The 64,476-nt window shown below is 42.2% G+C and overlaps 2 protein-coding genes across 2 annotated transcripts; both read right to left on the bottom strand.

Annotated features, from left to right (window-relative positions):
* Positions 1-4,647: 4,647 nt before the first annotated feature.
* EEF2KMT (eukaryotic elongation factor 2 lysine methyltransferase) lies at positions 4,648-15,317 on the bottom strand. The gene is made up of 8 exons (XM_039349636.1): positions 15,120-15,317; positions 13,787-13,849; positions 13,196-13,276; positions 12,830-12,931; positions 10,886-11,019; positions 8,062-8,381; positions 6,656-6,805; positions 4,648-5,249 (listed from the first exon to the last, which is right to left on the bottom strand). The coding sequence occupies exons 1-8, from the start codon at positions 15,315-15,317 to the stop codon at positions 5,149-5,151; spliced, it is 1,149 nt and encodes a 382-aa protein (XP_039205570.1). The 3' UTR covers positions 4,648-5,148.
* A 5,871-nt stretch (positions 15,318-21,188) lies between these two features.
* Positions 21,189-37,327, bottom strand: LOC120310815 (ectonucleotide pyrophosphatase/phosphodiesterase family member 7-like). The gene is made up of 4 exons (XM_039349635.1): positions 37,075-37,327; positions 30,439-30,584; positions 24,559-25,185; positions 21,189-21,485 (listed from the first exon to the last, which is right to left on the bottom strand). Exons 1-4 carry the CDS (start codon positions 37,325-37,327, stop codon positions 21,189-21,191), a joined length of 1,323 nt encoding a protein of 440 aa, XP_039205569.1.
* Positions 37,328-64,476: the final 27,149 nt, after the last annotated feature.

The raw sequence follows: 64,476 nt of genomic DNA, 5'->3' as shown, positions 1-64,476 counted from the left end.
GATGTTGAGCCACCACTCATTTCCTTCCCGTTGGATGTGCAAAGGTAGATTAAATCGAAAACAGGAATGGGGAAATCACTTTTCTTGAGAATCTTAAGTGCCAGAGCAACGTACTTCTGAATTGGGTCTGTGATAACACAGCCAACTCGCTGTGGCCATCTCTCCATGGCCAACTTGCACAGCCAACTTGCCATGGTCAACTTGCTGTGGCCAACTCACCATGGGGCAACTTGCCACAGCCAACTTGTCATGGTCAACTTTCTGTGGCCAACTCTCCATGGCCAACTTGCACAGCCAACTTGCTGTGGTCAACTTGCTGTGGCCAACTCGCCATGGCCAACTTGCCACAGCCAACTTGCTGTGGCCAACTCACCATGGGGCAACTTGCCACAGCCAACTTGCCATGGTCAACTTGCCTGTGGCTAGCTCTCCATGGCCAACTTGCCACAGCCAACTTGCCATGGTCAACATGCTGTGGCCAACTCTTCATGGCCAACTTACCATGGGACAACTTGCTACGGGACAAGAGTTACACTAATATCAAAGAAATGGAACAGAATCATTAAAGGATGCAAAAGGGACAGAATGAAATACGAATGACAAGAATGACTTTTTTAAAAATTTGTTTTAAATAAATTGTTCAATTGTCCTGAGTTGGCCTTGTTGAGTTGGCCATGGGGAATCGGTTGTAGCAAGTTGTCTTATTCCGTTCCAAATCACCCTACTCACTTCACGTGACCTTCAAAAGTATTTGCAAAACATTTAGTTTCCACAATGAATTTTTCAAACAAAAAGTACTTGAAAATAAGATGTCCAAAAGTCGATATTTAAATGCTTATCTGTACTGGGGGGGGGGGAAGGTAGCTTATAAATATTTAAATATTTTAAGATGTATGTATGGTGCGTGCAATTTCCTTTCCTTTCAAACTGCCAAATGCTACGTGCATGAACGTGTTTGTCTCAGCAATACTATACTCTATATAAAAAACATTCTTTTCATTGGGGTTTATCGCCTGCTTTTTCATCTCTATTAATGGAAAGACCGATATCTGAAAAGCTGATCTCTGTTTTTTGAAGTCTTTAGGTGAAAAAAGAGCTATTGAATATAACACTCCTGTAGTGGATAAGACTGAAAGATATCTTATTCACCCAAGATGCATAATTCATGGAAGGCTGTTGGCATTTAGTTACAAATTCTTGTTCTTGAATCCTTACTGAGAATATTGCTTTTTCCCCCTTGCTTGTAGAAGAAGTTCTTTTGTTGCAGCAAACCGTAAGAAGCAGAACTGTCGGTTATTTAAATTCGTTGCAAAGTTAAATAAGAACAGAGAAAGCAGAATTTTTTTTGTTATCCACTAGGACTGATTGGATTCCACTATAGACTGATTGAGCTGCAAATCTTACAGGAATGTGGATTTTTGACTGCCCTTGTCTCTTTTTCTTAATGGAAAAACGCAGAACATAACAGGCTTAGAAGGGACCTTGGAGGTCTTCTAGTCCAACCTCCTGCTCAAAGCAGGAGATCTTATATCATCCCAGACAAATGGTTGTCCAGTCTAATTTTGAAAACCTCCAGTAATGGGGCCTCCACAACTCTGGGAGGCAAGCTATTCCTTTGATGGTTCCCACTGTCAGGAAATTCCTCCTTGATTCTAGGTTGCTTCTCTCTTTTAATGATCTTCCATCCATTACTTCTTGTCCTGCCCTCAGGTGCTTTGGGGAATAAGAACCCCCTCTTCTCTGATGGCCCCTCAGATATTGGAAAACTTCATGTCCCCCTTAATCCTTCTCTTCAATAGGTTAGAGACCTAGCCTAGTTCCCTTCACTGGTCAAAATACAATTTAGCTTTCTCGTCATGCTAAGATTGTCTGTCCTCCTGTAGCCTACATCTAATGGACTGCTAAAATGGATCGAACTCTTGTCAGTTGCCTGCTGTATGACCGATACTCAAGTAGTCCTCAACCAGTGGAACGGCCTGCCTCCAGAAGTTGTGGGTGTTTCATCGCTGGAGGCTTTTAAGAAGAGATGGGACAGCCACTTGTCTGGAAATGGGACAGGGTCTCCTGCTTGTGCAGGGGGTTGGACTAGTAGACCTCCAAGGTCCCTTCCAACTCTGTCATTCTGTTATGATTGAAATGGAGAAGGCCCATTAAGGTTGTTGACAGTCATAAACTGGGCTACCCACGCAATCGACTCAACTTTATGACCTCTCTTGAGGTGATTGTTAAGGGAACACTGGATTATTAGATGAACCAAAATAAATGCTGATTTGGGGCACAAACGTCATAAAATGCAGTCGTGTGGCCATGGAACACTACAAACAGCCGTAATTGTGGGGCGGTTGCCGAGCACTCAACATGATCATGGAGGGCAGCCATTAGAACTTCTTCAACTAGAAGTGGGTCATAAGGACTCCAGTGCGGTCCATCGTTACTTGAAACATTCACTAAGCAACCAATGATAAGTCAAGGACTCCTGTATATGGTTGGATTCATGCAGTATGTTTCCTAGATCTATGATATTGGGTCCATCTGCTCAGGACAGGAATCCAGAATATCAATTAGTTTGAATAAAGAGGACTTTTTGGGTCATTGGTTCCACCATCAAGGTTTCTTTAACGCTGGGTGGTTTATTTTGAATTAACACTGGAATCTGCCTTTTAGCCATTGTGTAACGAAGGATATTTCATAGATTCAAATCAATATCTTACAGAGCAAGGCTTCTATTAATCTTCATATACAGTGCATATGTAGTCAATTTACATTTATATTTTCTATATAAATAATGGGATGTAGATGGCTGATTACATAGGTTGATTACTATTTTCATCATTAGAGTATTATATGAAATCAGACCATATGGGGGGAGGTGGAGAAATAATTTTCTCTCTTATTTTTCTTTAACTGGTTTCAATTTATATGTTAATTTTTCTGTTAAGGCAATGGACCATATTTATCATGCCAGTTTTTCTAAGATGACCCTTCTTGATATATCCAGCATTTTCTGTTCCTAATCTAGCAGCATTAATAACAAGGGTAATCGTGCCTTACTTTTCAAATTTGTATTCTTAACAGATAATAATAACAAAAGCTGTAAGATGTTTTCTTTTTTACTTTGATTAATAATTAACGGGATTGTCTGCACTACCATATCCCCAAATTTACAAAAGTTTGGGGATCATCACTGGATAGGTAGAATGGATTTTTTTTTTCCCTTGCTACCTCTCCAACATTTATTTCAATTTCTTTTTTATTATGTAGGAAATGTTAACTGGGATAAGTGCCGACAGTATGCAGACTTGAAATGTAATTTCTGCAAAGCTATTGAGAAAAATGTAGGATTTTTTTTCCCCCTTCCGTATTTATAATTCATTTGGGGGTATTTTTCGCTCAGCAGCTAAGGCTTTCTCCCGGTTTCAAACTGTAGTAGAAGTTTGTGAAATTGTGCACTATTAGGATGTTGTTATTAATTACTAATAATATACATTGCTGGAGGTACATGTATGTATGTGCAAAGCAAGCATCTGTAAAAAAAAAGTCCATTAGCTCTTAATATTTTGCAAGTTTCTGTCCATTCATACGATTGGAGATTCTTTCAATTCAATGTTGCCATATTGTAGGACCATACCTTCTCTGTTGCAATGGATTTTCTCAAATTTAAGGTGTAGTGCAAGTTGTGTTAGTGTACTGATACAGAATATTTGTAGTTCAGGGCTGAAATGAGGGGTCCTTGGTGCCGTCTGAGCTTGGTTGTTTTCTTGCAGACGTTTCACGACCCAACTAAGTAACATCATCAGTGCTAGAAGGGAGTTGGGTTTGGAGAGTGGAGGAAAGAGAAGGACGTGGATAACTGTAGGAGGTCCTTGGTGCTCTCTGAGCCTGGTTGTTTTCTTGCAGACATACATGATAGAAGCCTTTGTGTTTTCGGTCAATTTATTGTTTCATTCTGTTGCCATTAAAAGTTTAGAGGGTGAACTAGAAGCAGAAATATCAGGAATTATTTTGTGACTGGGGAGATAGATTTGTAAGTTCCTGCAGGCTACTCCTTCTCCGACTCGCCTATCTTGAGAAGTTGTTACGGGGATAAAACTAGATAAGACTGTGGGTATTAGTCTAAGCTGGGTGGAAAAGATGGGGACGCTTAGATATTCATGTGACAAGATCAGATCAATCCCTTTTCTGTTTTAATATTGGCTACCTGTTTCACTCCCACAGAAAAGAACTAAGGAATGCTCCTTCTGAAACCTTTAACTTTTGCAAAGTTAAAACTTCACCCTACAAGAAGCACCTTCTAGAATGGCGAACCAAGAAAATGTGCGTAAAGGAAGGAAGGTGTCCTTGACAGAAATGTGCAGAAAAGGTTACACAGACACAAGGGTTACACCGATCAACTTGTTAAGCGCTCAGAAACAAGACACCATTTGGAAGTGGCTGAGGTAGACACGCCATGGCTTCCCGATTCACAGGAGTATAAGGAGGAGGAGAGAAGAAGGAAGGAAGGTACAGAACATCACAATGCAAGATTCTAATAATCTCAATAAAAAAGATTTGAGATTTCTGTAGAATCGACTACCTACTCTGATCTACTTTCCCAGGTGGACAGGGTTGGCAACAGACCCCAGACAGAAGTAAAAACACATCCAAAAACAGAGGTAACCTCGTGTTTATTATACCAAAAATAACAGCTTCCGAGTTCCATCGTTCGCGTGAGTATATAAACAGGACAGATTAGAAGCATTCTCTGAGATCGCAAGAAGGTAACTTTAAATGTGTAAACAATACAATACACAAAGGTTTTCGGTAATGTATCTCGTACATCAGTGTTCCTCAACTGTGGCAACTTTAAAGATGTGTGGACTTCAACTTCCCAATGAATTCTGGGAGTTGATGACCACACATCTTCAAGTTGCTGAGAAATTGAGGAATTCTTGGAATTGGTCTTAAAGTTGAGAAGACTGAAAGAAACTCCCTTGTAGACCCATTGGTTATAACAAAAAAAGTGAATCGTTTTTAATGCAGCTATAAGAGACATTTTGATGCTTCCAACAGTGGACACTTGAGAGCGAAACCAGCTCACGATGGCCAAAGTTATTTCCAATCATAATACTTGGGAAAAGCTTTCCAACTAAGAGTTTTTGGGGAAAACTCTTAAACATGCAGCCTTAAAATTACTATAGTTGCATGCTGGTCATATGGAAAAAGATTCTTCCAAGAGGTAGGTACTATTTGCCATCCAATCTCCACTTTATCTGAAAAAAATAAAAAAACAAAAAGGGAGGAAGAAACAGGGTTAAATGTAGGGATATTTCCACGTTGCCTAGTTTTTTCTAATTCAAATGATTTGGTTTCATTTGCAGAATGGACCAGAATTGTTTATTGCTCTGAAAGCAACTTTGATAAATCAGCCACAAAGAAGAAAGTTTTTTTTTTTTTTTCAATCTCCAAACCCGATACTTACTCAAGATGTACGTGGCTTCTCTGGAGCCTGGCCAAAAAGACTGTATAAATTAATCGCACAGATTTGAATACGCAAGCAAAATAAGAAAAAGTTCCATCAACTCTGGGCAACTTTCTCCGTGGCTGAATCTTGCTTATGGGAAATGCAACTCCTCTGAAAGTTAATTGGTCCCTTGATACCAAGTTTCTAATGCACATTAAGTAGGAATCGGCCGTTCCTTTTTTGGCTTTATGAAGTCCTAGCAATGCTATCCCTCTCTCTGGTAAGACCCCCTCCCCCAAAAAAGCTGCTGTGTATGCAAACATCTTCATACCCAAAACACGAATCTCAACAGTGGTTCATTTTTAAATGTCCAGGTTTTGAAAAAAAAAAAAAAAAACGAGTTCTTTGTAGATGCAATATATTAAAGCTTCCTGTGCATTTTATTTCCCTATCTATTTTCCTGCAGTGTGTTAAAAACATTGCAAAAACAATTCAGATGTACGATTTATCAAGGCCAATTTTCTGTGACTGAAGCAAGGCGATTGTTAAATGAGTTTTGCCCCATGTTATGACCTTTCTCACCATAGTTGTTAAGTGAATCACTGCAGCTGTGAAGTTACTAACCCAGTTGTTAAGTGAGTCTTGCTTCCCCTCCTTGACTTTGTTTGTCAGAAGTTCGCAAAAGGGGATCACATGATCCCGGGACATAGCAACTGTCATAAATGCATGCCAGTTGTCAATTTTGATGACGTTACTATGCAGATGCTGCACTGGTCTTAAGTGTGAGAAACAATCGTTAAGTCACTTTTTTCAGTGCCATTGTAATTTTGAACCGTCACTAAACGAGCGGTTGTTAAGCCAATGATGGCTTGTCCATTATTCTGAAAAACGGGACAGCCAAGAGTGGTGGAAGCCTTTAACACACAGCTGGTGGCCTTGGGCCAGTTACTCTCTCTCAAACCAAATCACTTCACTAGGTTTGGCTTGTGGGAAAAACAGAAAGAGGAAGGAGTATTAGCTACATTCACCGCCCTGAGTTGTTTATAGAACTAATAAAGGCGGGGTATAAATTAAAGAAATAAAACGTGGGTGAAAGCAGGCCTAAGAAACCAGCCACGCTTGAGAAATTCTAGGCTTATTTCTCTCATGTTCAACTTTGGTTCTGGGCCATGGAGAAGCAAGCCCACATCTCAACCACCATCCAGGGACGCTTACCAAGTTGCATCTGGAAGTCGCGATATGTATCTGGGTTTCGGATATTGAAGGCGATGTAAACGTCAGGTGTTTCTCTATTCCTGCGGTCCCGGGGAACTTTTTGAAGGACACCAATCAAGTGCTGGCTTACCTCCGGATCGTATACCACATCTGATAGGAATTTAAAGGGGGGGGGGGAAGAAAAATGGAACAAATGAGGTAGCAATTTTTTTTTTTTAAAAAAATGCAAATTACAAGCGGTATCGATTGGAGAGAGTGGATCACTGGATAGGATAGGGATAATAATAATAATAATAATAATAATAATAATGATGATGATGATGATGATGATGATGATGATGATGATGTTGGAAGGGACCTTGGAAGTCATCTAGTCCAACCCCCTGGTCAGGCAGAAAACCCTACACCATTTCGGACAAATGGCTGTCCAGTCTCTTCTTCTTCTTTTTTTTTTTTATTAAAAATTTTTAAGTTTTACAAAAAAAAATTTCCCTCCCCCACACCCTCCCACCCCTCCCCTACCCTTCCCCGATCTTCCCAGAGCTGAATACAGGCTTGATTAAAAAATTTTTTAAAAAAATCTTAAAACACATATAAACCATAAACAAATCTAAATACATTAATTAAACAAATTATAAAATAATTAACAACAATATATATAAAAAAAAAAATACAAGAAAAAAGAGAAGAAAAAACAGAAAAAGAAAAAATAAAAAAGATAAAAAAAATATCTATGAAATATCTTAAACTTTAATTATAAATTATTCAAAAACTAAATAATATTTTTTTATATCCAACTTATATTGTATAAAATCTATCCATCTTTTCCATACCAGGAGGTAATAATAATAATAATAATAATGATGATGATGATGATGATGATGTTGGAAGGGACCTTGGAGGTCATCTAGTCCAACCCCCTGGTCAGGCAGGAAACCCTACACCATTTCGGACAAATGGCTGTCCAGTCTCTTCTTAAACACTTCCAGTGTTGGAGCATTCACCGCTTCTGGAGGCAGGTTGTTCTACTGGTTAATTGTTCTAACTGTTCCAATTGTTCTAACTGTTAGGAAGTTTCTCCTTAGTTCTAGGTTTCCATCCGTTGCTTCTTGTCCTACCTTAAGGTGCTTTGGAGAAGACAAGAAGCAACGGATGGAAACTGATCAAGGAGAGAAGCAAGCTAGAACTAAGGAGTCCTTCTTTTCACCAGATGAGACATACCCAATTTCTGCAACTGTTCTTCGTATGTTTTAGTCTCCAGCCCTTTAATCCTCTTTGTTGCTCTTCACTGCAGTCTTTCCAGAGTCTTGATAGGGATACCCACGTACCAAAACCTCCGTGCGTAGAACATGTTTGCATTTACTCCTAACTCAGCCAGCTAAATTTGATCTGAGGACATCCGTTACCTGCAGCAAGAATGACGTCAGCTTGCAATTTCGCAAGCTCGTCTTTGGAAACGAGATTCCAGTCTAGTTCTTTTACTGATGTTCGGACCTGATGTTCATCTTCAAGGTCATCATCGAGATGGTCCTGATGATTGCAGCTTTCTTTTGCACGGTGGCTGCAAGAATCAGGCTGCAAAGTCAAACCATTCAGCTGGACATTCTCAGACAGCTGTTGAAGGACACCCCCATGGTGATCGCTGAAGATGTATTCTCTCGGATGGCAAGCCTTGCAAATGGCAATGCCCGTCAATCCAATCCCACTTCCCAATTCCAGAATTCTTCTAAAGAAGGAGAAAGAGGAGGAACACGGAACGAAACGGATGAAGGGATAGTTTCGGGTCTATTGTTCATTTCACAGTTCTTCTCAATGTTACGGAACTAGGAAGATGGCCTTGGTCCAAATCCATCCTTAGATAATTGACTAGGCATCTTTGGCCCAGTCAGTATTGCTCAGCCTACCCTATCGAATAAATAAATACGTAAAATAAGGAGAAGTTCTCCATACAACCTGCTTCACCTTTCAGAGAAAGCAGAAACAAAATTACTCCTTGACTTACAACCGTTTAAGAACCCTTCAACGTTATAAGAGCATTGGAAAAAAAATGAGTTATGATTGGTCCTCACCAGTAGGAGTATTGCAGCAGCCCTGCGGTCAGGTGATCAAAATTCAGTTGCTTGGCAACTGCTGTGTCTTTATGACAGTTGCACTGTCCCAGGATCACCATATGGAATGTTCTCAAGTCAATGAAAGAAGATGAATCAGAATCGGAATAGAGCTGGAAGGGACCTTGGAGGTCTTCTAGTCCAGCCTCCTGCTCAAGCAGCTGACCCTATACCATTTCAAACAAGTGGCTGTCCAGTCTCTTCTTGAAAACCTCCAGTGATGGAGCACCCACAACTTCTGGAGGCAAGCCGTTCCACTGGTTAATTGTCCTCCCTGTTAGGAAGTTTCTCCTTAATTCCAGGTTGTTTCTCTCCTTGATTAGTTTCCATCTGTTGTTTCTTGTCCTGCCCTCTGGTGCTTTGGAAAATAAGTTGACCCCCTCCTCTTTGTGGCAGCCCCTCAAATACTGGAATACTGCTCTCAAGTCACTCCTACTCCTTCTTTTCTCTAGCTAGCCAAGTCTAGGTTTGCTTAACAATCACAGTTCGCTTCGCAACCGCGACAAAAAGTTTGTAAAATAGGGTGCAACTCACTTTATCAATTCACGGTTCAACTGCGGTCGTCAACGGAGAATTACCTGTACAGGTGGCCCTCGATTTATGACCACAATTGAGTCCAAACTTTCTGTCGTTAAGTGAGACAATTGTTAAGTGAGTTTTGCCCCGTGTTATGACTTTTCTTGCCACGGTTGTTAAGCGAATCACTGCGGTCATCAAGTTAGTAACACAGTTGTTAAGTGAATCTGGCTTCCCCATTGACTTTGCTTGTCAGACGGTCGCAAAAGGGGATCACGTGATCCCAGGACACTGTGACGATCATAAATACGAACCAGTTGCCAAATGTCTGAATTTGCATCACGTAAACACGGAGATGTTGCAGCGGTCCTTGAGTGTAAAAAACGATCATAAATGACTTTTTTCCAGTGCCGTTGTAACACTGAACGGCCACTGAGTAAACTGTTGTAAGCTGAGGACCACCTGTATCAGATTAACCAAAGCACACGTCACGCTGGGGGCTTGATGCTTATTTGCTTTCCATTTTATCCCAAAAGTATATCCTTTGCCAAGTTTCCCCAACAGGTCCCCCTTTTTAGCGAGTCCAGGCCAATCTTCCCAAAGGGCTCACACTAAGCATTAACTGGAGTTATATGCTGAAGAAGCAGAAGCTGAAATGATACTTAAAAGAGAGGCAGAACCTGGACTGGTCAAAGCTAAGGTGGTTAGATGTTGAAGAAGCAGAAGCTGAGGTGACAGTTAAGGGAATAGCAGAAACTATAGAGGCAGAATCTGATCAGATAGCTCAGTGGTTCTCAACCTGTGGGTCGGGACCCCATTTGGGGTCGAACGACCATTTCACGGGGGTTGCCAAACAAGGCAGTCCGCCATTTCCCCCCCCTTTTCCTTAGCTGTGCTCCTCCCTTTTATTCTATTGGCTTTTGAAAGCCAATAGAATAGACTCTCTTGAATAGAGTCTAATTCTATTGGCTTTCAAAAGCCAATAGGAATTATCCAGGCTGTCTCTGCCCTGCTGAGCCCGCCAAAAGTCCCATTCTGCAAACGGTGCTGCACCAGTCGAGTAGTCCTCGACTTACGACTGGTTGAGTAGTCCTCGACTTACAACCGGTTGGGGGTCGCGGCATTAAAAAGGTTGAGAACCACTGAGATAGCTGAAAGGAAATTAGAAGCTGAGGGGAAGAGGGCAGAAAGCAAGGTTGCCTTGAGATGGAAGCCAGAAACTGGAGAGGTAGAGGCTGATGTGGTATCTAAAGGGGAATCAGAAGCTGAAGAAGCAGAAGCTGAGTTGACATTTAAAGGACAGTCAATAGAGAAAGCACTTAAACAGAAGGCAGTAATTATAGGGGAAGAGGCTGATGTGATACCTAAAGAGAAATTAGAAGTCAAAGAGGCAGAAGCTGAGGAGACACTTAAAAGGAAGGCAGAACCTGGACAGGCCAAGGCTAAGGTGGTGCCTACCTGGGAGTTAGGTGCTGAAGAAGCAGAAGCCGAGATGACACTTAAACGGAAAGGAGCAACTATAGACGCAGAGTCTGACGTGACAGGTGGAAAGGACTTAGAAGCTGAAGATGCAGAAGCTGTTCAAGCCTAAATGGAGAAGCCGTACCTGCTCCTGAAGACCTCCGAATTCTCCAGAGCCCATTCGGCCAGGTAGAGACCGGCGTCCCAGGTGACCAGACCTGTTGTTCCTTGTGAAACGATGGCCACATTTTCACGAAGCGTAATGGCGTCTCCTGAGGGCTGAGAGGAACATATTGGTAGGAAGGATCCATCCCATTTGGAGACAATAAAGGGAAAGACACCCTTGAGTTGAATTAAGATTCCTGGAGATGTTGTACAAAACATCTACGCCGTTTTCTCCGCAACAGCACAACGGGGAGTTGACACTGCCTTCTTCCGGGATAGCGTTGGTTTGCCAGTCTGGCGTTCTGCCCTGGTGTTCCCTGATGGGTCCCATCTGTGCATTTAGGAGGCCTAACCCTTCTGTTTCCCAAATTAGCTAGAGGCTGGTAACTGCTCTGGGGTTTTATGGCAGCCAATTTTGTGAAGCCTGTTATGAAAGCGAGGAGAAATATAATTGCTTCCTTAGGAACAAGTGAGCAGGGTTTTAGCATCTTCAGAAGAATTCATGTCTTGGGTTTTAACAGAACATGAATCCGGTAAAGATTGGAGTGGCTAAGCCAGCTGTGGAAATAAAAAAAAACACAGAAAAATTTCAAGGCTTGGGTTATCTGTAGATGGCACGGCTTTTCATGGAATTTTGGCTAAACATTCATGGGTGGGCTTGTCTGCAGATGGGCTTATCAAGGCTTATATATATGGTATCAAGTATATACGGTAATTTGGATGGGCTTATGGGATAGACTTAGCAAGGCTTATATATACCGTAACAAGTATATACGGTAATTTGGATGGGCTTATGGGATGGGCTTATCAAGGCTTATATATACGGTATCAAGGTAGATCTCTGAGGTAGATCTACCAGAGCTGGAAACAGCACTATTAGAACTTAACTTTACTATACAGCGACAAAATCTTCAAAACTTGGAAGAGATTCTTTCTTTCCCCCCTCTTTTTACACCCAAAAAAGAGGTTCAAAATAAGTCAATCTTGAGTTTCTTTCTCAACCTTTCCTGTTTTCCTGAGCTAAACTCATGTTTTCCTAACCATTGCTGAACATATTCTTTAAGGCTATGGCCATAATCCTCTACAGAGACAATTTTAACAAAACCATTGTAAGTTTAGTGTGTGCTGTGATTTCTAGCTTAGGCTCCAGGTTCCAGCAGAATCCATGTACAGTAGTGGCCAAAATTGTGGAAACCTTTTGGGAAAAGTGTATTTTTGAGGTTTGATGGCTAATTACACCACTTTTTGGGGGGAGTAATACCATAAAATTATATATCAATGGAAAGATAATTTAATCAGGAATGTAATGTAACATACTTTGTTCAATTATCTGTACTGTATTCTATGAAAGATTATAGCCAAATAACCAGAAAAAGGAAGCACAACTTGCTTAGGTTGACCTCAGGTAGCTTTCCTTCATCCGATTGTAGCCAATGAGCACAAGTGTTTAGAGAGCCAATCAGGTGTCATCTTGGTTTGGCAATGAGCCAATCAGATCACAGTAGGATCCAGTGGTGGATGTCGTGTATTGAAGCTGAGAGGAGGACATTTGTCAGTGTGTTGTGTGATCGCTATCAAGTTGGTTGGGTTTTTTTGCATTCTTTCATTTAGTGAGCTTGTAAAACGTAATAAAATTAAAGTCATGGTGCAAAGAGTTGATTGGTCGCCCAGGAAGCGATGTAAAATAGTATTATTAAGTGAACAAGGCTACAGTTATAAAGAAATGAGAAGAAATTTTTTTTGGGTGGAAACTTAACCAAAGGTGGCATTTCTACTGTACACTTTCCCCAGAAGGTTTCCACAATTTTGGCCACTACTGTAAGGTGAACATGAAGACTGAGCCCGAAGATTTAAAGACAGCTGCACAGTTCACACTTGATTTTTTTTTTTTAAAAAAACAAAAAACAAGAAACTTCCTACTTACCAATAAGTAGTTTTTGTAACAATGTGTGGTTTCTTCAGTCTTTAGGACATCCCCAAGGGCTTCGTAGAGTTGATCCAGTGGCTCAGGGCATGTCGATTCATGCTGCAATGAAGGAAAAGACAGCAGGAGATGCTAATTTAGGAAGAGGATCCAGACAGAAAACAAACAAAGTTTGGTCTGTCCAGTAGTCAGTAAGCCTTCCTGATGTACTAATTTCAGTGCATCTTCATCACTGTCCTTCAGATATTCTTCCACAGCCATTTTTTCTTCTTCAACCATCTGATGTACTTGCAGCATTCCACGCCCACCTATTTGCCTTGGTAGATATTATTATTGTTGTTGTTGTTTCTACAAACCCAACCGTACCTTTTTGATCAGCTCTGATAAGAACCGTCTTCTGTATTGAACAGATGGAGGATACTTCAAGCAGAGTGGATGAAACACCGTCTGAAACAAGGAAAACAAGAGCAGATGCCCACATGAAAAAAATGACCTCACATCTGAGGGTCCTTGGTGCTTTCTGAGCTTGGCTGTTTCACTGCCCAAACTAGGGTCTAATGTTACCTTGTTTGGGTAATGAAACGTCTGCCAGAAAAAACCCAATATGTGGACAGAGTAAGCTGTTCAGAGAAGGCTATAAAGCACTGTGAAGCGGTATACAAGTCAAAGTGTTATTGCTATTGCTATAACTCAAGATTTGCAAAACTACAAGGGCCATGTCCACAAAACACATAAAAAGAAAACTAAAAAAACTTCACATCTTAGCTTTGAGGGAGGCGTGAACTCAGCCGCGATACTGTTTGTGCATAATCGGTGCAAAACAGTGATGTAAGAATGACTTGCACCCCCTTTTTTACTAGGGGTTACCCCTTAAAGCCCCACCGCCTCAGTTTCTCCATCAATTTTCCTGGGAAAATTGTGGAAAAAATAAAGACCCCTTTCCAAAGAAATCTTTACCTTCTGCAGGATAGCTAAAAATGGAGAGGAATCCTTTGAATGTTTCAAGATTTCTTCAAGGCTCTAGAACAACAAACCACACGTACGATTTAATGGAAAGGAAAAGCGGTTAAATGAATTATAGCTTGTGGAAGCATCGTTTTATTTTTTAGATGCAACAATCAGCAATTTCTGTGTTCTTCTATGAAATCTAAGGTTTTTTAAAAGTGATTTTTCATTTTTTTTATTTAAAAAAATCACATCTGTGCAGGGCAGAAAAAATGGAAATCTGGAGTTAGGGGCTTCTCTCTCGGTTCAGCTCAGGGAAGAGCTGTTAACAGAGAAAAGGGGGGGGAGCAGAGGAATACAGTAGCTGCGAGCATGTGCAGAGAGCCTTTTCTTTTGCGGAAAAGGGGGAATGCTGTGAGGCCACGTGGTTTTCAGCCGCAACACCCCCACAATTTAGCACTAACTGGAGGGGGGGCCAAAGTGGTTAGTGGGAAAGGCAAGGAGATGAAGCGAAAGCCAGAGGCAGGATGGGAGGGACTAGCCGCCTAAATTTCATTTTCAACACAGGTAGTCCTCGCCTTACGACCACAACTGAGCCCAAAGTTTCTGCCGTTAAGTGAGCTGTGCTGCATTTTGCAATCTTTCTTGCCCCAGTGGTTAAGCGAATCGCTGCAGTTGATAAAGTTAGTGACCCAGTCGTTAAGCGAATCCGGCTTCCCCCCTTGACTTTGCTTGTCAGAAGGTCGCCAAAGGGGATCATATGACCCCCCCCCCGACGTGGCAACCGTCATAAATGTGAGTCGGTTGCCAAAGCATCCCAATTTTGATCAGGTGACCGTGGGAATGCTTCAAAGGACGTGTGAAAAAGTGTCAGAAGCCACTTTTGACAGTGCAGTTGTATCTTCCAACGGTCACTAAACGAACTGTTAAGTCGAGGCATCAGGAATTCTCCTTTCCACGCCTCCGAGCCACGATTGAAGTCAAGCCCAAAGCAGGGGGCAAAAGCCCCGCGATGCCATCCAGATGTTCAGGGATCGCAATTCCCAGCAGTTCTAGATACTGCAGCATGAACAGCGCATCTGGCAGGCTAATAAAACGGGGGGGGGGAGGCATCCAGAAGGGAAGATTCCAGCCCCCTCCTCGCTTTCCTAACTTGCAATCTCTTCTCCACCCCCCCCCCAAAAAAATCTGGTAACATTTTAAGTCCCTCCCCCTCGCACGCTCCGCCTCCGGCAGCGCTTCTCTTCCCCCCCCCCAACGCGCGTCTCTCAATAAGCGCTAAGGCGTCCCGCTGCTGGTGCAACCGAGCGCCCCCGGGCGCCGCTGTGCGCTACGTTGCGCTCACCTGCCAGGGAAGCTCAGACAGGCGCTTCCCGGCTAGGAAGCCCCTCTGGAAGCCGAGCGCTGCCTTGCCTTCCAAGGCTTGCCCTCCTTCCTCCATCGGCTCCTCCTCCGTGCCTTTGGCCTTCCGGAGGTGTGGTGGGGGAAGGTTCCGCGGCGGGGGCGCGGGCGTGTGTGCCTTTGGGAACGCGTGTGCGCGCATTTGCTACGGTGCAAGCCTGTGTGCGGGCGGCGAAGCGGCTGCGTCCATTCCAAGCGCAGCACTGAGCTTGGAGATGTTTTGGGGTGGATAACGGAATAACGCAGAAGGACCTTGGAGGTCTTCCAGTCTAACCCCCTGCTGAAGCAAGAGATCTTGCAGCCTATCAGAGAAATAATGGCTGTCCAGTCTCTGCTTAAAAGTCTCTAGTGATAGAACACCCACAACCTCTGGAGGCAAGTCGTTCCACTGGTTAATTGCTCTCACTGTCAGGAAATTTCTCCTGAATTCCAGGTTGCTTCTCTCCTTGATTAGATTCCATCCGTTGTTTCTTGTCCTGCCTTCTGGTGCTTTGGAAAATAGGTTGAGTCCATGATCTTTGTGGCAGCCCCTCCAATTTTGGAAGACAGCTGTCATGCCTCCCCTGGCCCAGTTAACTATTTTTGAGCCAAGTTTCACCTAATCTGTACCTGTGTATTTGGTTTTTCCTGCCTAAGTGTAACACCTTACTTTTCTCTATGTTGGATTTCATTTCAATCAAAGAGCTGAGCGATCCCAGCCTGACTAGGAAATGGGTTGTCTGCCATTATCAAGGCAACAAGCAGAGAAACATACTTATTAAACCCATATAAAGATACTGCTTTAGGATACAGTTTTGGTTGCCACGATATAAAAAAAGATGTTGAGACTCTGGAAAGAGTTTAGTGAAGAGCAACAAAGAGGATTAGGGGGCTGGAGTCTAAAACGTGAAGAACAGTGGCAGGAATTGGATATGGCTATTCTAGTGAAAAGAAGGATTAGGGGTGATATGATATTTGAATATTTCAATATTTGAAGGGCTGCAACAAAGAGGGAGTCAACCTATTCTCCAAAACACCAGAGGGCAGGACAACAAGCAATGGATGGAAACTTAATCAAGGAGAGAAGGAACCTAGAACTAAGGAGAACTTTCCTGACAGTGAGGACAATTAACCAGCGGAACAGAAGTTGCCTTCAGAAGTTATGGATGCTCCATCACTGGAGGTTTAGAGACTGGACAGCCATTTGTCTGTAATGATATAGGATCTCATGCTTGAGCAGGAGGGTGGACTAGATTAGAAGATCTCCATGGTCACCTCCAACTGCCAAAAAGGCCAACACAGTGCTAGGCTGCATTAACAGAGGGATAGAATCAAGATCACGTGAAGTATTAATACCACTCTTCAATGCCTTGGTAAGGCCACACTTGGAATACTGCATCCAGTTTTGGTCACCACGATGTAAAAAAGATGTTGAGACTCTAGAAAGAGTACAGAGAAGAGCAACAAAGATGATTAGGGGACTGGAGGCTAAAACATATAAGGAATGGTTGCTAGAATTGGGTATGTTTAGTTTAACGAAGAGAAGGACAAGGGGGGACATGATAGCAGTATTCCAATATCTCAGGGGCTGCCATAAAGAAGAGGGAATTAAGCTATTTTCCAAAGCACCTGAAGGCAGGACAAGAAGCAACGGTGGAAACTAATCAAGGAGAGAAGCAACCTAGAACTAAGGAGAAACTTCCTGACAGTGAGAACAATTAACCAGTGGAACAGCCTGCCTCCAGAAGCAGTAAATGCTCCAACACTGGAAGTTTTTAAGAAGAGACTGGACAGCCACTTGTCCGAAATGGTGTAGGGTTTCCTGCCCGAGCAGGGGGTTGGACTAGATGACCTCCAAGGTCCCTTCCAACTTTACTACTATTATTATTATTAACTCTGTTATTCTGTTATTTAAAAATGCTTCGTCAAAATGCTGTTAACTTCTTGCGGCGGTCCTTAGCCCCTTCAGCCTAAACGGGGGAATTGGTTTCTTTCTTCTGTCCAATGAGCCCACAATTTCTGTTGTAGAAGCGGGACAGTTGTTAAATGAGTTTTGCCTCATTTTATGACCTTTCTTACTACAGTTATTAAATTAATCGTATCAGTTTTTGGATTTGAATTGGATATTAGGACACAGCACAGAAGCGTTGCTTGGGCAGGGTCTGCAAGATTGCCTGGGACGCTACACCTCCTCTCCATGACTTGTGTTCCTTGTCACCTGGGAGGAGGGGGCTCCGTGGTATCCGAAGCAGAACATCCAGATTCAGTCACAGTTTTGTTTCATACAGTATTAACCTTGTGAACTCTCAAGCTTCCTCTTTCCGTTATGTATTCAAGATGGACAGTAATATTTATATGTTGCTTATATGTAAGGGTGGAGGTCTATACATATGTTGTATATAGTATGTTTTAAATGTGTGTTATGTATGTGTACACTTTGAGACCAAGCAACTAAATTTCATTTTTAATGTGTGCCATTGTGCCCACAGTAAAAAAATGATAATAAAGGTTGTCTGTCTGTCTATCTTACCTACCTACCTACCTATCATCCATATCTGTCTCTATCAATCATCCATCATCTCCATCATCTATCTGTGTCTGTCTATCATCCATTATCTCTGTCCCTATCTCAATCATCCATCATCTTCATCTTCTGTCTGTCTGTCTGTCTGTCTATCTATCTATCTATCTATCTATCTATCTATCTATCTATCTATCTATCTATCTATCTATCTATCTATCTATCTCAATAGGGTTGGAGTTGAAGAAGGATCTCTTGGTCTTCCCAAATTCAGGTATAATCTTTCTCCTAATCTGTGCCCCTTTGTTTGCAAAAGTTTTTCTTAGCAAACGGACAATTTTATCTGGTCTTAAGTTATCTCGAGTGACGCAGTTTTGCTTTTTACAATTCTATTATTCCCTCCGTTAACGCTGTTTATGGGGGACGAAGGATGCTTTCCCATTTCACAGTCCACAAAACCAGCCCGCAGCATATGTGCCGACTTTGAAAATGAGTTTTTTATGGGTGCATTTTACCTCTGTTAGTTCAGTTTGTAGGTAGCTTCTAACAGATTGCTGAAACGGTCTTAGTACGCTTTTTACCCGGAGATAGATGGCATCCCAAATAAAGCATCTGCTGTCCTATGTTTGTTAGGAATTGAAAATGTTTCTCCAAAGTGAAGGAAGAGGCAGTGAAGATGCCGTACAACTAAATCACAAGAGATTGGATTTGCACGGTAAGCAAGGTTAAAACAAATTGCAATATGGTTTAGCTCAGTGAGTCAAGTGTCCGTTTCTGATCTGTTCAATAAATCTAAATTAGGCTTTAGTTCAGAAGTGTCCAGCCTTCACAGTTTTCGAGATTTGTAGACTTCGACTTTCAGAATTCTCAGAGTTGAAATCCACAAGTCTTTAAGTTGCCAAGTTTGTAGACCTCTGGTTTAGTGTAACCTATGCATCCAGTGCTCACTCTCAGGCTCTGGACACAGTAAAGGTGGCACATAACAACAAGGATTGGTACTTTCTTTGAATCTTCATTGTTGTCAGCTGCCACCTTATGTTTGCGTGTGCTTCGCTATGTGGTGACAGGTTGCCATGAGCTGTGGGGAGAAGGGGGGAATGCTTGGGGAAATGAAAGTACGTGCTGTATCTTCTTGAGACGCTGCCTCAAGGACACCTGGATGAAAGAAGGAGGGAGCTGCATACCAAACTGTGCTTGGACTGACCGTTGTGGAAACATCTTGCCTGAACTTGATTGGTTACACCGGGGTGGACAATGAGAGCTCGTGTGGGAAGGCAAAGGCCTATTGGAAAAGCATACATATATGGTTAGAAAAAATATTGGGCGAACAAGTAGATTTTAAACCTGAACTTTTTTTTACCAGGCATTATGTCTGAAAAGACTAATAAGCAGAAATTATATTTAATTCTACACATCACCACAGCAGCGAGAATGATTTTTGCACAATACTAGAAGAATGAAGGATTGCCATCAGAGGAAGAAATAATCATGAAAATATTGGAATGTGCAGAGATGGACAGACTAACTCTGAGGCTGAAAGACAAAGAAGATATGGGCTACTATCAAATTTGGAATTTATTTTATTCTGGGTTAGAGAAAAGAATGAAGGATTAGGAATTGAACATGTGTTAGCTTAGCAAACTCCAGGCAACTTGTTGATTGGAAAAATTAACATATGTTGATGGAAAAAAAATTAATAAAAAAGATTGATATAGGAGAGATCGTGAAGGGAGGGAAAAGTAGAACGTAGGGATTTTGGCACGCGATTCTCGGTTCTGGCTTTGCAATACTGCAGTGCACTTAACCTCTAATAGAAGTATGCCTTTCTCGACATATAGCGCCAAGGATCGTTCTTATCTAGAGATTTAAGTTGTTGCAGGTCCGACAATTGTCTTCTCTAGAAATGGGGTGATTGTCCAGTGTGGGACAGTTTAATGCACGTTAATATTCATGGGTTTGATATCTATGCCGATTTAGTTTGTACAACTCAAGATGGTGCACCTATTGCTACCGCCTCCTATTTCCCTACTTCTACAACAGCTTGTTGAGGTCAGTTGGACCCAGTTTGACCAGCCCAAAGTCCCCCAGCTGGTTTCTGCAGAGAATCCTTGACTTACAACCATTCATTTAGTGACCGAGGCTACAACAGCACTGAAAAACAAACGACTTACAAATGGGCCTCCCATTTACGACCATCTCCCCATGGCTATGTGATCAAAATTTGCATGCTCAGACCCTGCATGTATGACTGGAGTGTCACATGATCAGAATTTATGACTTTCCCATCTGCTTCCGACAAGCGAAGTCAATGGGAGAAGACAGATTTGCCTGGTGAACGAACAATTTGCTTAACAGCTACAGGGATTCACTTAACAACCATGGTTTAAAAAAAGGTCGTAAAATCTGGGGTAACTTATTTACAACTACCTTGTTTAGCAACAAAAATTCTGATCCTAATTGTGGTCGTACTTTGAGGAATACCTGTGCGTCCAAGAAAGGGACTGGAATTCACAATCTTCCAGTTTCTGGTCCCAGACATTTAAAGAACCAAAGAAAAACCAGAAATGAAGCTTTGGGACACATGAAGAAGAGGAATAAGAACAGAAATGAGCAGCCCTCAAAACTGCAGGTTGATTGAAGTTATGTACAGATCCAGATTTTTTTCACTAGAATAGTTTTATCGAGCTGAAAAAGTGCCGACTCTGGGGTTTTTTTTTCATTCCGACATACGATCTGAGTAAAACACAACCAACTGGGAAATAATCATTTTTTTAAAAAAAAAATTATTTATTGAATATTTACATCAGCTGACTCTCAACAACTCCAGCAATTCACAAATAAAGACACAGGAAAAAAAAATTAAAAGAATGCAATAATACAACAAAGGATCAAAAGATGCAAAAAAAGAGGTAACAATGAGAAGCAATTCCACACAAAGCAGAAGAGGGCTACATCAATGTCCTAGTCAAAGTCCTGGGTGAAGGGCCAAATCTTCGGGGCCATCCAATGCATCAGCATGGCAAGGGGGGGAAACCCTAGATCTCATGGTGGGGAGACCTCATTGTAGAAGGTAAGTGCTGTGACACAGATGGCCTGCTTCTGGGGTCCCAAAAGATGGCATGGTTTAATCAAAGGAACCTAGAGCGTGCTAACTCTGTTGAATCAAAGTGATCAGGTAGCTATGGAAATAGGATGGGCCCTATGCCATGTAAGGCTGTATAGGTAGCTACCAGCCTCTTGACTTGCACCTGGAACCACACGGTGCAGCTCATGAAGCAGAAGTGTTTATATGAGCACACCAAGGCATGTGCATCCATCTGCTGCATTCTGGAACAGTCAAAGCTTCTGGGAAGTGTTCAAGGGCTGCTTTCAGATCTCGAAAGATTTCGACAAATACAGAGATAAATATGTTTCCCACCAATGATCTTCCATAACACATCCATTTTTTTTTTACAAGGCAAAGGAAAAAAAGCATGGATTAGCTTTGATGATGGATCGCGCCCTATGTCAAAGCTAGATGGAGATCAGGAGAAAGAGGAGACTTATGGTCCCAAAACTTAGGAAAGGAACAAGGCATTTGCCCGATGCAGATGTCCTGAGCATCTCTTCAGTAACTGCCAGGGACCCATTGTTCAGTTCTGGCTGGACTCTGAGGAGCTTGCACATCAGAGGATAAATGTGGATGCTGTCAAAAGGTTCTGCTAAATACCCTTTCTTGAAATCAGGACCGAAAGCTCTAAAGATGGTCTTCATGTCCATGCCTTCATTGTCGAAACCATGGTCCCCTTTGTTGACGTAGATAATCCACCTCTGAAAAGAACATTGAAAGAAGCAATCTTAATAACGCACCTGGCAGAAGATTGGGAGAGGAATGTATCGTGCTTATAATTAAGCCACCTCTAACTTAACTGTGGAATTGATAATTACAAGATGTGGTGAGGGCTACTAATTAGAACTGCCAGTGATTGATAATCTTTCAGATCACCAGTTCTCCTCCCCTGTCAGAACTATATTGGTGGGAACGGAAGAAACCCAGGGAAGGTATACATGGATCTCTCCAATGACAAAATCAGAGGTGGGGAACGATGGCCCCTCTATGACTTGTGGACTTCAACTCCCAGAATTCCTGGCTGGCTCAGGAATTCTGGGAGTTGGAAGTCCACAAGGCACAAAAGAGGCATGGTTCCCCATCCCTGGACAAAATGAACGGGAAGGCAAGAAGTCCCATCACCCAGGATGAATGGCAGGAAAAAAGGAGCTGGATTTGAAGGAAGAAGAAAAAATAAGTTCCAAATCAGTTTTGCCCAGATGGTGTTCACTGTCTGTAATGGCTACCTTCCTGCAGTGTTTCTTCGGTTGTCTCTTGACTGAATGTTCTTTTAGAAAGGCACAATGCTGTCCCTTTAGCTTGCATCATGCCGATTAATGAAAACATACAATTAAATAATGCCAAGGGCAGGGGCATCGTATTGTCTATCCCACCAAGGCTTCTGCTTTTCATAAGGGCAAATCAATGATTAGCAGAGTCTAACTCTTTTCACAGTCCCACTGACCAAATTGAGCAGCCCTCTGGACTTGCTACTGTAGTGGCCACTATATGTCACTGTTGCTCTACTCAAAAACTACAAAGGTGAAGAGCAAAGAGCCCCCTGCTTAAAGTAATATTAGGTGTAGCCCTGGAGATGTGAAGAGAGGCTTTTGAGCTGTGCGATGGATGGTTGGAAAGATGGGCTTGACAACCAATATTTGGAGACCTTCTCATAGTGCCCCTTATCAGAACCCTAAATTTTGATCAATTGACCACGGGGATGCTGCAATGGTCGTAAGCGACAAAAATGGCCATAAATCATTTTTTCAGCGCTGCTGTAACTTCGAACGGTCACTAAACCCAACGGTTGTAAGTCAAGGACTACCTGCATGGTAAAGTAAAGTGTCCCACCATTTCCAATAATTATGGGAAGGAGCTGTTTCTATCAGACGCCAGTGGCAAACGCTGTGATCTACTGCAGTTTGCAGATTTCTGTTGGTTTTTTTTTTTTTTTAACAACATCTCCCAAGCACTGGCATGGTTATAGATGACAAGAACAGCGAAGCACATTCAGAAGGAAAGGTCACCGTGTGAGGAATTAAAAAGCCCGTTACGCAATGGCCACCTTTCTGTGTGAAATTACATTTTATTGTTTATTGATCAGTTGAGGATGTCAAAGCCTATGGGGGGAATGGGAAATGCTAATAGCGGTTAATAGGCTAAGGAAAGAATGCTTTAAATGAAAAGGGTTTGCATTGATTTCTCTTGCAACGAGAGTTAATGTATTAACATTACTTCAATATTAGACCAGGAAAATGTGACCTTGTTTTAGACTGGTGTGCACTTTTGGAATCTCAGAAGTGTCAGTGACCAAACACCAATTCACCCTCAAAAATAAATAACAAGAAATAGATGGGGTTGCTGCTTGCCCTGACCTCAAGTCTCCAAGGATGGTCTGTACCAACTAAGCTGATATTTTTTGCCTGGTTGTTAGGCTTGCTTACGAGCACAGTCCTGGCTTTTGCAACCCACCGTATTTCTTTTCTCTAAGAATGCCTATGGGAACTGCGGGATCTTAACAGGAGGCATGCTTACATTCTTGAAAATAATGATAATGCCGCAGGCTGGAAGCTATTTTGTTTTACAGTGGGAAGAGGAGGAGGAGGAGGAGAGGAAAAAGAAGGAAGAGAAGAAGAAAAAGAAGAGAGACAAGAAGGACTGGAGGAGGAGGAGGAAGAGAGGAAGAAAAAGGAGAAGAAGGAGGAGAAGGAAAAGAAGAGAGACAAGAAGAAGGACTGGAGGAGGATGAGTAGGAGGAGGAGGAGAAAGAGAGGAAGAAGAAGGAGGAGAAGGAGGAGAAGGAAAAGAAGAGCAAGAAGAAGGACTGAAGGGGAAGGAGGAGGGAGAGAAGCCCCTGAAGGCAGGACAAGAAGCAACGGATGGAAACTAATCAAGGAGAGAAGCAATCTAGAACAAAGGAGAAACTTCTTGATGGTGAGAACAATTAACCAGTGGAACAGCCTGCGTCCAGAAGTGGTGAATGCTCCAACACTGGAAGTTTTTAAGGAGAGACTGGACAGCCATTTGTCTGAAATGGTATAGGGTTTCTGTCTGAGCAGGGGGTTGATGATCTCCAATGTCCCTTCCAACATTGTTGTTGTTGTTATTATTATTATTATTATTGTTATTATCATTATTATGGATCATCACACAGTCAGCCAGATGTTCAGACTGGATTTGGCATTTTGTCTACCTATCGAGTCCTTACCCAGGACCTGGGATAGGCAGATGTGAATGTTTGATGGTATTACAGATATCGTCGCAGGATGGAAGCAGTTCCTAGTAAGGCCGCCTTTTGCAATTGACTAATGGCGAATTTGTCAATGCCGATGATGGTGTTCAAATGGTGCTCCAGTTGTTTTGGGATTGCACCCAAGGCGCCTATGACTATTGGGACTACCCTTGCTTGCCTTTGCCACAGTCTTTTTATTTCTATTTGTAGGTCTTTGTATTTTGTTATCTTCTCCAGTTCTTTCTTGTCTATTATTATTATTATCGATCATCGCACAGTCAGCCAGATGTTCAGACTGGATTTGGCATTTTGTCTACCTATCGAGTCCTTGCCCAGGACCTGGGTAGGTAGACAAAATGCCAAATCCAATTATTATTATTATTATTATTATTATTATTATTATTATTATTATTATTACGATGATGATGATTATTATTATTATTTGTAATTTACATCAGTTAGCTTTGCCTAATTCCTCTATGCTCTTTTAAAAAATAACCAAGTTCCTACATATGATGAGGCGATATTTCCATATCCACCTCTGATTTCCACACAAAACTTACCCCGTTGATCACGTAGCCAGAATCGCCATAAATCAGGATCGGTAACACACGTTCATGCCGGGCATAATGGAAACGTTCAGGAAACTCTTCCTTTTTGTAGACATGCAGTTGAGGAGGGGCCTTTTTTAAGTCCCGGTAAATTTTTTCTTCTTTTCCTGGTTTGGGTAGTATCATCCCAAACCCTCCATAATCAACAATGTCAAACTTGGAGACGTCTTGGAATTGAATGTAATCTTTCAACAAGATCTCTTTGACCTGCGGGGCCTTTTTGACAGTGGTCATACCGTGGTCAGACGTAATTATGACGTTGAGAATATCGTTCAATCCGTGTTTTTCGATTGCACTGAGGAGGTAGCCGAGCGTTCGGTCAATTTGTTGGATGATTTTTTTCCTCTCCTCAGTCTCCGGGCCAACGTAATGTCCAGTATGGTCAGGTTCCCCGTAATAAAGTGTGACAAAATCAAAATCTTCTTTAGCAAACCAGTTCATGACAATGTCGATGTTCTCTCGCCACTCGGTCTCGTTGCTGTCGGGGTGATTGGGGGATTCGGCCAAGCTCCTTGTGACTGACTGACCACTGTAGTTGGCGTTGCCGCCTGGATAGTGAAAAGAGGCAGCTTTTTTCCCCTAACCAAGACAAAAAGAAAGAAAGACATTAAGGAAAAAAAAAAGAAATAAGAAAGAGAAAGAAAAAAAGAAAACAGGAAAGGAGGACGGATGAAAAAGAAAGGATGAAAGAAAGAGAAAAAAGAAAGAAAAGGAAGGAAGAAATGAAGAGAAAAAGAAGGAAGGAAGGGAGAAAGAAAAAGAAAGAAAAAGGGAAGGAAGGAAGAAAGAAAATAAGGAAGAAAGAAAAAAGGAAGGAAGGGAGAGAGGAAGAAAGGAAAAGAAAGAAAGGAAGGAAGGAAAGAAAGAAAAAGAAAAAGGAAGGAAGGATGAAAAAGGATGAAAGAAAGAAAGGAAAGAAGAAAGAAAAGGAAGAAAGGAACAAAGAAAGGGAGAAAGAAAAAGAAAAAAGAAAAGGGAAGAAAGAAATGAAATAAGGAAGAAAAAAGGAAGAAAGAAACAAAGAAAAAAGAAAGTGAGGAAGGAAAGAAGAAGGAAGAAGGGAGGAAGGAAGGAAAAAGAAAAAAGAAAAGGAGGAAGGAAGAAGGAAGAAAGGAAAAAAAGAAAGGAAAGAGAGAAAGAAAGAGAATTGATGGCAAGTATGAAAATCATAAAACTCGCTGCATGCAGACACTGTGGCCAACTTGGTAGTACAAATATTGATCACTTATTTTTCTGTCATTTCTGTACTCAGGAAAACTGTTTTCTGTTGCAAGTCTTCACTATAAAACTTAAGGCATCCAGAACAAATAAACAAAACACTCAAAACATCTTACAATTAAATTTATGAGCACGACTGCAAACTACTTCATGATTATCTGGGAATAAGTGCCATTGAAATGAATATTGCGTTCTTCTGAATATAGGAGTCTAACCTGAAAACACATTAAGCTTGAAGCAGAAATAATTTTTTTTCCTCTCAAATTATAGAGTTTTTAAAATAATAGTAATAATAATAATATGAATTTCAAAATAGCAGTAGTCAGGCATTATTCTTCTTACCACTCGTATTGTTATTCTGCTGAATTTAATTTCTAAAGTGCTAAGCTGGGGTGGTAAAGTAATAATATTCTTACTGACATTTAATATCCTGGGAAAAGGTCAAATTCAGTATAAAATCTAAGCTGACAAAGCAGACAGATCTTGCAAAGGAATAAAAGAGGAATTTAAGTTCTTAATGTCAGAGCAAGAGTGATGTCCCACATATTTCAAAATATTGCTTTTTGCAGGGGACAAGCCTACATTTCCCCCATAGAAATAAAACCTACTATATTCAGAGAATCCAAATCCAGATGAACGTTCACAGAGTCCTTGCTATTGGCGACACAAAAGTAATGCAACTGTTCTGGAAATTTAAGTGGCTGCGTTGGTTGGTATGCATTGGTAGGGAGGAAGTAAAGAGACTGGGGAGGTTGAATTCCTCCAGGAGAGGAAACAGTGGAAGTTGGATCCTCTTGAGATCCCCAAAGCCTTTATCTGCCTGATCCTAAGAGAACGCAGTTAGTCTGGTGAGATTCTTGTAAATAGGGAAACAACAATGAAAGAAGCTATTCTGATCAGCTCACAGTCTTGTTCTGGTTCCTTCTGCCTGACATGATGTGAACCAAAGTGGAGGGTGTTCTCTACTTACAACCCTTGGTAGAGATAAACCAGACTTCTCCAACTTGTGTTTTCCAAATGTAGCTAGATAAAGAAGAACCATCATTTCTAGCCAGAATGAGAGAACTTCTAGGCCTAGGGGGACAGCTGGAGAGCCCCAGCACGGGGAAAGCTAACATATAAATAGTATATTGAAGAAGAATCCAGAAGGACCCTATTGAACTCTACGGTCAGCTCTGCTACTCAGTTCCTTTACGGGTTTTGTTGGTAGGATAAAATAGGTCAATCATTTCTGGGGTGTATACAATTATGAGTTTGGAGGAGGACAATATAAGCTTGAATAATTATAGGATGTGATTCCCAACAGAAATGAGCAGAAGACAGCAGCAACGTATATTTGTCCCCAGCAGTATTTTTATGAGGTCGAAGAGATGTTATAGGACAATAGTGGCCAGCCAACTGTTTTTTAAAACATTGACTTTTTGAGCACTAAAATGTCACCAATTGGCAGAGATACTGATAGCATTGTACAGAACCATTAATATCCCCGGAGCCTTATAGACTTTTGCAGGTTGAAATACTTCCATGTCAGCTCAAATATTCTTTTCTAAATTTATTTACTTGTTTATTATTATTTTTTTAAAAAAAGAGTAGGCTGTTCTTTCTTTTTGTGATTTGCTAAGTTCCATTGCAAGGGAGATTTGATCTGAGCATGTAGAATTCATTGAGAAAAATTCCAAAACAATTTTCTCTTTTATGAGGGTAGAGAAAAATGTGTGTGTGTGTGTGTGGGGGAACACCAATGTTTGGCTGAATAAGGCTTCCCAGAGAGTAGTGGTCAAGCTATACTTGATTGCCAGTCCTTGATTAACCCAGCAGTGTCTTGTAGCTGCCAAAAAAGCCAATGCAGTCCTAGGCTGCATCAGGACAGTATCAAGATCACATGAAGTGATTGTATCACTTTATAATGCACTGGTGAGACCACTCTTGGAATATTGTGTCCAGTTTTGGTCACCATGACACAAAAAAAGATGCTGAGACTCTAGAAAGCGTGTAGAGAAGAGCAACAAAGATGATTAGGGACAGTGGTGGGATTCAGCTGGTTCGCACCACTTCGGCAGAACCGGCAGCTAATTTTTTGTTGCCCAGGCCCAGAATGGACTTCTGGATGCGACATCTACACAGAGAATCAGTTGTTCACATATTTGAATCCCACCACTGATTAAGGGACCGGAGGCTAAAGCATACAATGAACGATTGAGGGAACTGGGTATATCTAATCTAATGAAGAGAAGGGCTGGGGTGACATGATAGCAATCTTCCAATATTTGAGGGAGTGTCACAGAGGAGGTCAACCTATTCTCCAAAGCACCTGAGGGCAAGACAAGAAGTAATGGACGGAAGCTTATCAAAGTGTGATCTAACCTAGAATTAAGGAGAAATTTTCTGTTGGCAACAACATCAGTGGAACGGCTTGTCTTCAGAAGTTGTGGGTGTTCCATCACTGGAGGTTTTAAAGAAGAGATTGGATCTCTCCAGAATGGTATAGGGCATGGGTCGGCAACCCACGGCTCTGGAGCCGCATGTGGCTCTTTGAGCCTTCTCCTGCGGTTCCCAGCCTCTTATGCCATTTGCAGAGAGAGAGAGAGAGAGAGGCACTTGCACTTCTCTCTCTCTCTCTCTTTCTCTCTCTTTGTGTGTGTGTGTGTGTGTGTGTGTGTGTGTAAAAAAGAGAGTGGCCTCATGCTGTTCTCGGACAAGCTGACAAGCTTATTGGGTGGGGCTCCTGCCTTTGCTGTGTCTCAGCAGGAAGCAGCAGAAAGTAGCCTCTCCCCCCCCTCTCTCTCTGTCTGTGTGTGTGTTTAAGGTTGCCGACCCCTATAGGGTCTCCTGCTTAAACAGGGGGATGGACTAGAAGACCTCCAAGATATGTTCCAATGCAATTATTATGTATTCTGTATCCTTCGTTGAGAGTCTTTGGGATTCCCTTCTTTCCGTCCTTAGACTGAGGAGCCCATTGAATTTCCAGTCAGTCAAAATCTGACCAGCGACTTCCTTCCTTTCTTAATTCCAACCGAACAATTTAATAAAACTCTCTTACAACCTAATTATCTTGAAACTGGAGAGTATTTACTGTTCCTGCCTCCCTGTTTTATTAACATAATCAACTTTACGAGCAGCTATACACTTGCGATATTATCAGTTTTACTGGGAACATTATTTCCTTCCTTTTATTACCACAATTCTTATTGTTCCTGAAAAGTTTTTGCAGTGAGACAGCTGGTGGGTTTTCTCCGATGCTATTCCCTATCTCCCACCCTCATTCTTTGCACTGTATCCTTTGCTTATTCAAATTAAAGTGTTTTGTATCTCCCAGCTTCTGCTTCTCACTATGAGGATGGTTTTCAATTTGACATAAGCTAGATTTAAGCTGCGTGAGCTTTTCAAAATTCTTGTTCCATGTGTCATTTGAATTAGCATCACCCTTTTCCCCGTGTGAGGGCAAAGAAACCATCGCCACGTTCACCGTTGCTAAGCAAAAGAGTGCAAGTAATTGAAAAGAAAAGAAGAAGAAGAAAAAGAAAAAAAATAAACCTTATTGTTTTGTAGGAGTTTTTCCGAGGCTGCTACGTTGTCTGATGGCCTACTTAGCCTTGTGCTAAACAATGTAACATACATTCTGAGGAATATATTTTGCTCCCAAAATGATAGATCAATGCATTACTAGAAAACCAAATGAAATCAAATCATATTTATTTCATTTAATCGTTCAAGTAACATTGGTTGATATCCCATTTCCCTGTTCAACTCTAAATTGCACACAATCTGGCAGGTTTAAAGATGCAAATAGTCAAGCTGTTTAGGTGATTTCTCAGAGTTCAGATAACAAATAAATGCAATTAACAGAATACAGAATAATAGAGTTGGAAGGGACCTTGGAGGTCATCTAGTCCAACCCGCTGCTCAGATAGGAAACCCTATACCATTTCGGACAAATGGCTGCCCAGTCTCTTCTTAAAAACCGCCAGTGTTGGAGCATTCACCGCTTCTGGAGGCAGGTTGTTCCACTGGGTTAATGGTTCTCACTGTCAGGAAGTTTCTCCTTAGTTCTAGGTTGCTTCTCTCCTTGATTAGTTTCCATCCATTGCTTCTTGTCCTGCCTTCTGGTGCTTTGAAGAATAGGCTGACCCTCTCTTCTGTGACACCCCCTCAAGTACTGGAAGATGGCTATCATGTCACCCATAGTCCTTCTGTTCATTAAACTAGACATACCCATTCAGCAACCATTCTTTTTATGCTTTAGCCCCCAGTCCCCTAATCATCTTTAATTAACCAAGCAGATGCAAGAAATAACCTCAGCGAAATAAGGAGGGCCACAGCCTAGTACTGTATAGCACACCATAAACTTCTAAGACTGGACACATTGCATTAAACCGCTGTGTAGCTTAATTTTGTTTTGTTTCAAGCCATATTTTTTCAAACCATAGTGGAATGTAGTTGATGCTTCAGTTGGATGGACGAAGCATGGAGCTGTGCTGAGCAAACCAACTGTAACTAAGCCATAGCTTAAGGCAGTGATTCCCAACCTTGGCACGTTTAAGATGGATGGACTTCAACTCCCAGAATTCCCCAACCACGTAGAAATCGTGCCATGATGATCATTGGATCCATTACCTGATTTTGAGCTGTGATCCAGAGGGGAAGAACTCCATTGTCCCACCATTCAGTCTTATTCTGGGTTTCTTTATAGCCATACTTCCGTAGAGTTTCCGTGTTGAACATCATATTATGGATGACTCCATGATCTTCAATCCAGCGACCTGGAAAAATAAGATAAGAAAAAATGAAAAGTGGCAAAGGACAGTTTTCCAGGAGTCCTGCAGCAGCCATCCACTTTAGCTACACAAAGGAATGGCACAACAGCTTGAAAGTGTGGCCGAAGAAATGTGGTTTAAGTTGAAGGCAAAGGAAAAGAAAACTGTTCAGTTTTTTGAGTCTAGAGAAATGGAACAGTGGGCATAAAGTTTGCCCTTTGGAGAAAGAGAGAAGACCTCCACAGTCCAGGTTCATCTTCAGAACTTGAGGAACCATATGGATTTCTTTGTCGCCCTACAGAATTTCAGCTTGTTCTTCATCCTTGGGCTTCACAAATACTTTCTTCATCTGAAACTTGGAAGCAGCTGCTGTTAGAACCCAACCGTCTTTGTCATCAGGAAAACAATAAAGACAAGAAAACCTGAACAGACACTGCCTAGTGAGCAGATGTTTACTCAGCAATGAATGGGAAAAGCTTTTATCTCCTCTAAGCAATTGAGAACAAAAGGAGAATTCCTTCTCCAGAGGCTATTCTCCAGCATCTGTTGCTTCTGTTGATTATGAGGGAAAGGAGCCAAGGCAAGCAGTGTAGGGACAATGCAACATCAATGTCTTCTGCATTAAGCCTTCTTAGGGGCCTACTTAAAGCAGTTTAGCAGTATCTTCTAAATGGCTTGTGGGGTGACCTACTGTGTAGATGTGTGTGCAAATCAACTATCTTCCAAAGAACAGAGGAACCCAGCACATCCCAGCAGTACTGAAGCTATATTCAGCTAAGGCTTGTACACAGCTATTTTTTGGTGCCCAACTAGGACTTGATACTTCCTTTCTACTAATGAGTATGGTTCAGGACAATCTCACAAAAAAGGCCAACATCTGGGTCCCAAAAGTGCTTTTCCAAAAAGCAACTGAGCTTTCTTGGTTTTTCCTTGAAGACATTTCACTACTTATCCAAGAAGCTTCTTCGGTTCTTCAGTTTCTTCAGTTCTCCTTGAAGCTTCTTGGAGGAGAAACTGAAGAAGCTTCTTGGATGAGAAGTGAAATGTCTTCAAGGAAAAGCCAAAGAAGGCCAGTTGCCTTTTGGAAAAGCAGCTTTGGGACAACCATGACCCAGATGACTGAGAATTTCCATAGACATCAACATCTGGGCTTTTCCAGGGAAGCATTCCTAATGATGGGTTATGAGTATGCACTCAGCGCATTTAAACAACATATCCAAAACCTGGAAGTTCAACAAGGTCAATGAAATCTTTATTATGGTCATACACAACACGACCAGTCTGCTGTATTCAAGGGCACTGTTTTCTGAGCAGCCAAGTCCCTTTTTACAAACCAGTGTGATACTTAAAACCCGGTTAACTGTTGTCAGATTTCAAAGAGCACTAACTTCAGCAAACTTCAACATTCTCGTCACCATAGTTTTGGAGAGCTGATACAAAAAAGTTGAAAGTGTGCCCCTGTGGAAAAGGAGCTGCTATACAGTATTGTACCCTCTACCAGGACTCAAGAACCAACCTTATAACTCCTTACTTGGTAAAAAAACACCAAACCCTTGGAAATTCTGATCTTTTTTTTTAGGTACAGTTATTGTTATCCGATCACCTCAGATGGGGACTGCAGCCAAGTAATTAAAAGACGCTTGCTCCTGGGGAGGAAAGCTATGGCCAATCTAGACAGCATACTAAAAAGCAGAGACATCACCCTGCCAACAAAAGTGTGTATACTCCAGGCCATGGTTTTCCCAGTTGCAATGTATGGCTGTGAAAGTTGGACCATAAGAAAGGCTGAGCGCCAAAGAATTGAGGCCTTTGAACTATGGTGCTGGAGAAGACTCCTGCAAGTCCCTTGAACTGCAAGGCGTTCAAACCGGTCAGTCCTAGAAGAGATCAACCCCGACTGTTCTTTAGAAGGCCAGATCGAAGTTGAAACTCTTTGGCCACCTAATGAGAAGGAAGGACTCACTGGAGAAGGGCCTAATGCTGGGAAAGATTGAGGGCAATAGAAGAAAGGGATGACAGAGAATGAGATGGCTGGATGGAGTCACTGAAGCAGTAGGTGTGAACTTAAATGGACTCCAGAAGATGGTAGAGGACAGGAAGACCTGGAGGAACGTTGTCCATGGGATCGTGATGGGTCGGACACGACTTTGCAATTAACAACAACAACAACAATTGTTATCCGATCAGAATGATCCAGTCTCCTTGAACGTAGCGAAATTTTGTTATACTGCTGGCAGAATTAGGCAGACTTTGATTATCCACTGAGGAAGCCACCGCCAATTGCAATATTTTATAATGTTTTGCTTTATTTATTATTTATTTTTGTATACAATTTTGTTTGTAGTTCTGGTCAGTGGCTGTAATAAAGACCATTCATTCATTCATTCATTCATTCATTCATTCATTCATTCATTCATTCTTCTAAAGCAGTGGCTCCCAACCTTTTCTATACCCTGCGCCCCTAGAACGCTTCTGATATATTCTCATATCTCTTATAAAAGTTTGAAATAACGGCAACGAATTATGCATGTACACTATAATTTTGAAACTTCTCAACCCAAGTTTTCACACCCCCTGGAATATCATTTCGCACTTGAAACGTAATGATTCTTATTTAAATTAACTGAATAATTACGCTATCTACCCAATGGCAGTTTGTCTGCCATATGTATATAGATAGTCCTCGATTTACAGCCACAACTGAGCCCCAAATTTCAGTGAGACATTTGTTAAGTGAGTATTGCCTCATGTTATGACCTTTCTTGAGGCTACTATCTGTACTGTAGTTCCTTGGTACTCAACAGCTTTGAAACTCATCGAATTTAGTACTCAATGCATTTGGATGCAAAAATTTTGTCCCAGTACTCATTGTTTGTTTAGTATTCAATGCCTAAGCTCAGTAGTGGGATTCACTCAGTGGTGGATGCTGCTTCCAGAAGTCCATTCTGGGCCTGGGTAACAAAAAAATTAGCAACCGGTTCTGCTGAAATGGTGTGAACTGGCTGAATTGCACCACTACGTAAGCTAGAACTTGTCGTTGTTGGCTGCCTTGTGACTCACTAAATTATTCCTTATGGGAAAAATTTGTTTCATGCTCATCATTTTTGATACTCATTGTATCTCCCAGAACCAATTAACAATGAGTACTAAGGTACCACTGTATTCATTCATTCATTCATTCATTCATTCATTCATTCATTCATTCATTCTGCAACTTGTTGGTCAATGTTTAGAGTGGTTTAGATTGTTCTGTTTTGTTACTAAGATACAAAGTGATTTTTGGATTGGGCCCACATGTGAACATCTGAAATTTCACCGTAGTTTCTCTCCCCACTTCTGCCAAGAAAAAAAAAAAGCTTGCTAACTGCTGCTTTATTTTATCCTCATGAAATTATACTCTAGAATTAATTAGGTGCAGACGTTGCCCTTTCTAACCAATCACATTCAAACACTAATTAAATCATTATCTTGGTAATGCATTTACTTTATGGGAAAGTCTTTCTAATGAGGAATATTAATTAAAACCTGTTGAATGACTTGTAAGCATATAAGCATATCGCCTCTCTGCTTTAATTAATTTCCAGTAAATAATGAGCTCATATAAATGTGTAATTTGCCTTACATATTTTTAGAGCTGTCTTGAACTTAGTCATCCTTAAAGAAAAAAATAATATCTCAATTTTTTGGAACTTGTCTTTAAGGAAAATATGGGAAATGATTTTTTTTACTGTAAACATAAAGTACAGAAAGAGCAGATTTTCTACTATCTCTTAGCTATAAGGATTATGCTGGGTTCACACATTATATTACTGTATAGGGTGCGTGTTTGTGGTTTTGACTTAGCATATCAGCCCTACTAGGTAGACTAGAACAGGAAATCAACCCCATAAGAGTGGCTAAAATTACTTTAATTGAGATTAATAAAAGAACAGGATGTTGCAAATCGGATTGTCACGTACTTCCTCCTCCTCCTCCTTATAATTCAGTGAATTAGGGAAACAGCTACTTGGGTTCTTTCCAAATGTTATCTCATTTTTCTAGACTTCAAAAATACTTCCTCCTTTTTAGCATGGAAAAAAAAAAGCAGTTTCTACCTATTTCCATCAAGGCCATCTTCCTTATTCTCTAGATGGGCTGATAAAAAGCTGGACATTTTGAAAGAGAGGTTCACTTGTGAATTGATTAATTGATGACCCTTCCTTTGGAATTGATCAATGTCAGCCCCATTAGATAGACCAGACCAGAAAACTTAACTGTACAGGATGGCTAAAACTACTTTTATTGATATCAGCAGAATTTTGCAAGCCTGATTGTGCTTTATCTCCTTAGTTAAAGTCCTTGATTCTAACCAAACATGATTGTTTTGATAAACATCCCTCCAGATTTCAGAATCTGAAGAAGAATTGTGCAAGTGTAATTGTGTTGTACCTCTTCCCTGCTTCTTAGTTGTTCTGTGAATTAGAGGGAGAGTTGAGCCACCTGGATCAGAGACCCCCCCCAACTTCTATTCTCAATATGGAAATTTTCAAGTGACTTTTGAATAAGTCAGACGCTCTGTGCGCCATGTCCTTCCTAGAAATGCTGGAGCAAAACTGTCGTGTTGATCTCTGAGATACAAAGTGGAGTGCAAATCATCATCATAGACTTCTAGGGAATGTTCCCTGGAAAATAGATATCTGAGCATCTTCCAAATATTATCTGTTGGTTATGGAGTTAAGGCATTGCTCATTGCTTTGTTAATAGAACTCGCATATCTCTATCAATGCCATCTCCCTCACTGTCCATAATGGACTAGCAATAGCAGTTGCCAAAATTGGATTCCTTACAACTTCTGTTTACCTGAACATTGAGTGTTTGACCTGGACCATAGAACACAGAACATAGAATAATAGAGTTGGAAGGGACCTTGGAGGTCTTCTAGTCCAACCCTCTGCTCGAGCAGGAGACCCTATACCCTATACCATTTCAGACAAAGGATTGTCCAGTCTCTTTTTGAAAACTTCCAGTGATGGAGCACCCACAACTTCTAAAGGCAAGTTATTCCAGGGGTCGATTGCTCTCACCGTTAGGGAATTCAAGCAGGAGTCCCTACATCATTTCAGACAAGTGGCTGTCCAGTCTCCTCTTAAAATCCTTGAGTGATGAAGCACCCACAACATATGAAGGCAAGCCTTTCTACTATTTAATTGTCCTCACTATTAGGAAGTTTCTCCTTAATTCCAGGTTGCTTCTCTCCTTGATTAGCTTCCATCCATTGTTTCTTGTCCTGCCCTCTGGTGCTTTGGCAAATAAGTTGACCCCCTCCTCCTTGTGGCAGCCCCTCAAATACTGGAATACTGCTCTCATGTCCCCCCCTTGTCCTTCTTTTCTCTACACTGGCCATTCCCAAATCCTGCAGTCGTTCTTCATATGTTTTAGTTTCCAGGCCTTTAATCATCTTAGTTGCTCTTCTTTACACTTTTTCCAGAGTCTCAACATCTTTTTTGTAATGTGGTGACCAAAATTGGATGCAGTATTCCGGGTGTGGCCTCGTTAAGGCTTTATAAAGCGGTGCTAATACTTCATGTGATTTTGGTTCTATGCCTCTGTTTATACAACCAAGGATTGCATTATGTCAGAATCCAATTATACTTCATCTCCTGTTATCAATTATAGAAAACCCCATTTCTGCCCTCTCTGGATTCTGTCATAAAGAAAGAGAGGGGGGTGAACAAAGGGGCTTTATGGCCCTCACTTCCTTTGGTACAACTTCAAAGGGTTTGAATGTGGTTAGCACCAAAAGGCCTTATCATAACAAAGGAGGCTATTTACCTTTCATGTAGTTTATCTGAAGTCTCCATCCAGACTGAAGAAAGGAAAAAAGGGGTGGGATTGTGATGCCTGAAACTGTCACTGGAAGAGGGGGTGATTGGGTGGGACTACTGGAGAACCCCTTAAAACCTCAAATGGGAGAGCTTGAACCCCAAGTCCTGTCTAGAACGCCTGCAACCATTTTCTCTTAATAAAGGATCCCTGTTGGAAGAATTATTCCAAGAGTTCTGTCTTCTTAAGATGCAAAGTGGGGTGGGTCCTTAAACATTAGCTCTTTAGGCCACACACTGCTGACTCATGTTAAAATGATCGTATGTTTTAGTCCCCAGGTCCCTAATCATCCTTGTTTCTCTTTTCTGCACTCTTTCCAGAATCTCAACATCTTTTTTCTATTGGGGTGACCAGAACTGGATCCAGTATCCCAAGTGTGGTCTTACTAAGGCTTTGTAAAATGGTACAAGGCAAATCAGGTAGACCCAGCTTCTATCCTCAGCTATGGAAATGCTCAGGTGACTTTTGAATAAGTTGTACGCACTCTGTGCTCAATGTCCTTCCTAAAATTGCTGGAGAAAAAAAAATGTCCACGAGGATCGCTGTGAATTTCATGAGATCTTCCTTCTCATCCACCTCTATGGAATCTTCGGCAGAAATCAGGTAAGACTGGAAAAATACAAGATGGCCTTACCTGTGATAATTGTAAAATGCGAAGGCGAAGTCATGGTCACAAAGGGAGGTGTGACGTATTTTGCTTTCACTCCTTCCTTAACCAAATAATCCAGGTGTGGGGTATCGACATCCTCATCGTAATTCCATCGGAAGCCATCAAAGGAGATCAGGAGTAGTTTGTGGACACCTGCTGTCTTCTTCTGGACAGCTGGATAGCAAACAACACCAGCCAGAAGGATCGAATTGAGAGCCAGGATGTTTTGTGTCTTCATTGTGTTGTTCTGGCTTGCAGTTAAAAAGAATGTCTGTTCAATCATCCTTCTGCTTTTCTACTCTCTGATGGTTGTAAATTCCCAATCTTATCAGAGCAAAGCTCAACCTAGATAAGATTAGTCCTAGTTGTGTCAGCATCTTGTTAATATCACGGGAGGAAGAGGAGTGAGCCAAATGTTAAGGAAATATATCTATCTGTTAAGATTGCACAGATTGGAGCAATGGGGGGGGGGAAGCAGGAAAGGACGGAAAATTACATTATTTGTTGATGCTGAATGTTTGGGATGCAACAGTTCAGTGATTAATTATTTGAGATGGTGGTGATGGAAGCCAAAAAGTAGCACTGATTCATTGGGTGGTACACTTTGTAATCATCATCATCATAAAAAGAAATTGGAAAGAGGGATTTGATTTAGAATTTATGTATAATTGCCAAGAGGGATATTAGAAGCTATTTCTTTATATATACTTTTCCCCCTTTATATATACTTTTTTTAAAAAAATAGTCCTTGATGTATGACTACAATTGAGCCCAAAATTTCTGTTGCTCATCTGTGAAGTGAATTTTGCCCCATTTCATGACCTTTCTTGCCACAGTTGTTAAGTGAATCACTGCAGTTGTTAAGCTAATAACACGGTTAAGTAATCTGGCTTCCCCCATTGACTTTGCTTGTCAGAAGGTCGCAAAAGGGGATCACGTGACCCAAAGATGCTGCAACCATCATAGATATGAGTTGGTTGCCAGATGTCCAAATTTTGATCATGTGACCATGGGGATGCTGCAATGGTTGGGTGAAATGATCATAAGTTGCTTTTTTCAGTGCTGGTGTAACTTTGAACGGTCACTAAGTGAACTGTTGTAAGTTGAGGACTACCTGTATGTTTTCTCCCTTCCCTTCCTTTCCCTCTCCTCTCCTCTCCTCTCCTTCCGTTTCCCTTTTCCTCTCCCTTTCCCTCACCTCTCCTCTCCTTCCCTATTCCTTTTCCTCTCCTCTTCCTTTCCCTTTCCCTTCCCTCTCCCTCTCCCTCTCCTCTCCTTCCCTTTCCCTTTCCTTTCCCTCTCCTCTCCTTCCTTTCCCCTCTCCTCTTCTCTCCTCTCCTCTCCTCTCCTCCCCTCTCCTCTGCTCTCCTCTCCTCTCCTTCCCTTTCCCTCTCCCTCTCCCTTTCCCTCTCCTCTCCTTCCCTTTCCCTTTCCCTCTCCTCTCCTTCCTTTCCCCTCTCCTCTTCTCTCCTCTCCTCTGCTCTCCTCTCCTCTGCTCTGCTCTGCTCTCCTCTCCTTCCCTTTCCCTTTCCTTTCCCTCTCCTCTCCTCTCCTTCCTTTCTCCTCTCCTCTTCTCTCCTCTCCTCTGCTCTCCTCTCCTCTGCTCTGCTCTCCTCTCCTCTCCTTCCCTTTCCCTCCTCTTCTCTCCTCTCCTCTGCTCTGCTCTCCTCTCCTTCCCTTTCCCTTTCCCTTTGCCTTTCCTTTCCCTCTCCTCTCCTTCCTTTTCCCTCTCCTCTCCTCTTCTCTCCTCTCCTCTGCTCTGCTCTGCTCTCCTTTCCTTTCCTTTCCTTTCCTTTCCTTTCCTTTCCTTTCCTTTCCTTTCCTTTCCTTTCCTTTCCTTTCCCTTTCCCTCCCTTTCCTTTCCCTTCCCTTCCCTCTCCCTCTCCCTCTCCTCTCCTCTCCTCTCCTCTCCTCAAGATGGAAAAACTGCTTATCCTTGCATTAAAGACAAATGCACCTGGAGTCAAGGCCCCCAATGAAATTCTAATATCCTTTGGTATTTACACTTTCCCAAATATTGAGACATGGTTCTTGAAATGTGTGTGTGTGTGTGTGTGTGTGTGTGTGTGTGTCTTTATTTGGAGGGGGAAAAATCCCCCTGACTGTCCAAAATGCTCTGCTTTAAGGTGGGAAGCATCGTGGTGCGTTCCTAAGCTAAAGTAGAAATGGAAGGAATTACATTCACGACTCGAAATGCTTGGAGGACTTGAGAACCCCCACTACTTTTGCTACCCAAAGATAATGTAACTTTGGCAGTTGAGCTTCCAGCTTTAATTCCTATTGCTTTAATTAGCCAACCTGGTTTGCCGATGACTGGCTAACCTAGATAGATGCCCAGTGACCCCCTTATTTGTGGGAGGAGGGGGGCTATAAGGGAAATCCACTCCCTTTGGAAGATGGGAAGCTGAGTAATTAAAAGTGGGGCTAGTTCTAGAGGAGGCAGAGGGAAGAAAATTAAACTGCCAACAATGAATAATGAGAAATCTTTGATGGAATTAGCGATGCTGACAGATGCATAAGCCTTCCCGATTTCCTCTGGAAACTTAAAAAGTTTTAACAAGCAGAGAGAGAACTGATGAAAAGTGACCATGAGCAGAGAATGCAAACCTGGAGAAGATTGCTCCCTCCTTGCCCAATTGGAGGGGGGGGGGAACTAAGAGGAGTTCATTTCTGGACATGGCAAATAGATTACATTTTCTCAGGAGTGTAAGATTTCACCTACAGGTTAATCAAGAGCTGGTCACATTTAGTTAAGTAATTGATTGGGGCAGCTTCCAGGAGGCGATTGCATATTTCAGGAGGTGTTCTGGGAAAATAAAAAAAAATCTCACTGCTTCACTTTTCAAATCTAGTGTGGTGTTTGTTAGCCTAGGCCAGGGGTGGGCAACCTTGGCTCTTTTATGCCTCGTGGACTTCAACTCCCAGAATTCCTGAGCCAGCATGGCTAAGCATGGAAACCTCTTCCTTTCCCCTCAGCGTGCCTGGCTCAGGAATTCTGGGAGTTGAAGTCCACAAGTCATCAAAGAGCCAAGGTTCCCCACCCCTGGTCTAGGGTCAATGCTCTTCAATCTTAGCAGAATTCAACTCCCAGAATTCCCCAGCCAGTCACGGCTACCTGTCTAGGGAGATTCTCAGCCATCCAGCTCATAATTGTCCCAGAGGTGCTTCCCCCCCCCTCCCCGGGCAATTGGACTTCCTTGATTTTTTTTTTCTTTGAAGCCGATATTTGCTTCTCATCCCAGAAGCTTCTTCAGTTCTCTAAGATTGTAAGATTGGGCATTTCTAAGCTAATGTAGAAAAGGAAGGAATAGAATAGAATAGAATGGAATAGAATGGAATGGAATGGAATAGAATAGAATAGAATAGAATAGAATAGAATAGAATAGAACCAAAGACAGGATGTAGGAATAGAATAGAATAGAATAGAATAGAATAGAATAGAATAGGATAGGATAGGATAGGATAGGATAGGATAGGATAGGATAGGATAGGATAGGATAAGATAGAATAGAATAGAATAGGGAATAGAATAGAATAGAATAATAGAATAGGATAGGATAGGATAGGATAGGATAGGATAGGATAGGATGGAATGGAATGGAATAGGATAGGATAGGATAGAATAGGGAATAGAATAGAATAGGATAGGATAGACTAGACTAGACTAGACTAGACTAGACTAGACTAGAATAGACTAGAATAGAATAGAATAGAATAAGACCTTTGAGGTCTTCTAGTCCAGCCTCCTGCTCAAGCAGGAGAACCTATACCAGTGGTGGCGAACCTATGGCACGCGTGCCAGAGGCGGCACTCGGAGCCCTCTCTGTGGGCACACGCGCCGTCGCCCCATCCCCGCCTCCTCCCACGGCCCCTTCACCAGCATCCCCCTGGAGGACAGTCGCCCCCGGGTGCAGCCCACACGGAGCAGCGCAGCCAAGGACATAGCCGGGCAGCAGAGACAAGACTCCACCCTCGTGTCCCATAGCATGCAGATGATGCTGTGGGGTGTGGGCGGAGGGTGTGCTGCCATGGCACTGCAGGGCTGCCTGGGTGATCTGCGGCAGGCCATGGAGGCAGTGTGTGGCCCTGCAGGTGGGCGGGGCAGGGGGCAGGCAGGGGCAGAGCAGGCAGGGTGGGAGGCGCAGCGGGGGCGGGGGGCGGTTTTTGGGCACTCAGTCTCTAAAAGGTTTGCCATCACTGACCTATACCATCTCAGACAGTTGAATATCTAGTCTCTTCTTGAAAATCTCCAATGATGCCCACGATTTCTGCTGGCAAGCTGTTCCATTGGTTCATGGTCCTCACTGTTAGGAAGTTTCTCCTTAATTCCAGGTTGCTTCTCTCTTTGATCAGTCTCCAACCATTGTTTTTCGTTCTGACTTCCGGTGCTTTGGAAGATAAACTGACCCCCTCTTCTTTGTGGCAACCCCTCAGATCCTGGAACACTGCTATCATGACTCCTCTATTTCTTCTTTTCCTTAGACTATCCAAACCCAAGTCCCGCAGCCGTTCTTCATATGTTTTAGTCTCCAAGCCTTTGATCATCTTGGTTGCTCTTCTCTGAACTTTTTCCAAGGGCTCAACATCTTTTTTGTAGTACGGTGACCAAAACTGGCTGCAGTATTCCAGGCGTGGTCTTACTACGGTTTTATAAAGCGTTACTAATACCTCACGTGATCTTGATTCTATGCCTCTGTTTATACAACCCAGGATTGTATTAGCGTTTTTGGCTGCTGCTGCACACTGCTGGAATTAGATTCAAGACTGAAAGTGATTGGAAGACTTGAGAATATAATATATACTTTTGCATACGCAAGTAGCCCTTAACTTACAAGAGTTCATTTAGTGACCGAAGTTACAATGCCACTGGAAAAAGCGACTTATGGTTGTTTTTCACACTTATGGCCATCGCAACATCCTCCATGGTCACGAGTTCAAAATTCAGATGCTTGGCCACTGACTCATATTTATGACTGTGGCAAGAAAGGTTGTTCAATGGGGCAAAAAACTCACTTAACAAATGTCTCATTTAACAACAGAAATTTTGGGCTCAGTTGTGGTCTTAATATGAGACTACCCGGTATTATATTCTACTTTTGCAGAGCAACGATGTTGTAACTTTGAAGAACTGAAGAAGCTTCTTGGATGAGAAGCAAAACGTTTTCAAAGGAAAAAAAAAACACGAAGTCCAGTTGTCTTTTGGGGGAAAAAAAGCACCTTTGCTTTTGGGTATTAGCTAAAAAAAAGAGAGACTAAAATAAAATAGTCTGCTTTTAGGAATGACTGCACTGTGCACTGTGCATTTTAAACCTCTATTTAAACAGGTTTTATTATCTTCTTTGTAGCCTGCTACATATTTTCAGAAAGCAAGTTTTCAAATAAAAAACCCGCTAAGATGAAACCTGGTTCTTTGAACAATTGCACAGTGTAATCTGACATGATATCAGTTGGAACTGACTTTAGTTGAAATTAACACTATTTCCTATTTCCCTCAGGGTTTATCTCAATTTGCTTAGCGAAGGAGAAAAAAAATGCAAACTGAATTTTAACTTTGATGTTTGCTTATGTTTTCCAGAGGAAAAGAAGTGTCGCTTTTCAAAGGATTATTGATCTTTCTCAAAATAGCTTTTCTCCTGGTTATTCATTGATCAGAGGGTCACACATATGTCCCTTCTGGTGTCTATTGTAAGCTGAGTGCACCAACGTGGTTACTTATAACAGGGAAGATGCGGTGAGATGGTCTGTTCATCCCAATTCTTCTTCTTCTTCTTCTTCTTCTTCTTCTTCTTCTTCTTCTTCTTCTTCTTCTTCTTCTTCTTCTTCTTCTTCTTCTTCTTCTTCTTCTTCTTCTTCTTCTTCTTCTTCTTCTTCGTCTTCTTCTTCTTCTTCTTCTTCTTCTTCTTCTTCTTCTTCTTCTTCTTCTTCTTCTTCTTCTTCTTCTTCTTCTTCTTCTTCTTCTTCTTCTTCTTCTTCTTCTTCTCCTCCTTCTCCTTCTCCTTCTCCTTCTTCTTCTTCTTCTGGCATAGATCGTTCTGTTTTGTATCACTTCCCCTGTCCTTGGGTGAAAGAGAATTGTTTCTGCCTTAAGCATGAGTTTAGCTGAAAGTAGACTACGTGAGAACTTTCCAGTTGGATCAGAGCCCAACTTCAGGCTTCTTTTGTGATTTTATAGGTTTATTTCCAAGGATGAAGGTTGAAGACAGGATCTGATATAGCATGGGACTCAAAAGAATGCACCTCAACAAAGAAGAGCAACTTAAAAAACAAATTATATCCAAACAGAATAACAGAGTTGGAAAAGATCTTGGAGGTCCAGCCCCTTGCTCAAGCAGGAGACCCTATATCATTTCAGACAAATGGCTGTCCAGTCTCTTCTTCAAAGCCTCCAGTGTTGGAGCTTTCACCGCTTCTGGAGGCAGGCTGTTCCACTGGCTAATCGTTCTCCCTGTCAGGAAGTTTCTCCTTAGTTTTAGGTTGCTTCTCTCCTTGGTTAGTTTCCATCCATTGCTTCTTTCTCTTGCCTTCTGGTGCTTTGGAGAATTGGTTGACTCCCCCCCCTCTTTCATTGTGGCAGCCCCTTAGGTTTTGGAAGAGTGTTAAGACCGCAGTATGAAATGATTGGCTACAACCTTCCCCAATGACACATCTTTCCTTTTCTTTTCAATTGGCTCCATCAGGATTGTTACAAAGAGTAGAGCAAAGCTTCCATTCCAACTCATTAAAAATAGAGAAAGTCACATTTTTGGAACTAAAGGGAATACATTGGCAATGTAACAGATGCAGCTGTTTTCCCTGATCAAAGTAGCAACAAAAGGAACCTTTTGTTCTTGTTTCTTACAGAAGCCAGCTAACAGAGAACGTGAATCAATTAAATCTTTATTATGGTCCTAGACCAGCATAGAAAATAACTTTTGTGGATCTCATCAATCTAGCCTTTCTGTCTGATACCCAGATGGCTTTGGATGCTCATGACCAAGAGACCGAGTTTTCCCTTGTCCCCACCATTCTCCCTTGGCACTGGTGTTTATTTTTTAGTTTCATATTTATTTATTCAACATGCCTGTCTGTTGCTGCAATCAAAATGATTCTCAGCAGCTTACATACAAAAAAAAAAAAAGCAAAACTTTGATGTTCTTCTTTTTATTCAGGAGCTCAACATGGCACACAGTGCAGATTGTCTTCATATTTTTGTGAAAAGCTCCCTGTGAGATAAGCTGGGCTGAGAAAGAATGATTGGACCAAAATCACCCAGTGATTTTCAGTGGCTGACAAGGACTTGTATTCAGGTCTTCCCATGCCCAGTATAGTCTAATTAAATACTATTCCTTCTGCACATTGTTTTTTTAATCTTCTTTCAAGTTATCTCAAAGGTGGACATCAGGCCTGTAGGATCCGTTTAGCTACTAGACTAGACTACACTAGACTACATTAGACTAGAACAGAACAGAATTCTTTATTGGCCAAGTGTGATTGGAAACACAATGAATTTGTTTCCGGTGCATAAGCTCTCCATGTACACACATATAACAACAAAGTGATAGGTCACCTTGAGATCCACCAGTTGAACCCTGATAGCAAAGTCAATCAGATCACCATGGAAACTCACTTGATGATAATTCATTGGTGTTTGGTTGAATCAAAAAAGACAACATGGTAGTTTAAGACCAGTGGTCCCCAACCATTCCAGCTTTGTGGACCAGTGGTGGCAGCAGCAGTGATGGAGGGGAAGGGATGATTTTGCATATGCACCATTTGTGGAAATGCAGCTTCGCCTGTGCGTGTGCTCACCCACCACTTGTGAGGCCCATTCCCAATGGCTGTGGCCCGGGGCTTGGGGACCCCTGGTTAAGACCATGTAATTGAAGTATTGTCCCCATTTGTATGTGCATCAGCATCACACTGTGCATAAGTGGGACAGAGCATGGACTACACAACTGCTATCTTATCTTCCTTTAAGTTCCATCCCTTTTCCTGGGCACCATTGCTAGGACTGATAATTGGGGTGAATTAGACTTAACCATGGTGTGTTAGATTGGAAATTGATTGCTGAAGAGGAATCATTTAATTAGCTTAATGTGATATAAATTACAACACGTTTTCATGTCCCTTTCGCCTCAAACCATGCAGTGACCAATGGGAAATCTCCTGCAGGTCTTCTTGCTGCAAAGGTCTCTTGGGATGTGAGAAGCAGCTGAACCTTATCTGAAACGCAGGCTTGATAGCTCCATTTAGTCATCTGGATTCAAATGATCAGTCTGGGTTGGAAAATCAAGGCCGTTTGATTTGATCCAGTTGATTCAGCTGCTTTCCCTCCCATCGATTCAGTAACTGGTTTTAAGGGCAGCCAATTTGATTTAATAATTTGATCCGAACTGTAGGTTTCAGTACAGAGAAAATGGTTTGATTCTGAGATTGGATTGAATTGCTTTCAGATGGGGTCCCCCAACTGAAATGTTGCACAGGTCTGTTATTCATTTTCCATTTTGCTCTCCGTTGTTCTCATTGGTAAAGGAGAGAGAGAGAGAGAGAGAGAGGGAGGGAGGGAGGGAGGGAGAGAGAGAGAGAGAGAGAGAGAGAGAGAGAGAGAGAGAGAGAGAGAGAGAGAGAGAGAGAGAGAGAGGAAAAACAACAACAATTCACAGCAGACTGTGTTCCTATCAATGTGTTGCTTAGGAGGAGAAGCTGTTTTATTTTCTTTTTAACCGGATCGTATTGCTCCGATCTCTGAATCCATGACTTTGTTTATAATAATAGCCTTAACACTATCAGCCAGCTATTTTTAGGTCATGAGAATTGAGCGTAAAGAGAACACCTTCAATGAACATGAAGAATACTCTATATTAGCTTGGTGAAGATTACCTTCCTTTTTCAAAGTTTTGTTCCGTATGAATGTTGAGTAATGGGCTTATGCCTACAGGTAGTCCTCAATTTATGACCAGAATTTCTGTTGTTAAGCGAGACAGTTCTAAGTGAGTTTTATGACTTTTCTTGCCACAGTTGTTAAGTGAATTACTGGAGTTGTCAACTTAGCTCGTCTCACTTAGCAATGGAAATTTTGGCCTCAGTTTTGATCGTACATCAAGGACTACCTGTATCACAGAGAACTTCAGCAATCAATCAATAAGTATACAGCTGGAAGGGACCTTGGAGGTCTTCTTCTAATCCAACCTCCTGCTCAAGCTGGAGGCCCTATACCAGGGCTCTTCAGACTTGGATCTTTTATGACTTGTGGACTTCAATTCCCAGAATTCCTCAGCCAGCATGCCTGGCTGAGGAAATCTTGGAGTTGAAGTCCACAAGTCATAAAAGGGCCAAGTTTGAAGACCCCTACCCTATATGATTTCAGACAAATGGCTGTCCAGTCTCTTCTTAAAAACCTTCAGTGTTGGACCACCCACAACTTCTGGAGGCAAGTCGTTCCACTGGTTAATTGTTCTCAGTGTTAGGAAGTTTCACCTTAATTCCAGGTTGCCTCCCTCCTTGATTAGTTTCCATCCATTGTTTCTTGTCTTGCCTTCTGATGCTTTGGAAAATAAGCAAATAAGCAAAGCAAATCCAGACTGGTCTGAAGTTCAAAAATAACCATCCCTGTTCCAAGAAGATTGATGGAAGTTGGGCCGCGATAACATTTCTGCTGAGTTTGAACCCTGACCAGATCCAAGTTTCTTCCAAGTTGCCATAAACTCTTTCTCTCCCCCTCCCCCCTCCCTCCCTCCCTTCCAGTAGCTTCCAACAAAATCCTTGCAACTTTCCTGCTTGCCAGATGTTTTCCAACTAGCAGCTTCATGGAAAAGAACCTGGCTTTTAAGGAATACCTCGTCCTTGATTTTTCTCCCTCTTGTGCTATGTTTTCAAGAAGGGATCGTGGCTTTTGAAGGCTTTAAAAATAAAAAAAAGAGGAAAAAAATGTTGCAGCTTCTGTTTGTTTGCAGGAAGAAAGGGAATGACTGAAATGCATTCAGTTCCCGAGATGGGGTGGGTAAGATCTATCAAAACACATATGTGCACAGCTATTCTGAAGCTCCTTCTTCTTCTGCTTCAAAACTCTTCCCCTTTAATGTCTGAGAGCCTAATCCATTATCCAAGGACTTCATCCGTGTGGTATATGCCAAACAATGTCCTTTGATGGTTCTAGAGTTCTTTACATGCATTATTCATGTGCTCTTTTCTATCGCTTCCCGTAGCACCAGTTGGGAACAAACAAGTATCGTAGACGTGGTTCTCTCCCCACCTTTTAAAAAAAAAAGAGAGGAAATGTATAATGGGTCTCGCTCACTTCTTACTCCTTCTTTTCGGCAAGTGAACACCTACAACAAATTGCTTCTGCTTTTTAAAAAAAAATGTAAAAAAAACAAAACAAAGACTAGCAGAACTGTTCTCTCCCCCCTTAAGGTTTTTGGAAACATAATGGGCTTCTTTGTTAGTTATTTTATTATTTCTCCATTGTTCCCCAGGAACCTTTCTCTGACAAAAGAAGACAAGCTGGTTTGAATGAAAGCATCGCCAATAAACCAACCATCCTGATAAACAAGAAATAGAAACTAGGGTGCTCCTGCGAGTCCCCTGGACTGCAAGGCGATCAAACTGGTCAGTCCTAGAGGAGATCTACCCTGACTGCTCTTTAGAAGGCCAGATCCTGAAGTTGAAACTCAAGTACTCTGGCCACCTAATGAGAAGGAAGGACTCACTGGAGAAGAGCCTGATGCTGGGAAAGATGGAGGGCAAGAGAAGAAGGGGACGACAGAGAATGAGGTGGCTGGATGGAGTCACTGAAGCAGTAGACATGAGCTGAAATGGACTCCAGAAGATGGCAGAGGACAGGAAGGAACTTTGTTCTTCATGAGGTCACGATGGGTCAGATACGACTTCGCAACTAACAACAACAACAAAGTTACAACGGTACTGAAAAAAGTGACCTGAGACTGTTTTTCACATGACCATGGGAGCATCCTCATGGTCACATGATCAAAATTCAGACGCTTGGCAACTGACTTATATTTGTGATGTTTGCAGTGCCTTGGGGTCACGTGATCAGCTTTGGCGACTTTCTGACAAGCGAAGACAATGAGGAAAACAGATTCACTTAACAACTGAGTCACTTACTTAGCAATTGGACGTCATTCACATAACAACTGAGGTGAAAAAGGTTGTAACATGGGGCAAAACTCACTTAACAAATGTTTCGCTTAGCAACAGAAATTTTGCGCTCAGTTGTGTTCATAAGCCAAGGACTATCTGTACAAGCTGCAGGTCTCTTCTTAACAGTTCGCTGATTTCTTCCCCAGTTCTATCATGCTCTAAATGCCTACATAAGTATTGTCTGTCTGTCTGAATCTGTGCCACAGCACCTGAAGGCAGGACAAGAAACAAGGGATGGAAACTAATCAAGGAGAGAAGCAAGTTGGAATTAAGGAGAAACTTCCTAACCGTGAGAACAATTCATCAGTGGAACAACCTGCTTTCAGAAGTTGTGGGTGCTCCAACACTGGAGGCTTTCAAAAAGAGACAGGACAGCCATTTGTCTGGAATGGTATAGGCAGTGGTGGGATTCAAATATGTGAACAACCAGTTCTTTTCCGCTTCTGGAAGTCCATTCTGGGCCTGGGGCAACAAAAAATTAGCTACCGGTTCTGCCGAATGGGTGCGAACTGGCTGAATCCCACCACTGGGTATAGGGCAGTGATGGCGAACCTTTTAGAGTCTGAGTGCCCAAACTGCAACCCCAAACCCACTTATGCATCGTCGGGTGCCGGGTGGGCATGGCCCATTGGGTGGACGTGGCCCATTGGGTGGGCGTGGCTGCGGTGGTAACGGCAGACTGGGTGGGACTAAAAAGTTCAATCAATCAATTCCAACTCTGCAAGATCTTTTTTTTTCCCACGAGAAGTTGAAATTGATTGATTGATTGAACCTTTTTTTTTTTTTTTGCACCCAGCGGCGGAGGCCTAAAGCGAAAAGGTTTTATAAAACCCAGATGAAGGCCTAGGACTGGAGCAACGGTGCGTGTGCCCACAGAGAGGGCTCTGAGTGCCGCCTCTGGCACCTGTGCCATAGCTTCGTTACCACTGGTATAGGGTCTCCTGCTGGAGACCCTACTGTTACCTTTAATTTCTGGTGAAGAGAACCATTTTAAGCCCTTCCTTCCTTATTTCTGTGATGATGTGAAGCTGACTCAGCATATTTGGGGCAAAATCTGTCAGTTGGTCAATAACCATTGGCTTGATAAAGAATCAGACTTCGATCTTCTCAGTATCACCGAGATAAGGGGTATCTGCTTAACTTTCAGATCCAGTTCAAAATAAGTGTCATTTATCGCAGGCGGGGGAATTCTCTGTTTGTTAAAAGAGAGGTGTTTTAGAAAGAAGAGTGGGCAAAAAACAGATACCGATCTCTTGATTGTGCCACAAGAAGATGAGATAATTTTTATTACGGAGGTCGGATTTCAATTCCAGAGTTCATCCAGAGAGTCATAAGAGTATTTTCTGTCTTCCTTGGCAAATCAGCTCCCTGATGCTCTGATTGAATTTACACCGTTGGAAGGACAATTCCAAGGAGTTCAACTGGCATCATGGAGGAAGACTAGTTGATCCTGTTCCATTTCCAAAGTAAATCCACAATGGATCAGGTCATTGTTCTTTTTTTTTGGTGGTTTTTAGGAAAAGTAAAAACCAAGATTCCTGGGCTTCCCAAGTAAATGATCTAAGGTCTTCCAATAGTTGACAGGACAAGGCAATTAATAAGGATAAATAATCATTTGAATGCACCGGTAGTTTTCGACTTACAATAGTTGATTTAGTGATGGTTCAACATTACAGTGGCACTGAAAGAAGTCACTTATGACCATTTTTTTTTTTTACAGTTACAACCTTTGCAGCATCCCCATGATCCTGTGATCAAAATCCATATGCTTGGTAACTGGTTCATGCTTGGTAACTGCAGCGTCCCTGAGTCATGTGATCCCCTTTTGCAATCTTCAGACAAGCAAAGTCAATGGGGGAATCCAGATATACTTAACAACCAGGTTACTAATTTATCCACTGCAGAAATTCACATAATAATAATAATAATAATAATAACAACAACAACAACAATAATAACAACAACAATAATAACAATAATAATAATAGTAGTAAAGTTGGAAGGGACCTTGGAGGTCATCTAGTCCAACCCCCTGCTCAGGCAGGAAACCCTACACCATTTCGGACAAATGGCTGTCCAGTCTCTTCTTAAAAACTTCCAGTGTTGGAGCATTCACTGCTTCTGGAGGCAGGCTGTTCCACTGATTAATTGTTCTCACTGTCAGGAAGTTTCTCCTTAGTTCTAGGTTGCTTCTCTCCTTGATTGGTTTCCACCCGTTGCTTCTTGTCCTGCCTTCAGGCGCTTTGGAGAATAGCTTGATTCTCTCTTCTTTATGGTAGCCCCTGAGATATTGGAATACTGCTATCCTGTCCCCCCTCGTCCTTCTCTTCGTTAAAGTAGACATACCCAATTCCAGCAACTGTTCCTTGTATGTTTTAGCCTCCAGTCCCCTAATCCTCTTTGTTGCTCTTCTCTGCGCTCTTTCTAGAGTCTCAACATCTTTTTTACATCGTGGTGACCAAAACTGGATGCAGTATTCCAAGTGTGGCCTTACCAAAGCATTGTAAAGTGGTATTAATACTTCACGTGATCTTGATTCTAATACTTAATAACCGTGGCAACAAAATGTTGGGCCAAAACTCCCTTAACAAATGTCTCACGTAACAATAGAAATGGCCTGTGTTTAGTCTGATTTAAAGCCTTTACCTTTAACTCAGCACCTCCACCTTTTAGCAGTCTCAAAAAGGTTCCACTCCCATTTGCACCCTGATTCAGGTGACTCTGAGGATAAGAGGGGGTGAAGGTTCATTCTCTGAGCTTGTCAGAATCCAATTATATTTCATCTCTAGTTATCGACTATGGAAAACCCCATTTCTGCCCTCTCTGGATTCTGTCATATGATGAAGGGGAAGGGGGGGGGTGAACAAAGGGATTTTATGGCCCTCACTTCCTTCGGTACAACTTCAAAGGGATTGAATGTGGATACCACCAAAAGGACTAAGTCATAACAATGGGGCCATCAGCTTTTATCTACTCTCTGAAGTCTCCCTTCCACCAGCAGTCAGGAAAAAAGGGGTGGAAATGTAATGCCTGGGATTGTCACTGGAAAGATGGTGGGGTGGGGCTGCTGGGGACCCCTTAAAACCTTGAACTGTAGGGCTTGGCCCCCAAGTCCTGTCTAGAACGCCTGCAACCATTTTCTCTTAATAAAGGATCCCTGTTGGAAGAAAGATTCCAAGAGTTCTGTCTTCTTAAGATGCAAAGTGGGGTGGGTCCTTACAGAGCTTGTGGGTTGGTTTCCGGGTGTTTTGTTACCAAGCTAGGTAACATCTTCAGTGGAGTTTAGGGGATGTCAATGAATGTCAGTGTTCTTCTGTTTATAAGGGCTTCAGGTGTGGAATAGGACACGGTGAGTTGTCCTATTCCAGACCCTGCCAGACTAGGTTATGAAATGCGGTTATGGTTTAGTGTGAGACATAAACCCTGTTACTGCAGTCAAGCCAAGCCATGTCAAAACAAGCCATAGGTTAGAGTACTTTGTGAAGCAGCCACTAGATTGCAACTTTTCTATAAAAGGAAGGTCCTTAACTAAAAATCAAAGTGCCTGCTAGAAAACTTCTTGTTTTATTAGACTGCTTCCTAATTAGCCTTAGAAAAAGGAAATTTGTGGGCATGAAGGTGCCACGTCTGTCTTCCCTCCCAGCGGTTACTACCTTCGCCATGGAATTGATATACATGGGTATCATTATAACACAATGTTTTATTCAATGCTCTTGCTTTAATGATATTGTTTAAATTGAATTTGCTAGAAATGGACTTCAAACATATGCCTTTTGCTTGTCTGCTCATTGTTTGCTGGGTCTGGTTTTTTTGTTTGTTTTTTTTTTGTTTTTGCATCACGATTATAGCTAGAAATGGCACGATGATATACCATTGATAGCCTACTCCATCCACTTCCAGCTGAGTGAAACTGTAATGAAACAAAGCAGCTTTCAGCATAATTTAATCTCTTTGCTTCATAAGTAAAATCTTTCTGCTAAGAAAAGGGGGAGTGTAGGACATCCACTTCAGCACAAAGTAATCAACGTGTTTTCTCTAAATTCTGTAGCTTTGCATGTTTTGTACTGAGTTCCTTTAGGCAAAATGATATCTCCTTCCCTCCCTCCTATATAATCTCAATTTCCTTCCTTCCTTCCTTCCTTCCTTCCTTCCTTCCTTCCTTCCTTCCTTCCTTCCTTCCTTCCTTCCTTCCTTCCTCCCTCCCTCCCTCCCTCCCTCCCTCCCTCCCTCCTATATCATTTCAATTTCTTTCTTTCTTTCTTTCCTTCCTTCCTTCCTTCCTTCCTCCCTCCCTCCCTCCCTCCCTCCCACCCTCCCTCCCTCCTATATCATCTCAATCCTTCCTTCCTTCCTCCTTCCTTTTCTTTCTCTTTTCCTTCCTTCCTTCCTTCCTTCCTTCCCTTCCTTCCAATTTCTTTCTTTCTTTCCTTCCTTCCTTCCTTCCTTCCTTCTTCCTTTCCTTCCTTCCTTCCTCCCTCCCTCCCTTCCTTCCTCCCTCCTTCCCTCCTATATCATTTCAATTTTCTTCCTTCCTCCCTCCCTCCCTCCCTCCCTCCCTCCCTCCCTCCCTTCCTTCTTTCCTTTATACCCCCATGGAGACAGTTCTCCGTCCTTCCCTCTCCAGCCAAGCATCTATTTGCATGCCTTTGTTACGGATATCTATCGGCTGTGGTGTTTTACAACTCTCCATCCAGCTAGCCAAACAGGCATGTCATTATCTGGCAGTGGAGTTAACCTTGTCCCCTTTGAAATGATGTCAACTTGGGCGGTGAGAGCAGGGCAGGTGGAGTGGAAAAATTGAGCCTTCTTTTCTCCCCCCTCCCCACTCCTTAAATTTATAGCAAAATCAATGTGAAGTAGCAATCTTTCCGAGAGGCTGATGGGGATTATGAGGACTTATAATTCCTTCTAATTCCCCACAGCATGATTTGGAATTATATAACTGTAGCCCTCAGGTGTAATAATAAATCAGAGGATGAGAGAACAGGAGGCGCGGGTAGAGAAACACTCCCAGCCTGCAGAAGCTGGGAGCTGGAGAAGACCAGAATGGTATTGAGCCACCGACTCTTCCCTGTTGAAACAAAACACTGGGGCCTGTGTTTTTTTTAGCTCTCTACTCTTGCCCTATACAGGTGGTCCTGGATTACAGCAGTTCGTTTAGTGACCGTCTGCAGTTACAACGGCACTGAAAAATGCAACTTGCGACTGTTTCTCAGCTACGGCCTTTGCAGCACCCCTGTGGTCACGTGATGAAAATTGAGATGCCACACCAAAAGTCGTGTGTATGTATTTATTTCATTTTATTAAAAGCATCTTATATACGAATGTAAAAAGAATGTATGTTAACATCTGATCAATATCACGGTATAAGTATGGGGGACAGTTTGGAAAATAAAAAATTATTTAAAAAAAAATTGAGACGCTGGGCAAGCGGTTCATACTTACGACCGTTGCTGTGTCCAAAGGCCACGCGGGATCCCCTTTTGTGGGATCTCCTGACAAGCAAAGCTGATGGGGGGGGGAGCCAGATTCACTTAACAGCCAGGTTACCAACTTAATGACGGCAGAGATTCCACTTAACCACGGTGGCAAGACAGGTGGTGAAATGGGGCAGAGCTCACTTTACAACAGTCTCAACTTCACAAGAGGAATGTGGAGCTTACGTCGGGGACGACCTGTGTACAGGACACAGGATAAACAGAGGGGCCTTTGAGGTCTTCTAGTCCAACCCCCTGCCCAAGTGGGAGACCGTATTCAATTCTGGACAAGTGGTTATTCAGTCTCAGCGGAAGATGGACCCAATGTCACAGACCTAGATCACCTGCTGCATGAAACCAGCCAGCTACAGAGAAGTCCTTGACTTATGACAGATTGGTTAGCAAATGTGTGAAGTCAGGATGGACCACACTGGGATACTTATGACCTGGTCTGAAGATCTAATTAATGTCTGCCCTCCATGATCATGTGAGACCTCAAGTTAAAAGCTCAGAAAATCACCCCGCAGTTACGGCCATTTGTAGTGTTCTGTGGCTGTGCTGGTCAGAGTATATAGCTATATGGTCAGAGTATATAGCTAGCTTAGGAATTAAGAACTGTCCCCTTAAGGCAGTGGTTCTCAACCTGTAGGTCAGGATCCCATTTGGGGTCGAACGACCATTTCACGGGGGTCGCCAAACAATGCAGTCTGCCATTTTTTTCCCCTTTTCCTTAGCTGTGCTACTCCCTTTTATTCTATTGGCTTTTGAAGGCCAATAGAACAGACTGTCTTGAATAGAGTCTAATTCTATTGGCTTTCAAAAGCCAATAGGAATTGTCCAGGCTGTCTCTGCCCTGCTGAGCCCGCCAAAAGTCCCATTCTGCAAACGGTGCTGTACCCGTTGAGTAGTCCTCGACTTACGACCGGTTGAGTAATCCCCGACTTACGACCGGTTAGGGGGTCGCGGCATTAAAAAGGTTGAGAACCACTGCCTTAAGGGATAGCCTTCTGGGTAACGTAGTTGACCAGTACAGTGACCCCATGATTGTATTTTATGACGTTTGTGCTGAAAGCCAGCATTTATTTCTGGTTTTCGGCAAAACCGGCCCATAAAGAATCATTGGTTCACCTAATGATCACTGCGTTCACTTAACAACTGCCTTAAAAAAAGTCATAAAGTTGGGTCGATCGCAGGGGTGACCCATTTTATGACCGCCACAATGTATAATCTTAATGGGCCTTCTCCATTTCAGTCATTACAGAATAACAGCGTCGGAAGGGTCCTTGGAGGTCCTCTAGTCCAACCCCCTGGTCAAGCAGGAGACCCTGTACTATTCCAGACAAATGGTTGTCCGCTCCCTTCTCAAAAGCCTCCAGTGATGGGGCACCCACAACTTCTGAAGGCAATCAATCTCGCTGGTTAATTGTTCTCGCGGTCAGGAAATTTCTCCTTAGTTCTAGGTTGGTTCTCAGTTTCCATCTGTTACGTCTTGCTCTGGATTTAGCAGTGAGATTTAGATTTGGTTCTAAAGGTCTGGAGTTAGATTTTTGGACTTCTTTAGATAGTAAAAAAGCTGGGCCATCAGAAGGGAGTGTCCTTTTTTTCTTTTGCTTTTTTCAACTGGGCTGAACCCCTGAATGGGGGGAAAAGACGGTCCTGTCTTACGTCTTAAAATACAAATCAACTGCCAATGTTTTGCCTTTGTCTCTGTGTTTTGATACCCCCCCCCAAGATTGTTCCTCCTGCCTTGCACTAAAATGTAGGGCATGTTGTTGTCCACAGGTTAATTCTGCCTGAATTTGTCCAGTCCCTTTTTAAGGCCACCTAAACTGAAGACTGGCATTGTGTCTGCTGACAGCATAATTGCTGTGCTTCTTACCTGGAGGAAGAGGGGTGTGTAAAACCTTTTGAATTCTAAACATATCGAAGACAAAAGGCATTGTCTAAAGCGATGGTCGAAACAGGTCATTCTAATCTTTCCAGAAGTATTTTGAGCTGGAAATGGCATCATTTTGAGCTGAAAGCACCTGCACGGTCATGTTATTGCGCTTTTAAAAGAATGCTTTGTTTCAAAGTTTTAATATTTGCGCTCGGACGCTTGCACATTCTGTAAAGAAATGTTTTCCCGTATTGGCCTTTGCCATCTAACTCACAGAGCAGAGCAAAAATTGTGAGCCACTACGATTGCTTGATAGAACCCCCATAAGCAGAGGCAGTACACCTTTCAGACAATAATAGCAGGGTGGAACTATTTGGTTTGTATCTTTGCAGTTCGTATTTTAGAAAGGAGCATGGCAGCACGGGTGGTTAGGATCCTGGATTGGAGGTCTAGAAAGCTCGCGCTCAAGACCCAAGTGCTGGGATGGGGTGAGCTCCTTCACTCCAGCTCCTGTTGGGGTCATGAAAACAGCTCCAGCCGGGTACCCCCCAGACAATTGTGATGTCACCGGGTAACCCTTTCAACCTGGAAGTGCCTCATTGCTTCTGACACAGATGTGATGCGATATCTTAGAAGCAACTAACTTTTTTTTTTTTTAGGAAAGACAAGGTAAGAAAAAATGGAATAGAATAGAATAACAGAATGAATAGAATAGAATAGAATAGCAGAGTTGGAAGGGACCTTGGAGGTCTTCTAGTCCAACCCCCTGCTTAGGCAGGAAACCCTAAAACATTTCAGACAAATGGTTGTCCAATCTCTTCTTAAAAACTTCTGTGTTGGAGTATTCACAGCTTCTGGAGGCAAGTTGTTCCACTGGTTAATTGTTCTCACTGTGAGGAAATTTCTCCTTAGTTCTAGGTTGCTTCTCTCCTTGATAGGTCCATTGCTTCTTGTTCTGCCGTCAGGTGCTCTGAAGAATAGCTTGACTCCCTCTTCTGTGTGGCAACCCCTGAGATATTGGAACACTGCTATCCTGTCACCCCTCGTCCTTCTCTTCATTAAACTAGACATACCCAATTCCAGCAGCCGTTCCTTAGATGTTTTAGTATCCAGTCCTCTAATCATCTTTGTTGCTCTTCTCTGCACTCTTTCCAGAGTCTCAACATCTTTTTTACATCGTAGTGACCAAAACTGGATGCAGTATTGCAAGTGTGGTCTTACCAAGGCATAGTAAAGTGGTATTAACACTTCATGTGATCTTGATTCTATCCCTCTGTTAATGCAGCCTAGCACTGTGTTGGTTTTTTTGGCAGCTATTTTTGGCATACTGCTGGCTCATATTTAAATGATTGTCTGCTGTGACTTGACTAAACATAATGCTAAGGTATAATGTGTTTTCTTTGATTTAGTTTAGAATGAAATATAAACTAATGATTGTGGTTTGTAGATTTACATTTATAACTAAGCATAATGAGTGAACCCAGCACATTTTGACATATTTGACACTCGTAGTTAAAACAAACCAGGGCTTAGGATCAGTAAGCAGGATAAAGAATTATGTACTTTTCAAAGTGGCCACTAAGAATTCTTTATTATGTTGGGTAACTCCAATACATAAATCACAGGCCAGAAAACAATGAATTAATGTCATGTAGGACACCTATCACTGTCATTTATAAAACATGGTTTATGGCCGAATTTGTTGGTAATTTCCGACGTCTAACTGTAAATCATAGTGAAACAAACTGAGATTTTGGGTAATGAATCACAGAGTGTCTGGTCTGAAACAGGTTTTTACAAACCATGACCATTTACAATTAAATGGTATATGTATATTCAGGAATGATAGAAACTGGGTCATCATCCAAACTTTAAAAATTCTGGAAAGTAAGTGTTGGAGGGAAAGCATTAGCAGTGCTAATGAATTTGATAAACCTCTCTCCATTTCCTTCACAATCACCAGTAGCTTTTATTTATAGCCACTTTAATGGCTCCCTATGTGTTGGAAATAAAAACAAATGGCAGAGAACATCTGGCAGATTTATCTCCCAGATTATATTTCTTTGCTTGTCTGAGCTGAGAAGATGAAACTGTCCTGGGTTTGGGCCTGGAGCAGCCAAGCATGATCAAATTGGGCAACTAGGCAGGGCTGTTTAAGAGAACAGCCTGGCACTCAGACAAATTGGCCATCAACAGGCACATAGAGATAAACAACATCTACATACCACTCAAAAGAGACGATCAAAAAGCCCAAAAGGAAACAAAAAGATCAAAACATCTCCTCACCAGCAATCAGTACACATAGGAGCAGAGATAACATCCTGATTAACACTGGACAAACAATCCAGAAGTGAACAGTAGCATTAGACAACTCTTATTGCATTCTTTGACCAAGTGACAAAATTAGTGGACCAGAGGAATGCTGTGAACATAATTTACTTGGACTTCAGTAAGGCATTTGATAAAGTAGATCACAACCTACTACTTGATGAGATAGAAAAAGGTGGGTTAGACAGCATCACCACCAGATGGATCCGCAGCTGGCTGACCGGCTGTACTCAGTGTGTGGTCTTCAATGGAACTGCATCTACATGGAGGGAAGTGTGTAGTGAGGTGCCCCAGGGCTCTGTTCTGGGCCCAGTGCTCTTCAATATCTTCATCAATGATTTGGACGAAGGGATAGATGGGGAACTCATCAAATTTGCAGACGACACCAAGCTGGCAGGAATAGCCAACACTCCAGAAGACAGGCTTAAGATACAGAAGGATCTGGACAGACTTGAACACTGGGCACTATCTAACAAAATGAAATTCAATGGTGAAAAAAGCAAGGTTCTACATTTAGGCAAGAAAAACCAAATGCACAAATACAGCATAGGTGGCACCTTGCTCAACAGTAGTAACTGTGAGAGGGATCTCAGAGTCCTAGTAGACAATCACCTAAATATGAGCCAGCAGTGTGCTGCATCTGCCAATGCTAGGCTGCATTAACAGAGGGATAGAATCAAGATCACGTGAAGTATTAATACCACTTGACAATGCCTCGGTAAGGCCACACTTGGAATACTACATCCAGTTTTGGTCACCACGATGCAAAAAAGATGTTGAGACTCTAGAAACAGTTCATAGAAGAGCAACAAAGATGATTAGGGGACTGGAGGCTAAAACATATAAGGAACGGTTGCTGGAATTGGGTATGTCTAGTTTAACGAAGAGAAGGACGAGGGGGGACATGATAGCAGTCTTCCAATATCTCAGGGGCTGCCCCAAAGAAGAGGGAATCAAGCTATTTTCCAAAGTGCCTGAAGGCAGGACAAGAAGCAATGGGTGGAAACTAATCAAGGAGAGAAGCAACCTAGAACTAAGGAGAAATTTCCTCACAGTGAGAACAATTAATCAGTGGAACAACCTGCCTCCAGAAGTGGTAAATGCTCCAACACTGGAAATTTTTAAGAAGAGACTGGACAGCCATTTTTCCGAAATGGTATAGGGTTTCCTGCCTGAGCAGGGGGTTGGACTGGATGACCTCCAAGGTCCCTTCCAACTTTACTATTATTATTATTATTATTATTATTATTATTATTAGCAAATTAGAGCTATCTATTGCTTCATAGTGCTTGACAGCCCTCTCTAAGTGGTTTACAGTGTCAGCATCTTGTCCCCAGATCCCAATCAAGGAACTACCAGTTCAGACAAACTATCAAGTATTTATAAAAAAGAGCAAGCTTCACTCCCTTCTAGCACTGATGATGTTAGCTAATTTGGTAATGAAATGTCTGCAAAAGACAACCAAGATCAGAGAATACCACTGTTTAAGAAAAGCAGGTAGGTTGAAATGTTAAATACTGTCCATAGCAATATAAGGGCGTTTTGGTTCTAGGAATTGTTTCTATTATGCCCTTTGGAAAACCCTGGTTTGGTTCTTCCCGAAGCTCAGAAGAGATGCTATAGTTCTCAGTGCACTGAGGAACAATTCTTTATTTCAGATTCAGCCAAAGTAAATGTGAAAGTGCCACCACTTTCCATCCTTTGAGGTTACTGCTATCTAATTAATGAAGCCTTTCATAATAGTTTTCCTTTTTTGTCATCAGATTGTAGCTAGACTTCCGTAACCCGTGAGAAGCAATACGGAAATCACTGGGATAATTTGTGACGTACAAACTAGCTGCTAGCCTCACTAGGTAGGGCAGGAAATCAACTCCACATAAAGATTGATGCTACTTTTATTGAGACTGGCTGTAAGAACAGAATCACAAAAGTCTAGTTGTGATGTATCTCTCCCCCATTCTTCTTATACGCCAGTGAATTAGGGTGGTGTTTGTTTGAGCCATGTTCCAATGTTATCTCATTTCTGGAGACTTAAACAACAACAACAACATTTTGTATATAGACAATGGTTCCTGCACATCACCTCTGTCATTTTGGTCAACCCGTTTGTCATCAGGCGGGATGCTCTGTTCTTCAGAGAAGGTGGAACTTCTCACTGTGTTATTAAATTGAAATGTCACGAAATGTCAAATTCTGTGTCAAAAAAAATCCAGCTGCTTTACTGTGGTTCAGTTCAGCCTTCCTCAGCTTGAAGCCCACTGCAAGTACTGGAACGATAATTCCTTCAGTGCCATCATGAGCCTTGGTGGCACAGTGGTTAGAATGCAGTATTGCAGGCTAACTCTGCTTACTGCTAGCAGTTCGATCCTGACCGGCTCAAGGTTGATTCAGCCTTCCATCCTTCTGAGGTGGGTAAAATGAGGACCCAGGACCCCCCCTCTCTCTCTGTATGTGTGTACGTGTGTATCTCGTGCATGTAACTCTATCAAGAACATTGAACAATTGGAAAAAAACAAGGATATCAGTGGCATAAAATGTACACTACCAACCCTTCTGCTTATTTATGTCGCACGCATCTCACATAGACAACTCTGGATTATTGTGGTTCGTCGCACAGTCAGCCAGATATTATCATTATGGTTCATCGCATAATCAGCCAGATGTTGAGACTGGAGTTAGCATTTTTATCTACCTATGGAGCTGTAGAAAGAAAAATCCTCATCTGGGTCCAGTCCAAGCCGGGAATAAACAAAATGGAGACTGCTTTAGAAAGAAGGTTGTAGTTTATTGAAGAGGAGAGCCAGACAGAAATGTGGCTCTGGGAAAGCTGACCACATGGAGCAGGGAGTGGTGGGTTTTTTATACCTCCTGGGGCTTTTGTATTTGCAGTTCTTCCTGTCTGAGGCTTTGTATTTCCTGTGTCATGTACTTTGATCTGAGTGTGTCCTTTTGGTGTTGGTGGGTTAATCCAATTATGTCCTGTCTTAGACTTTGGGTGGGGTATGTAGCTTTTAAGGGTCTTTGTCTTCCTAATCTTCTAGCTTGCTGACTCCAATCTTCCTGAATGGATTATTACATCTGCATTTCTAAAAGCTGGCCTGATTTCTGCTTGGGGCAGAGAGACTCTGGGATGGTGGTTGTTTCTGCCTAAAATTTTCTATTATTCCTTTGGGGAAATATAGTCTGCCTTTTTAATATCCCCCAAAATATTTCTTTCTCTGGATTCTTCCCACAGAGTCCTTCCCAAGGAGCTGGGAGAGGCAGATCTTGATGTTTGATGGTGTTAAAGATACCATTGCAGGAAACAGGCTGTTCCAAGTACTCTCTTACCTGCACATTCAATAGGCAGTATCTCTCCTCGTCTTCCCAGTTCCTTCCCACATACTTTTACATCAGCTCTTCAGGTTTGTCTTCCGGGAAATGCCGGACTCTTGGCTGTTGGAGTAGCCATTTTGTGAATGGGCAAGTCCTCCCAGGCTATCTCCCTTGTGAGTGACATGGACCAGAAAAATACTGCATTGGCCTCAGTTACCTGCGTGGGGCAGAAACTTCACAGAAACCAGAGGCCACAACAGGCTAGGTTTGGGGGAAGAATTGGCCTCTAAAGGAGGCTGTGTAGGAAGGGCCCAGCCCAGCAGCTACAAGACGGTGGGGTGTTGTTGTTGTTTCCCCCCCCCCATGAAATTAGTTCCGTCGAGTTCTGTTGGTGAGATGTGCCCTCAAACCACAGGTGTTCTTAAATCAATGAGTGCATGACAATTATAAATTGCTTTTCATAAGCAGTAAACAAACAGAAGTACAATAAAGGCTTGCACAGGGGTGGGGAGGGAGGGGAGAGAAAGAGAGAGAGAGAGAGAGAGAGAGAGAGAGAGAGAGAGAGAAGGCTTCACTGAAGCAATACCACTGCTATGCAGGGTTCTGCTGTCCAAGCTTATTTTTTCTAAAATGCTTACTTTCTTTTTTTCTGCCACCACCTCTTTGTTTTCATTCTCCACGGGCTTGCTGATTTGGAGGCTGGGAAATATTCCTCCCTTTGCAAGCTTCCTTTCCCTCTGCTCCTATCCCTTTTCAGGGAGAACTCAAGAAGATGCTACTGTAATTCCTAAAGAAGGAATGCTAAAGACCCCTCCTTCTGATTTTCCCAGAAACTGGGCAGTTGTGTGCTTTTGTCTTCCTGGTGAAGGACCAAGGATGATGCATGCATTGGTGGGATCCAGAGCTAAATTCCAAGGATTTTTAATCCCAGGTTGTCAGTCCTCCCAAGTAAATCAGATAGGAAACAGGACTAAATGAGCTAAATCTATTGTATTGTAATAGTGAAAGCAGAGATTAACACCAAGATTAACATTAGGCTAATAATCAAACCATAATCAACAACCCAAGTTAAGGAACTATCAGCCCAGACAACCAACCAACCCATAAACAACACCTCCAATCAAGGAATGCCAGCCCAGACAATCAACCAACCCATAAACAACACCCCAGTCAAGGAACTACAGTATCAACTCAGACAACCAACCAACTCATAAACAACACCTCAATCAAGGAACCGTTAGCCCAGACAACCAACCAGCCAACCCATAAACAACACCTCCAATCAAGGAATGCCAGCCCAGACAACCAACCAACCGGTAAACAACACCCCAGTCAAGGAACTATCAGCCTAGGCAAAGAACCAAACCATAAACAGCATCCCAATCAAGAAACTACCAAAATGCTCCCACAACACTCACAGGGCAAGTCACCTGTATATAAAGAGAGAGCAAGCCCGACTCTCTTCTAGCACTGATGACATTGTCTAGTTGTGTAATGAAACTTCTGCAGAGAAAACAACCAAGCTCAGGGGGCACCAAGGACCCCATGGAAGATAACATACAGTAGGTAGCTTAGAGGTGAACTATAGAATCCTTGGTGCTCTCTGAGCTTGTTGCTTGCTTAACGTTTCATTACCCAACTAGGTAACATGATCAGTGAACTAGGAATGAACCATTTGCTAGCAAAGCAACCAAGCTCAGAGAATACCAAGGACTCCATGCCAGATGGAGAATTCTGGGGGTTGAAGTTTACACATTTGCCAAGGTTGAGAAACACTGAATTGGATGTTTTTTATGCTTCCTTCTAACTCTATATTTCTATGATTCCCTAGGGCAGGGGTCTTCAAACTTGGCCCTTTTATGACTTGTGGACTTCAACTCCCAGAATTCCTCAGCCAGTGTGCTGGATATTCTGGGAGTTGAAGTCCACATATCTTAAAGTTGCTAAGTTGAGAAACATTGCTCTAGGCCAGGGGTGTCAAACTGCCGGCCTTCGGGCTGGTTTCATCATACCGGAGCTGCGCCCACCCCATTGCCGGCAATGGCAAAAAAGCTCCGATACATTGTGTGATGTCACGTGACGTCGCGAGTTTGACATGTCTGCTCTAGGCTTAGAAAGATCCATGGAATGCCAGGCCTCATGATATATCAGTCATTAGTGTTAAGAAATAAGGAGGTTAGAGATTGTGGAAGTTCAACCTAGGGTATCCCAATCCAGATTGGGGAAGGCTGTTTTGAAGATTTACTTGCAGTTATAAGGTGAACTAGACGGACCAATGAACTCAACTTACTATGAGCTTCATATGTGTTTAATGACAATAGAATAATTGCTTCAGTTGATGGCACCAAAGCTGGGCCCACATAAAGATTCATTCAAGCTGAAATTCTGCTGAACTTACCTCCTCACCTAGTTGCAAAGTCTTTTCTTTAAAAGGAAAAAAAAGTTTTATTTCTCTTTTAGAAAAGAGCGCATTCATCTGATTTAATGTCAGTTTGTTGAGCGTAGCTCCTTCAGCTGTTGCAGACATATCTGATAAAAAAAAAAAAAAATGGTCCAAGCAATTGATTCTTTGAAATAGGAGGCAAAACTCAAGCCTCGCATTTGCTTAAATTGACACAGATGGTGATATGAGTGAGATTTTATGGGTACTACTTTTGGTCAGCTTCTTGATCTCAACATATTTCTCTGGACAGAAGATTTAATGTTATGCTTGTTGTGTATGATGCATGCTTGGGGCTACTTCCTAACTCCGCTGGCTGGAAAAATACATCAACAACATTTTATACAATGGTTGCAGGCTACCAACTCTACGTGGACTTTGAAGAAGAAATCAAGAAAGGAAGCTAAGGGATTCTGAAAGCCTTTGGAGGAAATCTACTTATAGTAGGAAAACTAAAGTACAGGTATTCTCGTCCTGTTGATTTCTCCAAGGTTTTCTTTCAATGCTAAAACTTCTTGTTTTCTACTTCTCGTTCTTGGTTTTCGAGAACGTCTTTTCTCTGCCATTTCTCTTGATGACATTTTGACCTTCTTTTAATGTTACGTTTCCTTGATGGTCGATGGAGGGTGTTGTGTGTGGGAGGGAGGGCTCTGTGCAACATCTACCCAGCTTTTTTGTACCCATCAGCATAATTGTTACAGTCCACCTTCTCAAAACATATGGATTTTACCTTGCCATCTTGGGCTGATCTGTGTTTACCCAGTGAATATTGTGCAGTGTTTTCAGTGTCACTGACTCCCAGGAGGCAG

The sequence above is a fragment of the Crotalus tigris genome, unplaced genomic scaffold (assembly GCF_016545835.1).
Source record: "Crotalus tigris isolate CLP2741 ecotype Arizona unplaced genomic scaffold, ASM1654583v1 scf7180000018301.7375997, whole genome shotgun sequence".
NCBI lineage: Eukaryota > Metazoa > Chordata > Lepidosauria > Squamata > Viperidae > Crotalus > Crotalus tigris.
Note: the sequence above shows the minus strand (reverse complement) of the source record. Positions and strands in the feature narration are given on the sequence as shown.

Coding starts and splice junctions, on each gene's coding strand:
- EEF2KMT (XM_039349636.1), bottom strand. CDS start 15,317: ATGCGCGCACACGCGTTCCCAAAGGCACACACGCCCGCGCCCCCGCCG. Junction 8,382..10,885: donor TCGGAGGTCTTCAGGAGCAG/GTACGGCTTCTC, acceptor CTCCTTCTTTAG/AAGAATTCTGGAATTGGGAA. Junction 5,250..6,655: donor CGACTTCCAGATGCAACTTG/GTAAGCGTCCCT, acceptor TATTTTTTTCAG/ATAAAGTGGAGATTGGATGG.
- LOC120310815 (XM_039349635.1), bottom strand. CDS start 37,327: ATGAAGACACAAAACATCCTGGCTCTCAATTCGATCCTTCTGGCTGGT. Junction 30,585..37,074: donor GCATTTTACAATTATCACAG/GTAAGGCCATCT, acceptor TTATTTTTCCAG/GTCGCTGGATTGAAGATCAT. Junction 21,486..24,558: donor CTGGCTACGTGATCAACGGG/GTAAGTTTTGTG, acceptor TGTTCTTTTCAG/AGGTGGATTATCTACGTCAA.